Source organism: Diplotaxodon limnothrissa, linkage group LG5 (assembly GCF_057381915.1).
Source record: "Diplotaxodon limnothrissa isolate DT_005_m linkage group LG5, D_limnothrissa_male_GT1.1, whole genome shotgun sequence".
NCBI classification, from domain to species: Eukaryota; Metazoa; Chordata; class Actinopteri; order Cichliformes; family Cichlidae; genus Diplotaxodon; species Diplotaxodon limnothrissa.
The window spans coordinates 18,153,900-18,214,847 of NC_140600.1; the positions used below are offsets into that span (position 1 = coordinate 18,153,900).

At 40.9% G+C, this 60,948-nt stretch overlaps 8 protein-coding genes and 1 pseudogene across 11 annotated transcripts in view; 5 read left to right on the plus strand and 4 right to left on the minus strand.

The window, feature by feature from the left end:
* Positions 1 to 2,396, plus strand: part of LOC146632050 (translocon-associated protein subunit alpha-like) — a 5,752-nt gene extending 3,356 nt beyond the window's left edge. Inside the window, exons 5-9 of the mRNA XM_085354009.1 lie at positions 2 to 136; positions 539 to 615; positions 1,038 to 1,116; positions 1,311 to 1,404; positions 1,523 to 2,396. Of these exons, the coding sequence (XP_085210135.1) occupies positions 2 to 136; positions 539 to 615; positions 1,038 to 1,116; positions 1,311 to 1,404; positions 1,523 to 1,587 (450 nt within the window). The 3' untranslated portion in view covers positions 1,588 to 2,396. The remainder of the gene's footprint in view (position 1; positions 137 to 538; positions 616 to 1,037; positions 1,117 to 1,310; positions 1,405 to 1,522) is intronic.
* A 564-nt stretch (positions 2,397 to 2,960) lies between these two features.
* Positions 2,961 to 5,070, plus strand: LOC146632051 (neuritin-like). The gene is made up of 3 exons (XM_085354011.1): positions 2,961 to 3,012; positions 3,941 to 4,094; positions 4,842 to 5,070. Exons 1-3 carry the CDS (start codon positions 2,961 to 2,963, stop codon positions 5,068 to 5,070), a joined length of 435 nt encoding a protein of 144 aa, XP_085210137.1.
* Positions 5,071 to 12,302: 7,232 nt separating this feature from the next.
* Positions 12,303 to 15,580, minus strand: sys1 (SYS1 golgi trafficking protein). Of its 2 annotated transcripts, none has more exons than XM_085354012.1 (4): positions 15,457 to 15,580; positions 13,258 to 13,514; positions 13,097 to 13,164; positions 12,303 to 12,835 (listed from the first exon to the last, which is right to left on the minus strand). In XM_085354012.1, the coding sequence occupies exons 2-4, from the start codon at positions 13,417 to 13,419 to the stop codon at positions 12,595 to 12,597; spliced, it is 471 nt and encodes a 156-aa protein (XP_085210138.1). In that variant the 5' UTR covers positions 13,420 to 13,514; positions 15,457 to 15,580; the 3' UTR covers positions 12,303 to 12,594. The 2 variants fall into 2 exon arrangements, with proteins under 2 accessions (XP_085210138.1, XP_085210139.1); XM_085354013.1 differs by having other exon boundaries at positions 13,258 to 13,540.
* A 9,457-nt stretch (positions 15,581 to 25,037) lies between these two features.
* LOC146632053 (peroxisomal succinyl-coenzyme A thioesterase-like) lies at positions 25,038 to 29,276 on the plus strand (annotated as a pseudogene).
* Positions 29,277 to 30,952: 1,676 nt separating this feature from the next.
* Positions 30,953 to 31,890, minus strand: LOC146632054 (protein S100-B-like). The gene is made up of 3 exons (XM_085354014.1): positions 31,855 to 31,890; positions 31,517 to 31,660; positions 30,953 to 31,102 (listed from the first exon to the last, which is right to left on the minus strand). Exons 1-3 carry the CDS (start codon positions 31,858 to 31,860, stop codon positions 30,953 to 30,955), a joined length of 300 nt encoding a protein of 99 aa, XP_085210140.1. The 5' UTR covers positions 31,861 to 31,890.
* Positions 31,891 to 33,930: 2,040 nt separating this feature from the next.
* inpp1 (inositol polyphosphate-1-phosphatase) lies at positions 33,931 to 38,978 on the plus strand. The gene is made up of 6 exons (XM_085354015.1): positions 33,931 to 34,082; positions 34,786 to 34,991; positions 35,071 to 35,131; positions 35,807 to 36,007; positions 36,111 to 36,285; positions 38,378 to 38,978. Exons 2-6 carry the CDS (start codon positions 34,788 to 34,790, stop codon positions 38,868 to 38,870), a joined length of 1,134 nt encoding a protein of 377 aa, XP_085210141.1. The 5' UTR covers positions 33,931 to 34,082; positions 34,786 to 34,787; the 3' UTR covers positions 38,871 to 38,978.
* A 1,340-nt stretch (positions 38,979 to 40,318) lies between these two features.
* On the minus strand, positions 40,319 to 47,646 carry dnajc14 (DnaJ (Hsp40) homolog, subfamily C, member 14). The gene is made up of 7 exons (XM_085354016.1): positions 47,566 to 47,646; positions 45,139 to 46,503; positions 44,926 to 45,032; positions 44,566 to 44,685; positions 44,278 to 44,438; positions 43,991 to 44,093; positions 40,319 to 43,270 (listed from the first exon to the last, which is right to left on the minus strand). Exons 2-7 carry the CDS (start codon positions 46,303 to 46,305, stop codon positions 42,979 to 42,981), a joined length of 1,950 nt encoding a protein of 649 aa, XP_085210142.1. The 5' UTR covers positions 46,306 to 46,503; positions 47,566 to 47,646; the 3' UTR covers positions 40,319 to 42,978.
* A 1,720-nt stretch (positions 47,647 to 49,366) lies between these two features.
* On the plus strand, positions 49,367 to 54,534 carry nab2 (NGFI-A binding protein 2 (EGR1 binding protein 2)). 3 transcript variants are annotated; one of them, XM_085354019.1, is made up of 6 exons: positions 49,367 to 50,278; positions 50,423 to 50,556; positions 51,327 to 51,382; positions 51,465 to 51,575; positions 51,737 to 51,922; positions 54,364 to 54,534. In XM_085354019.1, exons 1-6 carry the CDS (start codon positions 49,367 to 49,369, stop codon positions 54,459 to 54,461), a joined length of 1,497 nt encoding a protein of 498 aa, XP_085210145.1. In that variant the 3' UTR covers positions 54,462 to 54,534. The 3 variants fall into 3 exon arrangements, with proteins under 3 accessions (XP_085210145.1, XP_085210143.1, XP_085210144.1); XM_085354017.1 differs by having other exon boundaries at positions 51,327 to 51,378; positions 51,461 to 51,575; positions 51,737 to 51,934; XM_085354018.1 differs by having other exon boundaries at positions 51,327 to 51,378; positions 51,461 to 51,575.
* Positions 54,535 to 59,402: 4,868 nt separating this feature from the next.
* LOC146632058 (uncharacterized) lies at positions 59,403 to 60,230 on the minus strand. Its single transcript, XM_085354020.1, has 3 exons — positions 60,119 to 60,230; positions 59,668 to 60,035; positions 59,403 to 59,579 (listed from the first exon to the last, which is right to left on the minus strand). Exons 1-3 carry the CDS (start codon positions 60,228 to 60,230, stop codon positions 59,403 to 59,405), a joined length of 657 nt encoding a protein of 218 aa, XP_085210146.1.
* Between the last annotated feature and the right edge of the window lie 718 nt (positions 60,231 to 60,948).

Here is a 60,948-nt window from a genome sequence, read left to right on the forward strand (position 1 = left end):
GTTCACAGCTTTGCCCCTGAACACTGTCGTCAAACCACAAGCTCAGGCCTCCTTCGAGTACTCCTTCATCCCAGCACAGCCAATGGCCGGTCGCCCATTTGGACTTGTAATCCTGCTCAACTATCAAGACACTGAGGTAAAATAAGTGTTATTGTTTTAAAAGTTTATTTATTTATTGTTTTTACTGAGAGAAGGTGGGAGGGGGTAGAATGTGAAGATATCAGGCAGTAACTGTCAGGAATATTTTTCACAGCACACCTAATGATTATTCATGATTCATGAATATTAAAAGCCTTGAAGAAATCTTCATCAGCACTACATTTTGTTAGCAACTATTTTTTTTTCTCTCTCTCTCCCATAATTTGGATTTCCAGGAGGGTCCTTACTGTCATCATTTCCCCCTGCTGAGCTTTGACTGCTTTTTTCTGCACTATTAACAAATACTGAGTCATTTTAATGACACGTTTTAAAGAGAAGCTCCTAAATTTTGTTTTCCCTGTTTGTCTTTTGACTTCTCTTTTGTAAAAAATAAATTTAGGGCAGCGTGTTCCAGACTGCCGTTTACAACCAGACTGTCACCATCACTGAACGAGAAGAGGGACTGGATGGAGAAACGTAAGCTTTTCTGCTTTTTATTATGTAAAGGCAAAATTGAAAACGCAAATGAAGTGTTTTGTGTCTTTTTAATTCCACTGGAGAAAAAGAAAAATGGAAATGTCCAAAATTGTATTTGTCACGTCGTTTTGGCACATCCGGCTCTCTGCAGCTCTCCCAGAAGATTGCACTACATGTACAAACCTGCAAAAGGAGGTGTGAAATTGTCACAAAGAGACTCGCAGCCAGGATTGTGCTGCTGGTGTAAGACGTGCAAACTGTTGGCAGAAATATTAGTCGAGCTGAAGACGGCGTATTCCTTCTGGGAAAAAAAATCGAACATAAAATTTGCAATCGAGGTTGATAAATGGAGAAATCTGGCTTCTTCTTGTTTTTTGTGCTCTTGTGTATTTGTAACTTGGAGTTTTTGCTTTTATTTGCAGAATGTTTATGTACGTGTTCCTGGCGGGACTGGTATCCCTGCTGCTCTTCGGGATGTACCAGGTCCTGGACTCGAGGACGGTATGTGCTCGTCATCCCTGGCTTTTCTGTTTTTATCTAAGGATATTTTGTCTGCCTATTAGATGAAATGAGGCGCATCTTTGTAAATCAGTGTAAATGTGAAGAAATGTTTCTGGTAAAGTCAGCATGATGGTGAATAAATTGGATTTAACATGACATAATGTGGTCTTTCTACCTTTGTGTGTGTTCTGCAGAAAAAGAGGCTTTCTGTGAAAATAGAAAAGGGCACTGCTGGAATAAATGATGTGGACATCAGCTGGATTCCTCAGGAGACTCTTAATGCCATGAGTAAGTTCATTTTGCCCAGCTGTTATGATTACACTGCTCCACTCACCCTCTGCTTTGTTTTGTTTTCTTACTGTGATTTTGATTTCTGAGTATTTGATCTTTACTTCCTGTGTTTCAGACAAGGCTTCCCCTAAAGCATCCCCCCGGAAACGAACCAAGAGGGCGGCTGGGACAGACCAATAAACGTGCTGGCTTCCCTTTGTCGTTATAATCTTGATCAAACTTTCAGAACACCTCGCAACAATAACTCAGTTCAAATTTACAAAGAATGCAAATGTCTGGAATTCAGTTTTTGAAGCAGATTTTTTTTTATGTTTGAGAATCGGAGCTCGATACAGTCTCAAGGTATTACATGCTGAGAGGATCCTGTGCTCTCATTGGACCATGACCATTTAAACACTAAGAAGACTGAACTGTGGCTCATTTTAAAGGGACTTTTGTATCTGTGTGTGTGTGTGTGTGTGTGTGTGTGTGTGTGTGTGTGTGTGTGTGTGTGTGTGTGAGAGAGAGAAAGAAAGAGATGTAATGGGAAAAATAAGACAATCGGTAATTAAGATTACAAGGGCTGGCTTGAACTGCCTTCTTGAAGAGGGTTGAATTTGAGTTTATTGCCACTCCTTTTTTTTAATTTATTTTTTTTTTATTTTATTTCCGATAATAACAATGAAAATATCACAGTCTTCTCTATCATCAAACCCTTCTCTGCCTTATCTGGTCTCTTGCAAAAAATGCCGGTTTTTTTTTTTGTTTTTTTTTAATTACCACACATGATTCACACATAACGTCCATTAATGATTTTATGTTTTTTAAAGTGGTACAGTGGCAGCTGCAAGTGCAAATGTCGAAACCATGTGTCTCAGTGTCTGTGCAAGTCAATTTTGCCGCCTTACTCCTGAGCAGAGCATTCAGTCAGTGTTAGTGATGCGGTCTGTCACGCTGTATGTCAGTATTTGTGATGCAACGCCTTCTGAAAAACAATAAAAGGCTGTATTTACTCAGATTATCTTTGTGTAATATTAAAAATTTGTTTGATTGTGAAAGTGTGCAGAAAGAAAGAAAAAATCAGGGAAAAGACAAATGCTACATGTTTCCACAGCATTCCACAACATTTCCACATTTTCCCTGTGGAACAAAGTAAATATTTATTTTCCCAACCTCAGATATGTGATTGAGGGAATATGTGTATATATGTGTAAAAGCTGAGATCCTGTGATGACATCCTGTGTGAGGTGTCTAACAAAAGCATAAAAGCACCGGGTGATGAAGCAGGGCCGTGGTTCCTGCTCGGGGAGGTGAGAACTGTCCGGTGCTGAAGGGGGGAAGATGAGCTCAGCGCGCGCCGGGGGGCAGGTAACGTCAGCAGTCGGCCGGAGCAAGGAAAGACTGTGAATACACACCTACCAAGTGTTTATCGGCGCTCAATCACTGATACACATCGACTCACATTAATGATGGGCAGCTAATCACCTCCGTGTGACTCAGAGACGCTTTTTATCTTTTTATTTCGGCGCCTCAGCAGCATCCCGCGCCCTCCGCTCGGCTTGAAATGGGATGATATGGGATTTTTCATGTCGACGAAGATCGGATGGATTGTTGCCTTTGCCACCGGTACGGTATCTCAATCTCAGTCGCTTTATGGTGGGAGCCAGTTGGGATGGTTTGGAACAGAAAGCTGTCTTTTTTTTCTCTTCTTTTAATCTTCCTGCAGCAGAATGTAGGTGCTGTGACCGTAAGCTTATTTATCTCCATCAGTGTTGCATGATGGTTATCAGACCTGTACCAGTGCCAACTGCTTGTAGCGGCGGTAGATAGCCTACTGGGTGTTGTATCTATACTTAGTGTGCAAGCTTTCTTACATGAAACGCTTACCTAAAGACAAAAACTCACGGAATGGTTTCTTCTTCTTTTTTCACTCAACTGTCACTTTTACTAAAATACAGAAATATGCACTTTATAATCAGTACAGTTTATTATTGACAAAGCGAGCTTTGGGCTGCGGTGGTCAGGAATGTTTTCCTTCCACCACATTACATCTGTCTAGAGCAGTTGCTCCAAAACTGTGGGGCTGGACGACCAGGAAGAGCATGAGCCGAATGAATGTGATCTTTTGGTAGGCAAAATAAACAAAAGTTTTCTGATGCTGACCTTTATTTAACTTGGATCCCTTTTTTTTTTCACTCTTAATTATTGATAAGAAATATGGAGTGTGGGGTGGGGTTTTCCAGCTTCTGAAGTGAAAGTTTGACAACCTGTCACATAGTTTTTCTGATCAAATTAAATTATCAAATTAAATAAGAGTGATAGTATTTATTATTATAAATGTAATAGAGAGGTCTTTGCTTAAAGGTTGTATATTCGTAAGTGAAGTCTGAAAGTAGTCTGAAATCTTAAGCCAGACACTTAGCAAGAAAGAAATTTGATTTATGTGCACTTACAGTGGATGCTGATTTGTCTCTCATGGTTATTTGTAGCTTGTCAGTGTACAAAGCATCACAAAAGCGGTAAAGAAAGCTGTCTCCTGTATCTGTTTTTTCAGTAGTTCTGTCCTTAGCGGTGCCAGGAGACTCTGTCGATGTGAAGTGTGAGAACATTTATAAGGACTTCTCCGAATGTGTCCTGGAGCTGGGAGAGAGCATGGACAACTACCAGGAGAACGTGACCAGTGAGAGGGGAGTGGCAGCTGTGTGCAGGTGATAATTACTTTACCGGCGAGTGCACGAGCAGCAGCGAGACATTCCTTGTAGAGTTTTGTGAGCTTGAGCTCTCATCACTCTTTGTGAGTAGAGCTTTCATATGCACTAAGATACAAATGATAACCTCAGCAGAGAGAACAAGAAATGCAGAGAGAAACCAGCTTTCATGGGTCGATTAAGAAACCCATTGGTGCACAAAATTGTCTTTCAGTTCAATTAGGATCAAATAAGGCGTAATTGAGAGCAATAATATAGACATATACAGGATGAAATATTCATCTCATAACAAAATACTGGAGAGAAAGGGAGCAGATGCCACAATCCCAGAGAAGAGGAGACTAGAGAAATGAATGGTGCTGAGACACTGAGCCATTGTGCTAAATAATGTATGACCTCGCTGCAGCAGTAATGAAATTCGGGGGAAGTTCTTTGTCACTGTTACTGCATGCACTCCACAACCCCAACACAGTGCACTGAAGACAAAGATTTACACTCAATCCTTTGGTTGAAAATTGCCCACTTGCAATATCATCTGTGATATTGTTTCACTCTCTCATACAGTTGCCATGGTAATTAAAGCACAGCTTGACTTACTTGCATCCTTCGTAGCCGTGTGAGTGATAGATTTTTGGCAAGCAAATTAATCGGGCACAGCCAGTGCATGTCTGCATGCTGTTGTGGGAATGACTTCCGAGTGAAATGTCAGACACAGTGCTGAACTGATGATCCTTTTATTTGCCACAGCCACTGGGAAGCTTTCCACACTTGTGCGCTCACGGCGCTGTCCGACTGTCAGGAGGAAGTCAGCTCCATCTGGGAGACTCTGAGGCAGGACTCCAGGAAGATACGCTTCCAGGGAAGTCTGTTTGATCTGTGCAGTCCCAGCTCCTCTCCCAGTCTAAGTTCACCTAGCGCTGTCCTCATCTTGCCGCTGATGCTGGCCTTGACTGGGCCCGGCTGGGCTTCTGCATAGATGGAGCAGGGGTTGGGTGAGGAGGACGCCGTATTCGCCGTGCTTCGGTCCTCCAGAGTTTAAACTTAAAGCCAAGGATTTAAGAGCACAAATGTTTCAAAGGATTATTTTGACCTAGAGTCGCTGATGTCTGTGATGAATGAGGTTTGAAATTCTCTCAAATACTCCAGCTTTGGGTGGAGTGGCAGAAAGAATTGCATTATAAACAGATTAAAAGCACACACTCTCGTGGATTTCACATTCAATTTGGTCAGCTCATTCTACTATCAGACACCTGTGGCTCTGGGTTACTAACACTGTACAAGGAGCAGGCACATTGCCGCATATATCTGTACAATGTCGTGCAGTAAAACACAGCTTGCAATAGTTTACCTGTGTGAAAATATAACGTCTAATTTTTGTAGTTTTTAAGCCCAAATAACTTTTTATTCATCGCTCACATTTTTGTATATAAGATAGTTATTGCATCCATGGTGTGTTTTGTGTAAAGTCTGATTTCACCATGCTCCTTAAAGCAATAAGTAAATTAGAAAACTGACCCCACTTTAAGATCTCACCAGTAAATATGAAAGGCATAGCAACCAGTTTTAGCTTAGCTTGTCATTAAATATATATATTTTTCACTTTTGTGTAATTTGAAGAAATGATTTATAAAATGTTTGTGAATGATCTGTGCTGGCAGTTCTGCCCCACCCTCTTATTTCCAGTTTTTAAGCTAACCAGCTGCTGCTTGTAGTACAGACGATGGGGCTGTCAGACTACTACAATGCCAGTCTGCCTCTTTAATTATGAGCTACAGCATAAACCTTTTGACCTCCACTGAGTTTGTATAAACACAGCTTTGCTCTGTGAAAACACTAAAGAGACACGTCATGAAGAATAACATCTTACCGCTTTTAAGTTCCTTACAAACTTGGTACGAAAACCAAGGAAATTATTGTTTGGTTGGTTGTCCTCTGTTGTAACAATGCTTCATGTTAAATATTATACTACTGGAAAGCCTGTTAATTTCTCCTTACATGCTGCCACATTTGTAAGGAAAACACATTTTTGGGTTGAGCAGCAGAGTTGAGTATGTGGGTTGCACCCATGAAAACCTTGCCAAATCTTCAGCTTATTCTGCTACTGACTCTTGTTTGGTGCTTATTGGATTGGACGATCGAAGTCTGAAGAAACAAAGTATATTGGCAATTTAACAATGACAAACCAGATTTGACAAGTTTTTCAGGGGTGCAGCTCTCATACTCAGATTTATTGCCGAGACGTATTGTTACAACATAGAAATTATCGACCAAACGCAAATTTCTGTACTTTTTGTTTATTTAAGGTTGTTACTGATCAAACAAAGAGCCAAATCAGACTCGACATGACTAAACAACATTTGTATGCACTATAGAGGTGAATTCACTCTTTAACTTGTTTTGAAGTGTAGAAAATGTTGTAGTAAGGTGACAATCAAGCAGTTCGTACACAACTTTGGATTCCCTTTCTCCTTATAAGCTTTCAGCCCATCAGGGCTGATGTTGCATAGCTGCTATAAAGACACCAAAAAATAGGGGATGTATATTGCACATGATCCATGTTAAACCTTTAGTTAAACCACGGCTCCTTTTAATTTTCCAACCCACTGATCGTTGTGTAAAAACAAAATTTTTGTTTTTGTGACTTTCTGTGAGAAAATGCTCACTTGCTATTAACATCCTATTACTAACCTTGTGCATTAAAGTAGTCTGCATACTCCAGTAGATGACAGAATACACGTGGGTGGCTTTTCAAAGACAAATCTGCCATAAAGTTCTACTGATTACATCATTGATATGTGTTTGATATATCAAACACATAAAAAAAATTTTTTATCTGTTAAGTCAAATTGTGAGAATAATAACAAACTTCAGAAACAGAAAGATTAATGTGTAATAACTTGCATCTATTTAGCACAAAAGTCTATGAGATGTCATGAGTAGTAATTGTCTTTTGTGATTAATATTTTGGTGAATGTGTCATGGAAAAAAAACGGTGTTTATTCTTAAAACAGCATCAAGCCCTTTGGCTCGGAATAAATTCAAATGTTGGAGAAATAGTGTTTCTCTTTTGTTTGTTTTGCCCAAACTGTGTCCATATATACATATTTGCTTTAAAAATGATCTTAACAAAGTTGGATCATTCAGTCGTTTATGTTATCACAAGTGCATGGTGATTTTTGTGACAGTGCTTCAGAAAAATGGACAGATTGTTAATTTTACCTCGGAGATGGCGTACAGTGGTCTTGATCTGTGCATGAAGTTACGCTAGCTCCTCAGTGTGCCTGCATCCTTTGTTATGCAGATGTATTATCCTCACCCCCATACCTACCTAGACTCCATCAGCATGTTTGCTCTGTTTCTATTTCTTTCATCTTTCAAAGTGCAATCCCTTTTCCAAAAAAGGTGGGAAGAGCCAAATAAAACAGAATGTTTGGATTTGGAAATCATGTAAACCCCTATTTAAAATAAATATAACACACCATGCTAAATATAATGAGATGGATAGTTACGAATGTCACATCTCAAAATCACTTGAGATAAGAGCGTGTTCATCACTTCTTGAAACAACACTCCACAAGCATTTCGAAGCTGAGAAAACCAAATGTAGTTCTGAAATCAATTTTTTCCCAATTTATGCTCGTTAACCTGCTCAACAGTTCAGTTGTTCTCTGCAGAAGATGCCACCATACGTTCTTTTAAAGCCTGTTTAACATTAATGATGCCTGGATGGACAAAAGTATTGGGCCACCCACATGTTACACCTACAGGAGCTGCTCGGTTATGAAAAGTCGTGCCACGAAGCCCCTAGTGGACAGTTTTTGTGCTGATGTTAATGCAAGAGGAGGCTTTCTGCAGTTACTAAGACAGCAGAGCGTTGGCAGCTTTTACGCACTATGCACCTCAGCGCTCGCCAGCTCTGCTCTGTATCTTTATGTGACCACTCGTTGGCTGAGTTGTTGTGGTTCCTAAACGCTTCCACTTTGCAATAATACCACTGACTCTTGATTTAGACTTCTGCAGGGAATCTTTGTAGAGCCTACAACGTAACGTACGTAAGTGGCTGATGTCATTTGTGCTTGTGCTGGTGTATTATGTGTGGTCATGTCTCAGTGTTTTATATGCGGTGCCAGGTGATAGGAATAAATAAACTGCAGGGATTTTTTTCCTCCTCTTATTGAAGTCAGTTTTTTTGAGGGTCCAAACATATTTGTTACTCTGGGGGAGAATAGCTTAAGCAGTTTTCTCCACTACAATAGCTTAAGCAATTTTCCTCCAGGAATTTGCTGACATTTATGAGTCTTCATATAGATATGATTATTTTTCCTTTTAATGAGGTAATGATTGTTATTCTCACATGGATAAATTCAAAAGGAAAAATCAACAGGACTGAACAGGCCAGTCACAATAGCTGACATGTAGTCGAATCACGTTATGGCTCAGGGTTTAAGGGGGATTTGTGGTTGCGACAATTAGAGCATAGATCAAAAAGCATAAACCCAAAGTAACAACTAATGTTGTAACAACGACATCCTACTACAGGGCAGCACTTAAGTTCTCAAGAACTCAGCGAGTTCTTGAGAACAACCCATTCTTTCACAAGCAGACTGCAGGTGTGGCTACGTGCTTGATTTGATACACCTAAATTCAAACATTAAGAGGTGTGGCCTAATACTTTTGTCTTGTATAGTATATCTGCAATTTACCATACCATACATACTAATGCTTCCCATATCATGGTTGCTAGTATGTAGGTGGTAAGATTTAATAGTTTATGCAACTACCAGAGAAGACAACATATCAGGATGTTTCTTTATTTTTGTTTGTTTTAATTTATTCTTATGGATGACAAGACAAACCTGTTCTCTGACAGTGGTCCTGAGTCGCTATACTGATCTTCACAACATAATCATGTCTATTTCTAATGCAGTGCTACGTGAGGGCGCACCTTCAACATTGGCTTTTAGCCGTTTCACTTGCATACAGAGATTTCTTTGGATTTTCTCTGAACCTTTCAGTGATATTATGCACCATCCTTACTTCTGACATAGTTTTCTGGGACGCTTTCTTTACTAAGAGTCATTTTACTCGCCTGTCCAGTAGTTTAACAGCATCATCTTTAAAACGAGAACATATTTAAAAATAACAAAGTTAAAGAATGTTTATTTTGGACTACTTTCATGAATTACGGGGTTTAAATTTTTTGCAAAACAATGCACTCTGTTTTTATTGATATTTTTGCCTAATGCCACAGCTTTTTTAGAAAGAGGTTTGTACTGCTGTTACGTCATCCACTGTGTACCTGGGGGTAACAATACAAAAAAAAAAAAGTTGTGATGTCCTCAAAGCATGAGCAATACAATAGTCACTTCTTAAGAGGGGACTTTTTTCCCTGCTGTTGAACAAAGCATGATGATACCATAGTAATCCTAATAATGACAGCTCAAACATGGAAAGAACTCCTGAATGTAAAACCAAGTTCAGTATCCATGTGAGGGTTTGGTTTTTTCAGTTTAATACACAATTTACAAGACTGTATAAAGCAATATATGGAAAAGTAATGTGTTTATAATAATAAAGCACAATGTTTAAAACCTAAGTGTGTGCTCACTGGCTTCAGGAGAGTAACAGCACTAAGATGGAAACCGGTGGTACATTTACTGATTGCAGCCGATCCTTTTTAACCCATCTATTACAGTTTCTGTTTTTAGTCATCCCCGGAGCAAAGTGGGGGTAAGGACGACTGCAACCAGCGTTTTTCAACTCGTTAGTGCTCTCCCATCTGCTGCTTTCCACCTGGACACTTCCTGCAGCGAGGGATCAAGGCCCAGGGCAGAAAAGGTTTGGAGAAGTAAAGACATGCATGTGGAAATACCCTCATTAGAGAAGCCATGTTTGATGTCTGAAGCATGATGGCCAATGTTTGTTTTTGCTTTTTTGTTTTTCCACCTGCAGTTTCCTCTCCAAGACTTTACCCTTTTAATATAATCAACATGAGATGTGCAGACATTTAAATCTCCAGAAAGGAGAAATTTCTTTTTCTCCCCAAGGAATTTAATGATGTGAATAGATCTATCCAGAGTTTGTATATTGAATTACATTACCAAAAAAATCTAAGATACAAAAGGTGATGTGAACACTTTCAGAGGTTCCACTGCTAGATAACAAAGTAGCAACTTAGAAAGAGTAGTCACGAGTTTGTACAAAGTAAAAAAAAAGTAATTTGTGGAGATTTCGGGAAACAGTTGTTCACCTTTTTGTAAGAGTCGGCTCACTCTTATATAGAGCAGGGGTGTAAAACATAAGGCCCAGGAGCCAGAATCGGTCGGGTCGGGTGAAGACCCCAATCCGGCCGATTGGATGGCTTTGAAAGTGAAGGAGGACATAAATGTTAAACTTTTTACAGTTTTTTTTCCCCACAAGTTTTACATCTTTTCCAACTGATAAGACCTCCCCCGCTGCCATTCACAATACACCAAAGTAATTAAGTTACAGACTCCTGTATTTTACACATTTACTTCTTACAGTGAAGCCCAACAGGTTGCACTGACAGGTTTTCTTTCATTTACAATAGCGTTGCATTTCTTTGTCATGTAAAAAAAACCAAGTCATACTGTTAAAATTGCACTTTTATCTTACATTAAGATGAAATGTGTACACGGACAGAAACTGGAGTTTTACTTGTTCGGCCCGCATAAGATCAAAGTGGACTTTAAGCCTGACATCTCTTCTGTGGAGTAAATATGAAGCTACTGCTTAAATGGGAGGATGGGAAGAAATCCTGACACTTTTCACTTCTTGCTTACTAGCAGCTCAGGCAAGACCTCCCTCATTATAATATTATGCATATTTAAGACAACAAGTCATCGATATACCACGCTAATTACCTTGAGAGGTGATGGATTACATTCTTTGGACAGGCTAGCTTTTTCTGTTCCTACTCAAAGCAGCTTGAATGGGAGCTGCTTTCCAATTTGAGGCTGCACCTTCCAATATCGCCCCCTGCATCATAATTATAAACTCATTTCACACCTTAGGAAAACGTGACTGCAAAACAAGACACTGCATCATCCGCACCATCAAAGCTGCAAAGGTTTTAAACTGATAGTCTAAAGAAGAGCATCTCGAGCGTGTGTAGCATGAGCTGTAACACATTAAAGACAAAAAGTCAATTCTGTTAAGAGTTTAAACGTCACCAGCGAAATGAGCAGTCTGACACTGCTCCAAAAAGGAGAAAAAAAAAAGACATCAGAGCTGCACATTTTAGGACTTTCCCCATCACATCCTCCCCGAACAGCAATTTTTCAGAAGCACAGACAAAGCCAGCTGTCAGAACGCAGCTGGTGGCTGACAAACTGTCCCCGAAGTGGCCAAACGGTTTGCATAATACATCATGCCATAAAGAGACAGAACCCAACAATGCTTGCTGTGCAAAATGTGGTACAGACTCAAAAAGAAAAGCATTTAACAAGGATTAGGAGGCTGAATGTAGGAAACATCAAATTGAGCCTGGTTTTTATTACTTTGGACCACTTATTGAGCTCGAATTATGACGCATAAAATCTTTCCTATATTTGGATTTACATGATGACCTGCTGATTAGCATACAGTGCTTAACAAATTTATTAGACCACCAGTGTAAGATTTATGCCACAGCTGCCCTAAATTACCAATAAAAATAATTTTTTATTTTTCTGTAATGGTTAATCCACCAGTATGTGCAGCTGAAACGATATTTTTAGTACTAAAATATAATTATTATCAATTATTTTCAAATTTACAGTTTTACCAAAGAAAAGAGCTAAAATGGTGCAAAAGCACTTTTTCTTTATTAAGGTGCCAAATTACAGTTGTTGTTTTACATCCATTACAGATTTGAAACATTTGTTTTTGTAGGTGAAGTTTTTTGACAGATTTCTAAAATATTTGTCTTTGTGACAGATGATCTAATAAATCTGCTAAGCACTGTACCTTTTTGTTGTCTAAAAACACATTTCTCCCCATATTTAACGTTTAAAAGCAGCTTTAAGAAGCAGTAACTAAAACTTTGATGTCATCTTTAAAGTGCTGTTAGGACAGAGCTTTTTAATTTGCGTATGTGTATGTCTGCTAAATTTAACAACAATCAGAAAAAAATGTCTTAAAATTAAGGAATGAAAATAATGAATTTCAACATAAAAACTTACTTAAAAAACATTTGTAGTCATTTAGTTTAGAGGAGGATGTAAACTGGCATGTGCTTTCAAAAGACTTAAAACAGGTGTCTTAATATGCTACAAATTTGCACTGTCCAATATTTAATGTGCAGCTATGAATAAATAGATCAGGTCCGGGAGGGTGAACCACTTGATGGAAACAGACAAAGCACGAAAATCCGACATGCGTGCTGACAGAGGTTCATGTTCTTTTTCTTTTCCAAGAGTGGAGGGTGGAAAAAAACCCTCCTCAGTGAGTCCCTCAAGGATTACCCTTCACAATCTTTCAGCCCGTCACCAAAGAAAATTCACAGATTAGATTTCGGTCCAGTGTTGACTGGAATTGCCCTGAGCTCAGTCCGCATGCACAGGTACTCTCCAATTACAGCCATCAACGCCATGCAAGCTATGTTGACGAGCCACCAGGACAAGGCAGCTGGAAGATGAGCGTTATATATCCAGCAGCCGATCATGTGGAAGAAGTGCACGGTGACCGTGAAGTCCAGGCACTGTTTCCCTCGGCGGATGAAGAACCACAGACCGAGGGCGCTGCAGGAACAGTGACACGGAAAAGATGCCAAAGTTTGAGTATCACTGTACATTAAATGTCGACCATTTTCTACGTAAACATTTAAAATTTTCAACCTTTACACTTAACGAAATGTGTAACTGCACAGATGTAAATAAGGTCTAAACACCCTTTTATAATGAATGCCTCATGGGATGCTTGAAAAACAGGATGCTGTTTGGCTGTCACACAAATCTCATCCATTTATGATGTATAGAAAAAAGACTGATGATATTTCTCACCAGGTAAGAGAATTCAAGATGAATGCCATCATTGAGAGCCTGCCTTGCACGGTTGCAAAACCGAGAGCCTATCAAAGCAAAGAAAACATTTAACATTTACAGTTTTAAGAGAGCGAATATGCGACACAAAAATGCATACGCACGCATATCTTAAAACTTACTTGATAGCTGAAGATCTGGTCCAATGACCGACTACTCTGCACAAGGCTGTCCACTCCAGCCAACCACAGGCCCAAAAAGCTGTAGTAGATGCACTGCATCAGCACGATCTGGCACACGATGAGGACCGGGTCCCAGATGTAGCTACGGAAATGAGTGGCCATTGCTGGCTGACGTTCCACGTACAGACACAAAGGACGTTAACAACTGCTAACAACTGTTAACTGCTGGCCCATCAGATGTGACTTGTGGGTGTGATCTAAAAAATAAATAAAAATAAAAAATCTGAAACACAGAAAGTTACATTGGGAAAAAAAGGATTAGATTAGTACAAAGCTTGGTTTTAAATCCTGCTTTAATATATTTATTAGACAGAAATAGGGAAGATTATAGCTACAGCCAGCTGCTTTGCACTTAAGTAGAAAATAAACAGATGTCCGGAACAAAGTGTTTAGTACACTTCGGGCACTTAACACGGTTAGTCCGGTTGACTTAAGCTTTCGCAAAAGTCAGTCTAGGTAAACTATGTGCTTGCATTCATAGTTCCTGTACAAATGGGGGGTAAAAAGGCAGGAGATGAGATGAAATGTGTGAGGAGTAAAGTGTAGAAGTTTATGTTGTTATCGGTTTACACAACAGAGGATAAAGCAGTCCTCATGACCTTTGCACCCACATCAGCAGCAGTTAATAATCACTAAAAACAGGTCAGCAGATCACTACAGTGTTGTCTTATCTTTCATCTTTGTGCATGTGTAAGCATTTATTTCCATCTCAATTCACCGTAGATCTTCTGCTTGACCAGCTCATATTTCCCAAAAAATGTTATGGTCCAAAGCTTGGACATATATAATGGTTGCTAGGGCTGGGCCATATCATACCATTCATGGTAATACCGGTATAATTTTGGGCAACGATAAAAAAATGAAATATGAGATACTTTTTAGTTTTTTCCATACATTAAAAAAATGAGGAAATATTTGAACATGAAAAACCACTGAAGATAAACGCCTGAGCTTTGTACTAGTAAACCAGTATCTGTAATTTGAGAGAGATACATCAAAAAATGTTGAGTATTGGCTAGTTCAGAAGGAAAGAAAGACAGACAAAAAAAACATCAAGCAGCCCAATAAAGTTGCACATTTGAGCAAAAGCTTTACATTGCAAAAGACAATTAGTGATCATTTGCGAACTGTAGATTGAATTGAATTGTAGATGATGTCCAAAAGAATGCTAAATTAATGCCATTTACATCCAATTTTCGTGCTGGATTACACAAACATGTTAAGTTTTATCACAAAAACAGTCTATTCCGGACAAAACACAGTTCTAAAGTTTCCAGATGGCTTTCTAAATATAACAGAGATAATAAATTGTGTTAAATATATGAAATATTTCATTTTCATTGATCCATTTCACTAGAGTAGCCTTGCAAGACCAGGATGTGATGCACATGAGGTGTGACTAATAGTGCATTGTAAGACCCTAACCCGAATCCCGGACTGCTAATACTTGATATATGAGGGTAAAATTTCATAGCAATCATTACATGTGTCCAAACTTTGGACAAAGTTCTGGCAAATCGGGCATGGTCGAGCAGAAAATGTTGAACAAAGCTGATGATGTGAGATGGAGTGACACACCAAGTCACATTTAGCGATTTTAATGGCATGACCACTAATGGCTTTAAGAATTAATCCAATAATATATCCAACTTGTCTTCAGGTGAACACACCAATGCTGACATTTTTGACCTGAAACTTCCACAACAGCATCGAGGCTTTAATGAAGACATCCGCTTCTGCTTTAACTCGGATCTCAGTTAAATCACACCCACAATATCCTGCTTTAAATAAACACCGAGGTAGCTCAGTAACAATCGGGGTTGTAATGTTATGGTGATGGTAGGTTAGGGTTAGGTGAACACAGAGAAACCCGATAGCACAGGTAGCTTAGCCGTCGACCAACACATACTCGCAGATTAGCAAAAGCCAATGTAATATCATGTGATCGCTCACAGGCGGGAGACTAAATGGCTCAAATCTATTTATTTATATTAAGCTCAACTAAACATAAAAACGAAGGCTAACTCGCGAAGGCTTTTATCTCCCAGCCTAAAACCTGTAAACATTACAGAGGGTGAGTCGGCGCTAAGTTAAAGCTTCATCGTGTTTGAAGGAGAGCGGTCTGGAAGTGATACGGACCTGCCCGCGGGTCAGAAAGTCTTAAGGATGCTGGATCAACGATAATCCCTATGGCTCTTCAAAGTTCCCCAAATTCTGTCGTTACTTAACCGGGCCTCATCGTACACTACATTGGACTAGCTAAACCCTGTTAACAACACGGAAGTCAGAACAGTTTGCCCGGAAAGAATACTTCATGACCAACTAGTCACTGCCAAAGTAAAATACTTCCGTTCTATTCCTGAAAACCCATGTACTGTCACTCCTGCGACATTAATTATTTGCCAACAGTGTGTAATAAAAATGTCTCGTAATTCATCAAAAAGCAACGTCTATAATTGTTTTGTTCATAATAGGTTATTTTTCGTTTCGGAATTTTTTTTTTGATGAACTAGCTACATTTATTTTGAAAATCTACCAAGTTAAAACTTCCAAACGGTTGTAAAAAATTATGAATTTTACTTTTTGCATATCTAAATCGATAAAGAAATAAAATGATAAACGTTTAAATAATAATTAATAAGAAGCTGTTAAAATATCCAGACAGACAAAGGAGGAAGGGCATATTAACATGTTGGGTTTTTTTTAAATTGTTTTCATTGGGTTTTTTTCCTCCTTTCCTTTTTTTTTTGTCTTTTTACTATTGATATTAAAAATTACTACCTTATTGTGGTGGAGGGGTTTGTGTCTCCCAGGGGCTATGTTTTCATGGAGGTGAGGGGGTTGCCCCCCTGGTAGGGTTTTCCATGGCAAATTGGTCCTGGTTTGGGTTGCCAACTTTTTAATTATCAAATAAGGGACACTCTGGAGTGCCAGAAGCACAATGCACAACCAGCTGGGCATAGTGTAAATATGCACTATATGTGACATTGCATGTAATGATCATACATAACATAACATTTAAAGTAGAATAAGGGATGAACCAATTTTGCTGATTATATGGGATGTCCCTGCTAAAACAGGACAGTTGCCAACCCTAGTCCTTGGTCAGGGACCAGACAAGACCATTTTAAAAACACCTACAAGTAGAAGTTCTAGAAAACAGTTCATCCTGCCTGGGATAGGGTTACCAGGGCCCTTCCCTGGTGCAGAGTGACTGCCCAAGGGTGAGCACTTGGTCGCCAGTCTTTAATCCATGGCTTCACAGACACCTCCCTGAGGGAGTTGGGCTGCATTACCTGTGTCTGCTGCGTTTTCTATGTTGATTAATTCAGAATGTGTATTTATTTGACCAGTTATTTGTCTGCTTTGCTAATCCAGCCAGAGTTAGGGCTCCGTTTAAACCTGGGGTCTCTCATTGGATTGTGGAGCCATCTCCCTGGCTTACAGCACCAAAAGTCTGAAGACGAGCGGGGACAAGTCGTCCATCACCGAGAAAGAGGTCACTGTGGCAGTTAAGCGATTCCTTGGTGACATATGGATAGGTTCTGTGGCTGCAGTGATGTGGATGCTGTACCAGTCCATTGTGGTGAAGAGAGAGCTGGGCTTAAAAGCGAAGCTCTCGATTTACCGGTTGATCTATGTCCCTACTCTTATCTATGGTCACAAGCTTTGGGTAGTGAAAGAATGAGAAAGAATGAGATTGCAGATACAAGCAGCGGAAATGAGCATCCTCCGAAGGGTGGCTGACCTTTCCCTTAAAGATAGGTTGTGGAGTCTGGCCATCCGGAAAGGGCTCAGGGTAGAGCGACTACTCCTCCACATCAAAAAAAGCCAGTTGAGGTGGTTCAGGCATCTGACAAGGATGCCTCCTGGGCAGTGTTGGTCAAGTTACTTAAAAAAAGTAATAAGTAACTAATTACTGATTACTTCCCCCAAAAAGTAATCCCGTTACTTTACTGATTACTTATTTTCAAAAGTAATTAATTACTTAGTTACTTAGTTACTTTGTAAAAACACGATTTACAACCTGAATAGATGATAAAGCGATAGAGCTTTCAGCCCAATTCTACTTTTTCTACATAATCCATCATACAAAATGTAATCAAATGGAAAAGTCTCTTTTTTTAACTTGTTTTATCAGTTTTAATCTTTTAACTTTATGCATCAAGCAAAAATTTAATTATATGCAACATTCTCTGACTTGAATAAATTAGTTTAACATTTAAACCTATTTTCTGCACATTCCAGCACATAAAATAAAATATTTTTTGTGTTTACACTCACTCTTTCAAATAGATGCAAGTAAAACACAGCAGTAAATAAATAAAGTCAAAGACTCAGCGGTCCTGTTGCTCTATTTTCACCTGTAAAGCAGGACTGAGGTAGACGGAGGTTTACCCTGGTGCAGGTGTGCCGCGGTCAGTTGAAGAATCCGCGAGTTTCTCTGTGAATTTCCCATTACGTCGTTGCGCACTCAGTACTTGCTTGGAAGTTTAGGGGGGTTTTTTCGCTGTAAAAAGAAGTTTTCTTCCCACGCACGATGGACACTAATGTTTTTGTCACTTTTTATGGAATCAAACTCAAAGTAAGGTCAGTACTTCCACGCTTTAAACGCTGCACGCTCATACTCTCTCCCGCAATCAATATGTGATCCATTGTTGATCTGCACACAGCTGTTGTCACTAACGGCGCACTCACTTACGTCACTGTCGTGAGACATTCTCGCAAAAAATCACGGTTTTAGTAACGCAGTAACGCAGCGTTCCTACGGGAAAGTAACGGTAATCTAATTGCCGTTTTTGCAATAGTAATCCCTTACTTTACTCGTTACTTGAAAAAAGTAATCAGATTACAGTAACGTGTTACTGCCCATCTCTGCTCAGAAATACTGTATTTCACTAATAATAAAGTTTTCTTATTTAAAATAGGAGGAAATGGAAATGGACAATTCAGTCTGGTATCAAGTAAAAAGTCTTTTTTTCTGGAACTTATCAGGCTATAAGAGGATTTATTTTTTTCTGGTTGGGGTCAAGTTGAACCACTTTCAGGCTCGTCGATGTGTGAAGCTTTTGGGAGGTGAGTTCTGAGCTTTAGAAAGGACTGACTTCGTGATTAATGATTTTAAAAAGAAAACATTATACAACCCATGGTGACCAGATCTGGCACGCCCCCCTTGCCAGGTGTTCCTGATTTTTTTTAACTTAAAGTTAGCCTTTTTCTTAGTCGGAGCTTTGTGTGCACTGGTTGCCGCTGCGTTTGTAAGGTAATGTTGTTTGGCCTTGCTTTTATATATATATATATATATATATATATATATATATATATATATATATATATATATATATATATATATATATATATAAACACCCAGCACGCCCCTGCAGGCGGTTTATCCTTCAAGCTCGGGTCCTCTACCAGAGGCCTGGGAGCTTGAGGGTCCTGCGCAGTATCTTAGCTGTTCCCAGGACTGCGCTCTTCTGGACAGAGATCTCCGATGTTATTCCCGGGATCTGCTGGAGCCACTCGCCTAGCTTGGGAGTCACCGCACCTAGTGCTCCGATTACCACGGGGACCACCGTTACCTTCACCCTCCACATCCTCTCGAGCTCTTCTCTGAGCCCTTGGTATTTCTCCAGCTTCTCGTGTTCCTTCTTCCTGATATTGCTGTCATGCACATTTGTACCTTTCAATTGTGTCTGTTTGTGCGTCATGCAAATAAACCTTTGAAATGAATGAAATGATATCATGTATTTATTATCAGCCTACATTTGTACAAAATGCCAAATGACATACACATAAGAATCACCATCCTGATATCAATACTTTTGCCCATACGAAAAATGTCGTGAACACACTAATATTTCACCAGTGTTGTAACATCACATGTCGTTAGCGTAGTCTGTCTGTGTCTTCCCTCTGCAAACAAACATGTTAGAGTTGGTTGTGATATACAGTCTGCATAAGTGTGGTCAATCTAATAAACATTTATAAGGAGATGGCAGTTACTGTGAATGTACAGCAGTTACACAGTGATTAGTAATAAACAGTCAGACAATGACCCTGACAATCTCATTCAATCTTGCAGACTGAATGCACCTTCTGTGGAAAGTGGTACCACACGGTGTGTGTGGACTTCCCCTGTGCAGAAGGCGACTACAAATGTTGTGGGTGCTAAATAAACAGAAACAAATGATCCCTGTTGTCTTTGCTTACTGATTGTTTTCAGTGTTGACAATCCACATTGCTGGCATTGCATCTTTCAACATGTTTGTGGGTAGATTTGGATGTACCAGGGGTAAGTGCAGCCACTCAGCCTCTACTCACTGTGATCATAGCAGCAGGTGCAGATGTGTCACAAGTTAATCTAGTAGTGGCCTATGGTCATGTGTTAGTGGTGGGAACAGTCATATCCACTCACTCTCACTGGCTGTTTATTACTAATCACTGTGTAACTGCTGTGAATTCACAGTAACTGCCGTCTCCTTACAAATCTTCATTAGATTAACCACACTTATACAGACTGTATATAACTCCAGCCATGTTGATGAATTGCCTATATTGGCTGGAAATATTCATTTTCAGGGAAAAGACACAGACAGACGATGCTTACAGGATGTGATGTGACAACACTAATGAAATATTGATGTGTCATATTTGTCCAAGGTGTATTTCATTGTTATGGAAAAAGAGAATATTAAAATCATGATGACCAATTGGAGTGGTGATTTCTATGACTTTGTGTATATAATTTGGAATTTTGTACAAATGTAGGCCAATAAGGAATATATGATATCATTTCATTCTTTCCAAAGGTTTATTTGCATGACGCACAAACAGACACAATTGAAAGGTACAAATGTGCATGACACGAATTCAAACGTGGTGCAGATGTGTGTCACAGGTTGATCTGGCTGTAGGCTGTGGCACTTGGCCAGAGGTGGCGCTGGTTGACTCGACTCCATGTTAGAATCAGAATCAGAATCAGAATCAGAATGGGTTTATTGCCAGATGTTGAGGTTTACAACATTAGGAAATTGCTGCGGTGCTTCAGTGCAAACAATAAGAATTAAAGTGCTATGTAGAAAGAAAGATATGTGCATGAGATATACATGAGATATATACATGAGAATAAGAATTATGAGTGCTACGTAGAAAGATATATACATGAGTGCAGGTGGTGATCAGTGCCAGACATGAAATGATGCAGTGACACAGCGTAGGGTCATGTGTTAGTGGCGGGGACAGTCATGTGGTTATTGTTCATGTGTCCAACAGCAGAGGGGAAGAAACTGTTCTTGTGGCGAGAGGTTCTGGTGCGAATGGACCGGAGCCTCCTGCCTGAGGGGAGCAGGTCAAACAGACTGTGTCCAGGGTGAGAAGGGTCAGCTGAGATCCGGGCTGCACGCCGCAGTGTCCTGGAGGTGTACAGGTCCTGCAGAGAAGGGAGTCTGCAGCCAATCACCTTCTCAGCAGAGCGCACAACACGCTGCAGTCTCTGTTTGTCCCTGATAGTGGCTCCAGCGTACCACACGGTGATGGAGGAGGTGAGGATGGACTCGATGATTGCAGTGTAGAATTGCATCATCGTCCGTGTTGGCAGGTTGAATTTCTTCAGCTGCCTCAGGAAGTACATCCTCTGCTGGGCTTTCTTGATGACGGAGGTGATGGTGGGCTCCCACTTCAGGTCCTGGGTGATGGTGGTACCCAGGAAGCGGAATGAGTCCACAGAGGTGATGGGGGTGTCAGTCAGGATGATGGGGGGGAGTGGGGCTGTGTGCTTCCTGAAGTCCACAATAATCTCCACTGTCTTCTGGGCATTCAGCACCAGGTTGTTGTGGCTGCACCAGGACACCAGACGTTCAACCTCCCTCCTGTAGGCAGACTCATCCCCGTCAGAGATGAGCCCAATGACGGTGGTGTCATCTGCGAACTTGATTAACTTGACAGACTGGTGGGTGGAGGTGCAGCAGTTGGTGTTAGTGCACAAAGTAAACTGCACGCTGTAGTTGTGAAGCAAAAACGCTGAATTCGGAGAAATAAACCGTGCGAGGGGGACGATAACGACGACAAGAGTCTCCCGATCGTTTACTCTTGCTGTCCCGTGAACAACAACGGCGTGGTGTTACTTGTTTGCTGTTTTCGCGATCGCGTGGCGCACGAGGATATCACCAGGTAAACTCGCCACATTTTTAAACATTTTGTTGTTCAACAGCATCAAGACTGACGGAGTGTGTTTGAGACAACCTCACAAGTGTCACAGATGACACATTTGGCTTTTTTTTGCTGGTTTGTCGGTAGGAGCTACTGAAACGCAAGACTGCCACACATCTGTTCGACCAACGCCAGTTGATCTAAACGCCAGTAGATAGTGATGTGCGGATCGATCCTGAAATATCGATTCCTCCGATACCAATCATTTATGTTCTAGAATCGATTCTCACATTAAAATATCGATATTTTAGTAATTTAGAGTAAATTTGTAGTTTATCATTAACAGGAACACAGTGGAAAGAAACTATAACATTCGGATTGCCTACATTCAAAGGAACTACTTCCTCTTCTGCCTTTCATAGTCATGTGCGAAATACGGCTGTATAAATGTCTCGCAGCCCCTTGGCGTGCGCACTCACAACAATGGCTGAGCGTAATTGTGCGGATGTATTTTACCTCCACAAACAGCTGAGCCGTGGTTTGCAATAAATGTGGCAAAAAAAGTGAGGTGTTGTGGCCATACTTGCCAACCTTGAGACCTCAGAATTAGGGAGACATTCAAAAGGGCTGTTTGGGCGGATAAATATATTTTACAGGGTTTATTTATCGGATAAAATACGTTAAATGTCACCGTTATTATTGGCCGGCCCGGAAACAGCAGGGGTGTCCAAATTCAGAGGCTGCTTCCACCCGAGGACCGGCCTTCGCGGTCTAAAGAAAGCCGGGTAGTACGTCACGAGCTCCCTCGGTGGAGTGAAACGCTGCCGTCTGCTCCTTGCTGTCTAAAATATAACCGGACACTGACGTAAACTCTTCTGTTTAATCAGTTTTCTGTTTGACGTTTATTCAGCTGTGTGAAAACCCCGGAGGAACCCTCCCGAGGGAATAATAAAGTTTAATTTAATTTAATCTAATCTAATAACTTTAATCTCAGCCAAACCGATTTACTCACGAACAAATAAAACACTGAAAAAGCCAAACAAGAACATTTTTAAGTTATCAAAGTGACTATATCATGTTTAACCCGAGTGGTGAAAGACCGCGGGGGTTTGAAGACGATGTGTCGGTCGGCTCAGATATTTGAAGTTTACACAGCTACATTCTCACCTGAAAATATGTTAAAAGTTTTTTTGCGACCCAGAAAGAGAAATAAGAGTGATATTAAAACTAAGTCGCTGCCGTCATTGTTGGAAACTGGAATTGGCTGGGCCGCGCTATGAATTCTGCGATATGGTTTTTCAACTTTGTTGTCCGGGTGGAAAATCTGCAGAAAGGTGGGATTCTCCCGGAAAAATCGGGAGGGTTGGCATGTATGGTTGTGGCAACATCACTAACCTTGTCAAACACCTCAGAGTAAATCATATCACAAAATATGACGAGCGTATGTTGAGGCGAACTGAAGAGGAGGAGAGGGACAGGTGCTGCTAGGGTGAGAGTCTCTCACGGAGTCCTTTAGTCCTCCAGGCAGGCAAGGTGTTCAAATAGCACACAACTTTAGTTTTTTTTATTTCTATATGATGAACTCTGCATTATTAAGTGATAAGAAGAAGGTATTCTGATGTCCTGTAATCATTATGACGCTATAATTTGAGATACAATAAATAAAATCCGTTTTGTACAAAGTATCGGTATCGGATCAGTATCGTCGATACCACCCTGAATATTACTTGGTATCGGATCGGAAAGGAAATCAGTGGTATCGCACATCACTACCAGTAGATCTGGAACACCGGCCACTTGGTTATGGCGTTCCATGTATGCCTTGCCTGCTAGCATCTTGCACCCTGCTGTTATGTGCTGGATTGTCTCTGGGGCATCTTTACACAGCCTGCACCCGGGGTCTTGCCTGGTGTGATAGACCCCAGCCTCTATGGATCTTGTGCTCAGAGCTTGTTCTTGTGCTGCCATGATTAGTGCCTCTGTGCTGTCTTTCAGTCCAGCTTTGTCCAGCTGGACTGATATATATATATATATATATATATATATATATATATATATATATATATATATATATATATATATATATATATATATATATACATATATTAGTATATCGAGTTAATCTGTATGTGAAACGGTTCCTCTGCTCGGGCAAAGGGTTCACAAGTTAAAGATTTGCAGTTGGGGGATATGGGACGTGCGTTTGTGCAGCTGCAACCGACCACCTGAACATCCACTTTTCACCTTGCTAAAGCTTTTCACTTTTATTGACGGTTTCCAGGCTTATTGCTCCAGTTTTATTTTTCCAAATACCTTTCAGAGGTAATTATGTCATTTTATTTTCCTTTTTTTTCTTTTTGCAGATTCATACTTTATGCTAAAATAATTATTAAACACAGCGAAAAAGTATAATTTAGTATTTTTCCCCCCTGGTGAAAATTGAGGCTTTGTACCTTAATATTGTGCACATGTACTCTATACTCAGTGAAATTGGATTCAGTTTTATACGATTCTTTAAAAAAAAAATCTGCTTCCATTAACACATCTGAGTATGGCGTTATCAGGTTAAGATACAGTACTGTGCAAAAATCTCGAGCCAGCCCACGTTTTATATTTTATTTCAATCCAGCTTTTAAATTTTGGTTCAAATTGTTAGAGGAGGTCAAGAGAGCGGTACAACAGCGAGTGTCTGCAGTCATCTGTAAAACAAGCTGGGGACTATGTCGTGGTTTAGGGATGAATTTCAGGAAGGGGTGGGGAGAACTTGTTAAAATTGAAGGAATTATGAATGTCGAAATGTGCTGTCAGCCTTAGCCAGTCAGAAAGCATGTGATTGGCAACAGCTACATTTTTCAGCAGTGATCACAAACACACTGCCAGTTCAGTAAAAACACACCTGGAAAGAAAACACAATGTAGCAGTCATGGATTAGCCTCCAAAGGCAGCCAATATCCAAAGAGGAGCTTTGCATGTCCTTCAAGAAGCCTGGAGAAGTATTCCTAAAGACTACTTCAAGAAATGACTGTGTTGGAGAATATTGACGTTCACGCTCGTTAGATTGGTATAAACTCAGCTTTTGCTTCATATTTCTGTATAAGTTTGCATGTTTTAGTAAATCACTGCACCTATTTCCCAGTTTTCCTTAGAAAATGTATAGAAGTGATGGGTGGATCAAGACTAGCTTGACGCTCACGGGAAATAGTCACATGTGGGTGAAACCTGAATGTATGGTGGATGATTCTGATCATGAATTCAGAACTCAAGTTAAACAGTAATTGTAACAGCATTATTAATTCACATTAGTAAGGCAGACTTAAAAGAAATCCAAGTTACAAAGCTTTGCAGTTCTTTGTTGTTGTTTTTTTTAAAAATACAGTGCACATGTGAAAAGGACAAAGGTCTAAGGTTAATCTCTAACACAAGAGCAAGTCTTAGACAGAACCTGACAGCAGAGCATGCTGTCCAACCTTGGATTAGTTGTAGTTATTGATATTTAACCCTTTACTTTGATTTTAAGTGTTTTAGTATTTGATATTTACTTTGTGTTTATAGTGTCAAGAAAGACCATAATGTTTAGGGCACATATGAGTGTGACAAGAATATGGCAGCTCATAGAAAAGAGGATGATGTCGTGCATCAGTGTGCGTGGGAAACTGCCCGGGCTTCAGCGTGCTGTTGGTAAGAATAATATTTGAGGGTCTCTTTTTTTTTTAAATATCAAAGATGATCAGTATCATTTTTTTCAATCTGTACATGCCTGAAGAGTGTCTGTATCAGAAGTTCTCGGTTTTATTTGTATGTGTGTGTATATATATGTTTGTTTGTTTTTTAACAGGTGAAGTTCGGAGGAAGAGCAGCTTTAGACAAAGCCCTTTGCTGTCAGCCGCTCCTGTTCGTGCGCTCATAGATGAACAGATCAGCATTAAAGGGCGTTTCCTGTCTCAAAATTATCCTGTCACAGTATGCGCACAAATGCACAGTGAGGAGGGAGATCTGTGGGAGGCGTTTGCTCATTATACAACAAATGCGAGCAGGAGCATCAACTGTGAGTGAAATACTCTTAAGTGCTGTTGGGTGACATAGTAGACAGTTTCTGTAATATATAGATGTCCACATAAATAAAAGCAGCTGGCATGTGGGACATATAAGCAGGGCAATAATGTTGAGATGCTCACTGTGCCAGTGGCAGGGTTTGACTTTTTTATTGTATTTAAAAACAAAATGGAGCAAAAAACAAACATGCTGAAATTAAATTGAACAAAGTGTTTGTCATTTTAATCTGCAAGCTGCAAGTAATTATTGATAAAAGTCACAGGTTAATATTTAATGTGTTTACTGTGGAGACATCCTGTGGCAGTCATGTTATATTAATTCACTTCAGTTCAATTTTATTTTATTTATATCGTGCACGCGATTTCTTATCAACAGTAGCTTCAAGGCACTTTATATTGTAGAAAGAAAATAATCAGACTCCGTTTTAACAAGGAGACAGTAAAGATTGTGTGAAGAGATATTAACCAGGCTTTTATGCAGGCAGTGTTTCATTTTATTTTTGTCTCTGTTCTTACCTGAATAGTGACCAGCGATCATTCAGTTGGAGGTTCTTATTTAGGCTGTGAGCCGATGGGACTCTTCTGGGCTTTGGAGCCTGCACTCAGAAGCAGAGAAGGTTTGAGGCAGGTTTCAAATCCAGCTGCCTCTTATGTTGCGCACTTAAAAATACAGCTAAAGGATTCTTTCATTCATTCTACATTTCTGGCTTCACTGACTGCTTCTTTCTCTGTGTAAATATAAATGCTGATCACAGGCTTAGGAAAAGAAACGTGGAGACGCCATACATAGTGAACATCTCCTTACTGGAGGGCCACACTTCACCCAGTGAGGGGCAGAGCACTGAGCTGGCAGCTGTAACCGTTGAGCGCTGGTACATGGCGCCAGGAGTGAGGAGAATAGAGATTCGTCAGAACAAAATTGTAGGAACATTATTCTTACCCCCTGGTGAGCGTTCACTGAAGTGGCATTTATTGGCAGTGCCTTAGTCAGCAGTCACTGAACTTCACATGCTGATTTCCTGCAGGCCCGGGCCCTTTTCCTGCTATGCTGGATCTGTGAGGAATGGGTGGAGGACTGTCGGAGTACCGCTCTGCACTTTTTGCCTCCAGGGGATTCGCGAGTCTTTCTGTTGCCTACATGGGGCACAAAGACTTACCTGGACCACCAGACATAATGAGTGTTGCCGATTTGTATTTCAAAGTAGGATAACTTTGTCTGAGTTTCAGTGTATAAGCACTGGATTTAACCTAACAGCCTTGTATTTGTTTGTAATGTTTTTGTCACTCTCTTAAAATGTTTTGTTTGGTCAGTCAGCCTTCCAGCTACTTCAAGATCACTGTCAGGTCGATGCAGACAGAATTGGGGTCATTGGCCTCTCCTTTGGAGTCTGTCTGACCCTTCGCATCGCCACTAGGATTGGTGTTAAAGTGCGTCCCAAACTCACCTGTTTTGAAATCTGCCGTATGATCATCACATTGTTATTTGCATATGAAAAATACAAATCTGATAGACAGGCAATTATGAATGACGTTAACATTCATTTGTTCCCCTTTCCAGCCATCATGTTTGATTTGTATTAACGGGCCAGTAGGAAGCCCGCTGTTAGATGAAGATGGCAAGACCAAAACGATTGAGAGGTAATGGCTGGTTACTTTAGATTCTACTCTGAGATGATGATGATGATGATGATGATTTATCCAGTCTATTTGAACTGTTCACTTCTGGTGTCACTTATAAGTACAGAGTACTTATAGATATTTCTTATTTTAATGTTGGTTTTGATTTCTGGACAGTGATGCTTTTTATTTTGATAGCGTGGCCTCTGTACACCTCTCCAGTGGATTTTTAACAAAATCCCACATTAAGATGGGCAGTCTAACACATTTTAAACATAAGGACTGATTATAATAGTGTACTTTGTGGCTCTCTTTTAATCTGGATAAATCATGGTGGTAACTTATGGTGAACCTGATTGGGGCAAGGTTATGTTGAGTTTCAGTGAAATTATGTGTTTACAGTATGCTTTAAGTGCAATATACAGCCCCAATTCCAAAACAGTTGGTGCAATGATTTGCACATTTCATAAACTCCTACTTTAGTCACAATGGAGCAAAGAAAATCTCTAAACTGAGAAAAATATGAAGTCTGTTTGAATTTGATAGCAGCGCTGTGTCTCAAATGTTAGGAAAGGGCTCATATTAGGAAAATTACTCTGCTACATTTGTGGGGTATTTATTGACAATCATTTGAAATCAGTTAAACTAATTTGGCTTTGCTGTGGCAACAAACTAACAAGCACCCAACAAACTCTTTATTGGGTGTGTGGAGTGTGTCAGACCTGGGTAACATTTAATTACAGATGATATGTTGTGCTTAATTTCATGACCTTTTTCCTTTTCCTTGCCATGCTTTTCTTTCCCAGTCATTCTGGTACAGAATAATCTTGACCCATAAAAGCCATCTGCTGATTGCACACATTAACGGTGATACGACTGTATCTGTCGAGTGATCTTGACTTGGTTAGGTGTTGTGAAGTTCTTTTTTTTTAACCATGGAAATAATTCTGTGATGCACTTTAGCTGCAGGTTTTTGCTACCTCTCTCGTAAATTTGTTTTGATTTTGCAACAGTTAATGAAATGCTCTCGTAAAACCTAATGAATTCTACTTGAAAGTCTTAACTTCAATCATATTGAGTCTTTAAACTCCAGTGTGGTGATGTACCTTACAAAAGTATATTGTGGTCCAAAAACATAATTGTAACCTGGACTTTTATCTAGTTCAGGGTCCTCCGTCTACTCCAGGGCTGACATAGTAATCGCTGTTTTTAAGATTTTCACGAGTAGATGTTAACAAACAGTACCATCTCTGTCCTGTTCTGCTCTTTAAGTGACCAGAAACATTGGGAGCTCGATGATCGAGGCCGTGTGAGTTTCAGACATGTCTCTCTGCCGGATAATCTGCCCGCTGAGAACAAACAGAAGGTTCTTCTCTGCCCATCACACATGCATAGAGAAGCACATGTGTATAGAGCTCAGTAATCTCTGCTCTTTATTGTTTTTTTTTTTGTTTGTTTTGTTTTCTCTTATTTTCTTTTTGTAGGTAAAGAACATCACCTGTCCTCTCATGTACATAGTGGGTGAAGACGATCTGTGTGCTGCAAGCACAGAGAATGCAGATGTGGTAAATTAACTTATTTTACTTTAATTACAATTACAGATTACATTTTAAATGTTATGTTGTCCTGTATATATTATTTGGAGACTCTTGATGTCTACTGAAATGTATTAAAACACTCTAAGAATACAACAGTCATTTATAGTCACCTGAATGCAGTTTTGTATATTGTCTGTGTGGACTGACTGCACACTGTTTCATTGTTTACTCTGATCGCTGGTCATCAGATTGAGGAGGCCCTGAGGTCTGCAGGTAAATCCCAGCTGTTTACCCGCTTGTCATATCCCGGTGCCGGTCACCTGATCGAGCCACCCTACGCACCGTGTGCAAGAGTGTCTCTATGGAGAGCCAAACCAGAGAAATGTGAGCTTAAGTTTTCCTCTCATTGTATTTTATTAAGAATACAATATATAATGGTAAATAAATTTGCAGTTGGTTGTTTTTGGTTTTTTTTGTTTGTTTGTTTTTCTTCCCTGCAGTATTCACTCTGTGGGGAGGTCACCCCGCACCCCACGCTGCTGCTCAAGAAGATTCCTGGAAGAGGATCCTAGAGTTTATGGAAACCCATCTGAGGCGGTGAATCTCCACATGGACAATAATCCATCGTTAACATGATTCTGAAATCCTGCATTTGTTTGAGCTGTGAAAGATGTCCTACGACTGGTGTGCAACTTGGGTTTTAAAAAATAAATAAATAAATAAAACTCATTTAAAAACTATTTGGGCCACAAGAGGTCGCTGTTTGGTTGCTATCAAAACAGCCAGTTCAGTATGAGTCAGTCTGCACCGTACAAAGGAAAAGAAAGCTTTCAGCAGTTTAGACCCACAGATGTTGGGCTGTCAGGTACAGCTGTGCCTATACTACTCAACAAGTAGTATAGGTGTTAATTTTCTTAGCTGGACTGCATTACATGTACACACACGTCTGTTATTTGTCTTTCTAAAAGATGGAACCAGTCAGCTTGGCCTTTCCTCCTATTTCTCAGTTTGTGTATCCTCGTTTCCTTTCCTCACCTTTTTGACTCCTCACAAGGGGAGAGAGGAGTGTGTAATCAAAACAAAAAAAAAGACGTCCTTGCTTCAGAGGGCATGTTGTGAAGCAGCATCTGTTAAACATGTCTCAGTACTGCTGTAGCTTATCGATTCTGTCAGATGAGCATAAATGTTTAGTAATGACAGACAAATATGTGGAAGTATCATACGTTTATATATTTTTGTTTCTCAAATACATATTCCACACATGCTATATTAGAAACTCACCAGCCATTTTATTAGGTATACATTGGTGGTGTCCGTTTGGACCCTCTTTTGCCTTCATTACTACATTAATTCTTTGAAACAGATTCAACAAGGTGCTGGAAACATGCCTCAGAGATCTTGATATGATAGTGCCACACAGTTGCTGCAGATTTGTTGGCTGCACATCCATGATGCAAATTTTGTGTTCCACCACATCCCAAAGGTGGATTGAGGTCGGGTGACTGTGGAGGCCTTTTGAGGACACTGAACTCATGTTCAAGATTCTAGTCTGAGACAATCTGCGCTTTATGACATTTTGTTTTCCTCCTACAAGCAGCCATCAGGAGATGGGTACACAGCAGTCATAAAGGGATCGACAGGTTCGGCAACAATACACTGGTATGCTGTAGTGTTTAAACCCAATTGGTACTAAATAGCCAAAACTGTGCCAAAAAATATCCCCCACACTATTTCACCACCAGCAGCCTGAACTGCAGGATCCATAGATCTAAAAGTTCATCTTGCTTACATCACATTCGGACTCTACCGTCCAAATGTCACAGTTGAAATCTACTCTCATCAGATCAGGCAACATTTTTCAGTCTTCCATTGTGGCCTCAGCTGATAGGAGTAGTCGTCTGCTGCTGTAGTTTATCTGCTTCAAGGTTTGAGGTTTCATTTTGTGCCTTGAGAGATGCTGTGCTTTGGTTGTAAAGAGGGAGTTACTGCTGCCTTCCTGTTAGCGCAAATCAATCTGGCCATTCTTCTCTGACAGAACTTAAAAGGTCAATGTCTACATATTTAAATCTGTTGAGTTGCTGCCTTGTGATTGGCTTATTAGATATTTGTGTTAATGAGCAGCTGAATAGGTGTACCTAATAAAGTGACTGGTAAGTGTATTCAGCAAACATTTCCATACTAACAAAAAGTATCAAACTGCATGACTAATAAGAGTCTCCCAGTCTCACAAAAAACAAAACATACTTTCTTTAAATGAGTAATTCATGTGCATGCAAACTATTTCTGTTGCTTTGGAATAAACAGTTCATTGCAAGCAGAGGTGACCATGGCGATGAGGGCAATGAACTCTTTGAAGTCGATCTCCAAATCTCCGTTCTGGTCGAGGTCAGCGAAGAGTTTATCCAGTGTGTCCTTCTCCTTGATTTTCTGTTTAGCAGGAAAATTGCATTAAAGTTCATCATTAGTAGTAAATGGACAGTATATTTAATAACACTGATAAATCTGTAGCATCACCACTAACTCTACTAGGCTTAAATCTTAATTACACCGGAATAGAAGGAAAATTGTTAGTTATCTAATATATTTTTAATATCTCTGAGACTCAGCTGTGCAGCGTGTCAACGCTTGAAAAGGAAGCAAATAAAAATCCACTACAGCCCCAAGCAACCTTAGTCAGTTGTACATGCTTTGCTCGTATAAATTTTAAATCCATCAATAATGTTTGTGAAATTCTGTGCAGTTTTTTTCTTATTTAAATACACACTGTGCTGCGTGCCAACAAATTGATGCATGCTTATTATTGTTGTCATAAACACACCCGCTTTGCAGAAGATATCTTACCACTATGAAATTATTCATCTCATTGTTGATAAGTTCTTTAAGGTCTGCTTTCTTCAGATTGCACTTCTGACCCGAGTATTGGTGGAAAGTTTGGATAATAGTGATCATGCTGCTCTCCAGGTCTGACATAGCATCCTTTGTGGCCTGAGACAAACAATTTGAATCAGTTCCCGTTCTTTTGTCTCGCCACACAAAGAAGTTAATTGTCCGTCTGTTGGATTTTCTTCATTAAATACACTATAAGCATGCATTAATAACAGCATATTTGTATCCTGATCTTGTAGGACAACATTTAAAGAAAAATCTGTTTTGCATAGGGAGCATTTTGTCTTTCTTACCTCCATCTGTAGAACCTCCTCTGTCTTCCAGGGATCTTCAGTGTGACTGAAGGCTTTTCGAGCTGCGACTTCTCTGCCTCGCTCAAATTACCTCGCACACTAAACTGTATTGATCAATCGTCTCACACTCACCATGTAATGCACAACTAATGGATCCTAGTGGTCAAAGCTTCAACCAAGAACCATTTGCCTGTAAAGTGTGTGTGCAGTAGTCTTTATGTGAGCAATATACTGTATGCATTTTTATTTATTTATTTATTTCAGCACTTAGCTTAACATGAGGCTTAAATGAAGGCTAACCTCAGATGAGCACATAATGGATACTTTGCTGAGAACCATGAGGTCACAAGTAACAGAAAGTCAAGAACTACAAGAGACTTTAAAAGTGTTAAATATCTGCAGATCTGCATCTCAGTGAGATTTCTTTGAGCTCAAATGAAGGCCAGTAATATCTGACAGTGTCTGATAAGAGTAAATAATTATTAGTCACCAAGCAAGATTTTGTCCTTATGCAAAAGAGAGAATTCAGTTGCTTTATGTGATGTAATCTAATTTACAGATGCAACTATTTGCATTTGTCTTAAGGCTCTAAAGCAGTTGTGAAAAACCGATCCCAGTGAACTGCCATACGTGTCACATGGAGATAGTACAGTAAGAGCTTCAGTTGTATTCTTAACTCAGTACTGTGTTTGGGGTCTTAACAGGAAGAGATGCTGGAATTGCCTGTGCCTTCCCATTAAAGGAGCTCTAAAGAGTTCAAATGGAAATCCATTTCATTACAGTAAGAATATGGCTATACGATACAGCATAAAAAAAAAGCATGACAGAGAACTAATGTGCTCCACAAAGGCAGATGGGGTGGTGGGGGCGAGTTTCTTATAAATTAGACATGATTACTGGGGGCATTGCTGGGGCTTAATCAATAAATTGCATTATATTGTAGCGAATATGGTCTGGAAATGTACAACATGCTTTTCCTATCAGTATATTAGTATAATTAGTATATCAGTATGATTTTCCACCCTTGTACCTCCTGGAAGAAAAAACAAGGTCCAGATTATTCACATGTTGAATACACTCAGCGAATTAGTCAGTAATATAAAAATATTAATTTAAAACAGAAGCATTTTATGTTCATAAACAGTGTAGTTTCAGTTCATTTCTAATGACCTGGATTCAACATAACCTCGTTTCACATTATTTAAGAAATATCATTAAAAAAAACAAGAACGTCCTCAAGAAGATGTTTAAATAAAGCTCCATTATCAATACCTATCACATGCAAATTGAGTACCTCTTTTTCAACAATACTTGTCCAAAAATACACAAAGGACAACTTACAGTGCTGTGAACAATTCTTGAGTCATTCCTCATTTCTTTATATTTTGCTTCCACGGAGCAGTTTTTTAAATTGGTCTTGAGCAATAATTCTTCAAGTTTTCTGGAGGCCTTTCGAAGTCTTTGCACGCTGGCTGATTTTTCCGACCACAGTCAGAGGACTCTTTGTTTTGTTTTGTTTTTTCTTAAGCCACTTAACCCTCACTTATGTGTCATTCCAGAATAAAAAAGACGAAAATCAAGGGATGAAACGAAAGAATCAGTTTTAAATTGTAAAAATTGACCCGGTTTGAGGTGTTGATTTCAGATTTTTGTTTTTTAGTTTTACTCGTATTTATTTGTGGCTTGTATTGCATTGATACTTTTATTTTGTATTGGAATTTGAAATCGATTTATTATACATTATTTATTTATTTTCATTTTATTTCTTTGTTCAGCACTTGGTCAGAGCGTAGGTTGCTCATCCATCGTATTTTTGATTTATACAGTATTACATTTTCTTTGTAGAACTCTGGTTTGCGGTTTTGACATGCATTTATGATTCCCGAAATATGATCTCGAGTTTTACATTTGCACTTGAACGCACCGCTCCCCCCCCCCCAACTTGTTGTCCGCTCCTTGAAAACCCTACACGCCGTGCGTCACGTAGCTGCGCGCATGTCTGAACCTTGTATTTGTCAGCCTAGATGTGAGGGTGCCGTCCGCCCTTCTTCGATCGGAAACTCTCACTGACGTAAAGAAGCCAGAGCAGGCAGTTCTACGGGTTAATTAAGAGCTTTAAAACCGTAATTTACACCAAGTCCACGCCTTTTTTTTTTTCGTTTTTGCTTCTTGTCTCCTGGAAACATCCTCGTTTGGTGACTGGAGCACTAACAAAAAAAACCCCACAGGTAATGAGAAGAGGGACACACGAGAGGAAAAGAGGCAGTTTTTAACCTGGTGTTTAGTAGGCTTTCATTTATTCCACTCTAGTTTTTCTTCGCATTCGTATTCCTTTGCTCGTAAATACCTCGTTAAACCTCAGCTGACCTTTTTGGCAGCGGTTTATCGGAGAGCTCTGTGCAATTATATTTATTTGTAAATATTTATATAATTGAGCTTAAACTGATGCTTTTTTTCCCCATATCCGGAAAAGAGGCTGTCTTGCTGTTTAAGATTACTAATAGCATTCAAAGGTGTCTTATTGGCACTGAGTAGTGATTAATGCAGACCTAATTGCTGCTTTTTGGTATTTCCCTCCTAAGACTGTGACTAAGATGGTGACTGTTGATTTTTTTTTTTTTTTTTTTTTTTTTGTGGTGGTGGTGTTTTTGTTTTTTGTTGTTGTTGTTGTTGTTTTTTATTAAGTGTTTCATACTTTCGAAGTCGTAATCTGCAGATTTGGCCTTATTATCCCTGAAACTTGCTGCATAGTCACATCACTCTCTCACACTCACTTCTTTCAGAAGTGCCCTGTTTTCATTTTGAGTCTATAATTAGCCTAGTGTGCAAGCTGTGACCGCCCTCATCTCTTTTTCTCTCCCACACTCGTACACACACTTTCCTTCTTTTGGTCGGTTTCACTGAACTCTCTGCTCTTCTTTCTCTGTTCAGGCATGGCTGATCTGCTGAGGCTGCTGCTCAAGGTGGCTGAAAAGGCTGCTAACGTGGCTCGGGTCTGCAGGCAGGAGGCTCCCCTCTTCCAGCTCCTTGTGCAAGAAAAGACCGGAGATGACAAGAACAAGAAGTTCGTCCAAGACTTCAAGACGCTCGCCGATGTGGTGATTCAGGAGATGATCCGGCATGATGTTGGCACTCAGGTAAGGACAAGTCTTTGTGAAGCCGGCCAAGATCAGACCGCATGTTGCATTGTAATTGTGTCATTTTTCTTTTGTCCAGTTCCCTGACATGGCTGAATTCATTCATGGCGAGGAGTCTAACAAGTTTGAAAACGGGCTTGGTAATTTCTTAATATTATACATAACACACTACACCCTTGGCCAAGAACAACAGCTTTTGCTCTAGGGCACTTTTGTAGTCTAATTTGAGCATCACTAATGCCTCTTTTCACCTGCCAGATCTAGAACTCCTTCCCTACATTAGATAGAGTTACTTAAAGCTGGGCTGGGCACCTTAAAATTCCCAAAATTGGAACCACTGATGTCTACAAGTTGTTAAAAAATAATAATATTTGTTTCTAAAAAGCATTTTAAGAGCAACAGTGTCTACTTCAGGACAATCTGATCCAATGCTGTGCTGTTACAGATGTGCACACCTTGAATCCTCCATGCACTCTAATGAGTCCTGTGTATGAGTTTGTCAGGTGTGCCTCAGGATTATTCTGGGGGAGCCCCAGCTGTGCTTTTGTCTCAGGAGTGCAGATTCATAAATATAACATCCAGCATTAAGATGTGCTGTGTAATAATAACCATGATGATAATCAGCCTACCTTCATATTAAAATCTAGAGGAGCTAAATATACACTTGGCAAATGATCTTTACTTTAATCTATGAGTACATAGTGAAGACATTAATATGTTGCTGTCTAAATATTTACCATGGCTGCACCTTGCACATTAGAAACATTTGAAGTGGTTTGTTGTAAAGTAATCAAAGTCTCTGTCTCTGCCACCAGGAGAGAGTGTGATAGTCACGGTTTGTAGCACAGCGGAGGAGACGGCGGCGTTGCTGGCCACCGTGCTTGACGGTGACCACACAGCAGCTTCTCTGCTGGCTAAAGCCATCCACCAAGACCCGGCGACCGTCGAGGCAAACACTGATGGCCTGACTGTTTCCCTCAGCCCCTCTGAGCTCGGCATCTGGATCGATCCCATAGGTGAAGAGCTCACCTCTTACCACAATCCCATTCAGCATTCATGTCGGAGCTCAGTTTGTCTTTATTGTGCTTTTTTTTTTATTTTTTTTTTAAAATACTCTAGATGCTACCAGCCAGTACATACAGGGCCGAGAGAAGGAGCTGGAGGAAGGCCGCTTGTCTCCATCGGGTCTGCACTGTGCGTTGGTTCTCATCGGCGTTTACCTGCGGAGCACAGGCGAGCCCATCATGGGCGTCATCAATCAGCCGTTTCACCACAAAGATCCAGCAGGCGGGGGGTGAGTAATAGGGATGGGTATTGATAAGATTTTCACGATTCTGATTCCATTTTCGATTCTGTTTAACGATTCGATTCTTTATCGATTCTCTTATTGATTCTTTTTTTAAAAAGGAGAACACTAAGGTCGATTAGCTTAGAACTTTGTTTTATATCTTCTCTTTGAACAAGATAGAAATTGAGTAACATGGCCTTACAAACCCAACAGTGAGATCTTAAGAGATCCACAGGCTACGGCTCTTCAATGGGGTGTCACAGGGTCCCCAAGAAAAAAAATTGTAAATGTAAAATAATAAAATAAATATTCTTCTGTAGCAATATCAAAGTATAACATAAATTATTCTGTAGCAATTACACAAGAATATCCAGTAATGTCCCTGCCTACAATTAAACACATTCACTTACCGAAAATCGGGGGCATCTGCTGCAAATGGGTGCAAGCCTTTTACCACAAACTTAGTCACTGCTCGGTGACATTCGTCTATCCTGGCCTGAAAGGAGACGCTACCGGTAGACTGCAGCGAGAACTGCCAGCATCTGAGCCAGACTCTGTCTCTCTCATCATGGTCACCTACATGTACAGTAATGGCAGGTTTTGTAATAAGGCAGATCGCGCTAACATAATATGCACTGTTAGTTGATTATTTACCTGCCGCATTAACGGGAGAGGACGTGCAAACGTTACCGCTGCTGCTGGGTTGAGATTCACGAGTCCGGAGCGGAATTAAAAACACGACATTCATTTAAGGTTATCACGTGTTTTGTGAGCAAATGCTTTTGCATATTTGTAGTGGTTCCTCCCTTAAATGAAATATCTACTTTGCAAGTATTGCAAGTTGCCCTGTTGTCATCTGTTCTCGATAAGTATAACCAAACTTTTGAGCGTTTGAGCCGCCATGTTTCCTGCCAGGTAAATGACGCTCCGCAACGTGGTGACGTCATTCGGGGCGACTGGAATCGATAAAGGAATCGTTTGCAAAAATGGCAAACAATTCCAAGGAATTGAAACAGTGGGAACCGGTTCTCAACAAGAACCGGTTTTCGATACCCATCCCTAGTGAGTAATCACTAAAAAGCGATGCATGCTCACACACCCTGGTAAGGAAGTTAATGTTGTTTTTGGTTGCTGGTGATGGTCGTTCTCTTTACCCATAAATGGCCTCCTTGACTCCGTGCTCAAACCAGCGTTCCTCCCTGTCTGCGATGTGCACTTCCTCATCATTTAAAGAGTGGTCTCTGGACTGTAGGTGTAAATAGACTGCCGAGTTCAGGCCTGATTAGGTAGGATTGGACTAAGTGGATGGCACAACACAGCTCTCCCGTGTTGTGCCATCCACTTAGTCGACAATCCTCCTGGCACTTCACCACGTATACTATATTACTCGAGTCACAGCAATGTTTCTTCTTCTATCTCCACTTTGGCAGGGTTAAACATTAAGTTGCTACATTTTGCTGGACTTTATATTATCTATGCAACAACCTCTGGAGGTGAAAAGCCAGTAAATATTAAAACGCCCAAGTTAAGAAAAAAAAAAAGTATCTTTACGGGCTCTTACAATAAATTAATTTGATCTCTATAATTCCCCCTGCTACAGCAGCTGTATTGCTGTAGAAAGCTCACCTCTTTAAATTTCACCAAAGCTTGCATGATGCAGAATTCAGAGGAATTTGATTCAACAAAATAAAATTCACGTAGAATGATGGTAGAAACGGGGAAATGCATGAGTCTTTAGTTTCCTGTGCACACAGAATGCACAGGAAATGCCGTCCTGTAACCTGCATAGTTTGAGGTTTAAACATTTTTATTCTATCCCACATAAGCATAATCTTCCCTACATTTCCATCCCTCTCTATGAAGGTTGTTTTCTACATTTACCTTTTACTTTCTTCAGCAGATTAGACGATTACAGAAAAACTACACATTTCATATTAACCTCACCCTACTGCAGTTAAATATTAACAGATTGACGGGTTTGAGCAGATGCCATGCATGTCACAGGAAACTTCACACTGTGTTTAGGTGATGGTGTGACATGATGAAGCTTCTGAGCCTCAAAGTAAGATATTCTCACTTTACTCCCGATTCTCTGCAGGTGGAAGGGAAGGCATTTCTGGGGCATGTCCTGGGACGGCATTAACATCTGCTCTGTGTCCCAGCCGAAAGATGGAGAGGATCGAGGGCTGTCTGTGGTGCTGAGCTCCAGTGAGAAGCAGGTGGTAAAAGGTGTGCTAGCCTTGCTCTGCAGCTCTGACAAGCTGATGTACGCCTCTGGAGCCGGCTACAAGATCCTGTGTGTCATTGAGGGCCTGGCTGATGTTTACATCCTCTCAGAGGGAAGCACCTTTAAGTGGGACTCCTGCGCTCCTCACGCCCTGCTCCGAGCACTCGGTGGGGGGGTGGTGGACTTGACTAAGCGTCTACAGATGACCAGTGAAGGACAGGATCACACAGCAGAACTGACCTATCATGAGCCTGACACTGAGTGCAAAGGAGCTGACCGCTGGGCTAACCGTGGCGGCCTGGTGGCTTATCGAGACTGTTCAAAGCTCAACACTGTCATCGCAGCTCTGAAGGGCAAGCTGTAGATGATGGAAGAGCAGATGTAGCCGGCACGATCTGAAGCATTTATACACATGATCATGTTTTCGATATTAGGCAAGGAAAATTATGGGTGTAGAGGTTGAAATATTTAATTCATAAATGATACAGTCTTCTTCTTAACCAGATGCTTGTGTGTGTGTGTGTGTGTGTGTATATATCGCAAAGTGACAATCAGCTTTGAGCCAAATTATATTTGCAAATGTTTGAATTTCAGTCAAAGATGGAGCTGAGACTGATTCCAACTTTTGTAAAGGAAAATAAAGTTTGGATTAAAAGCTCCAAACATTTAGTTTCCAGGCATCTTTATGATGTCATCAAAGGTTGATTAAGCTGGTGCTTGAGAATAAAGAAGCTCCACCTGCCTACTGTTCAAACCTTCTATTTGTGAGGACCAGCCAATCAGGATAAAGTTGGCTTAAAGGGAAAGGAGCTAATTTGGCTTGTTTGACAGTGAATACAACATAAACGAGGTTTATTTCAGACTGTTAACTTTGAACTGAAAATAAACACAGGGGTGAAAGAAGCAAGAGGGACACGATCCTTGCAGGACAATTGGCACTTGGGTTATGAAAAAGGAGAAAGCAAAACAAATGTGATGTTTATGAACCAATCAGGTAAATGGAAGAAAATAACATGCTGGCAATTAAGGTAGTTGACAATTTATCAAAAGATCCATGTAGGGTAGTTATTTTATGTCAAAACCACAAAGGTAATACTATTATCAATTAATGAAATGCACTGAATTTATATATTCTAGAATGGGCTGCCTGTTATTATCTTTTTTTTTTCTTTAGAATAGCCCCCTCAGGTTCATTGAGTGCAATAGACGGAGGATGATGAGCAACAATCAGTTTTGATGCGTCATTCCGGGCTAAATATTTGTAAATGTGATGTAGCTCAGACATGCATTGATTAAGTTTTGCATTTAGAGTGTTTAATATAGTTGCGAGGAGCTTGAGTGCTCACTGCTGGGCAGCTGAGGAACACTCCAGGAAAGGTAATGGTAATCGCAGGGTCGCTTCTGAAAACAAGATTTTTCTTTGCTTTAATGAGGCAAGTGAGATCTACTTTTTTTTTCTTCTTTCATCGTTATTTCATATCTAACAGGCTATAAATGAGCGAATCAGACTACAGTTGAGTGGCATGCAGTTATCTGCACCTCTCTGAAATGATTCCTTGTAAGGCCCCTCTTTTTCGTAGCCATAACAGGGGTAAAGGTCAGAGAGTGGGAAAGCCATATGAGGTAAAACCCACAGAGTCCTTCTCGGTGTGGGTTTACAATAAAATTAAATATTAAGCCAGTCAGAAAGACGGGATCTGTGCCGGCTTGCAAGCAGCAGATTCTTATCAATATGTCTGCCATACAGAGCCGTGTAACCTCACTTTGTTTATGTTTAAAGTGATATAACGGTGATATGCATTGTATCTTAGGTGTAATTAAAGTTTAATAAACAGGGAACAGAACAGACATTGTGCATATAGGAAATCCTCTTTATTTTGGAAACCAGAGAAAGCGGCAGGGGGAGTGGGGGGGAAGAAACCCAAAAGTGATATTTTAAAACCAGCCAGGGAACTCGCCTCTGTAGTCCCTACAAAAAACCCTGATGATTGTCTGATATTTTTTGCAATAATTCTGCATATTCTGTTAAAAAACTTTAAGGAAAAGATAATTAAAAAAGGTCATTGTGTTGGCTCTCTCTTTAACTTGTTGGACTTTGAACTGCTACCTTTAACACACGTCACAGTACGTTCTCAAATCAAGCATGAAGCGGTCACAGCTGTGGATCCAGTTTCCTGAACAGGAACTGAAGCAAATCCCCAATTCAGCTGGAATCTGTTTTTATTTTCTCACTTTAACCAGGACTAGATTTGTTTTCAACTGGGACCAAGAAAAAGGAAGGGACACTTTAGATAGACACTCATTTACTCCCATGTCCAGGAAACTGGTCAAATACATATAACAAAAAAAAACTATTTGACACATGAAGTAAACATGGCAAACGCATCGTCCTGGTTGAGCTCAAACTATATTTGCAACACAGACTTCTTTCAAGCTTCCAGGCGAACACACGCCTTGCATCACAAAAAGCATTCACATACTTTGTCAAGAGGGTAACGGATGTGCAATCAAATGTCACTCATTTAACTTTCAGATTCTACAAAAATAATAATAATATAATAAATCTTGATTTGTAGATGAGCTGTTAGCTTAGTGAGCTACACCTCCTACTCAGCTGCAGCTGGAGCCTTGCTGGCTGGACTAAACCACTGATGACAGTTCAAAATCCCTCTCATGTTATTACAGTGGTGGGTGTGCAAATGAACACAAAGGGAAAAAAATAAAATCACCAACAATGGACGTACTCAATGGACGTGATCAACTGTCAATGTTAAAAAGAAATGCTTTTATCAGATGCCTCATAGCATACAATTGCCATATCACTACACAATCTTCATGTCAGGTGTAAACAATAACAACGGTTTTCTTTCATTAAGCTTTGACAAAAGTTAAAGTGTTATTTCTGACCATGAAACATGTCAACAACAAACCAAACAACAAAATGCAACTAACTGGGATTTTTCTGACACCTTCTTGTTTTTACACAGTAATACCGTGGGGATTAAAAGGACATCAGTCGTTTAGAGTCTGATTAGAGGTTACGTGAACCTCGTCCGACACAACTATGAAAACCCGTCAGGAGTCGCTGAGATGACGGCGCACCCTGAAACAAGCAGACATAAGAGCAATCGCTTTGGACTAGAATCAGATCTGACGTGTCCTGAGCTGGGCGGCGGCTATAAGATGCTCTGTAACAGCACGACTGGCTCAAAAACTGCCACTGAACAAGTAGGTCCAGAATGAAAGACCAGGCAAAGTAATTACTTGCAATAGTGAGATATTGTCTAGTGTTACATCAGTTATAGCCAAAATAAGGTCCAACGGTGCTGAAGGAAAAAGAGACTTTGCAATGGACAAAAAGTAGAACCATTTTTACTTAGAATCAAGCAGCTGTTAAATGTTCGGTTGTGCGATTAGCTTAATAAAGTCAATTACAAATTTTTTATTTCCTCTTTGAGATGTTACTTTCACATTTTTAGAAAGTGGTCTAAACAGTGTGAACCATGGTGTGAATCTACGTGGCTGTGCTACATTTCCACACATCCTGCAGTATCTGCATATTGCAACGTTACCACTTCAGAAAGCTCAGGGTAAAAAACTTTTTAAGGGGTGAGGTGCATCTCTATAATTATCATGCTAAGATATTTTTGTCTTTTCTTTCTGTTTTTTTGTTTTACAAATCAGACACAGAACCACAGCTTGGCCTTTGATTTCAATGGAAAAGCAGATTAGCAGTTGTTTAGACCTGCTTATAAAACAACATGACTTCTCACTAAAGAAATACTTAAATGTGCTGCTTTGGTGAGTTAAAACCACTCCCCATTTTATAAATAATTAAGCTCAGATGTGTTAGGTTAGATTCCTTTCTGAAATATTGTGGGCGATGTGCAGCTTCAGTAGTAGAGCCACATGCCTCTAATATCAATAACACTAAAGACTGTGAAGCTGGCCAGATTAGTATCTTCATTTTTCGATCACAGTGATGCATGTACACACCGGCTTTAACCCTCCTAAAAAGCCGATTTCTTAAGCTAACTTTATATAAAACGTTAACAAAAGTGAGAGAACTGAAGTGTTAAAATGCAGGTGAAAACATCATGCAGTGAAGGATTTGGCAGGACGTGATTAAAAAAAGAAAAAGGTTTAATTACGGCATCCTGATAAGAACTTCAATGCCAAGGCTACAGTCGTCTTTAAGACCAAAATGACAAAAACAACAAAAAAAAAAGTAAGGTGGATTAAGAGGTAAAGCACCATCACTGCAACCTCCTTCAGAACCTCCTTCAATACTTGTATTCAGTTGACAGACTCCTCTTCGTGATCCAGTCTCTCTCTGCTCTGGCTGATCTGACCCCCTTGAATCTTCTCCAGTTCAGATCTTGGCATGCCAACAGGCAGGCGAGAGACAAACATGGCCATTATATTTTGTATCCCTGTGTTGCTGTTTTCATACACTAATAAGTCGGCGAACTTCACCTCTGGAAGGGTTTGCGGACCTTCTTCCTCCTCCTGGGGGGTTTGCCACTTTCAGCCCACGTCTCGCTGGACTCGGGCCGGTGACCTCCCGACATGTAAAAACCTGTCTGACTTGGAGGAGGGGAGAAGGGAGGCGCTCCAGCACCAGGTGGGTGATGAGGCGAACCTGAGTGGAAGAAGCTTCCATTGGCAGCCATGTCATTAGGAGGTCCTCCCTTAAAGATTCGGTTGAAGAAGTCCTGCAAATCAGCTGGGTTGGTCGGACCTGCCGCTTGCTCCGACGGCGTCCTGAAAGATAAGATGGAAATTTAAGTTTGTCGAGGGAAATAATGTCGTTGCATGGAGAGGAACCTTTTTGACTATAATTGAAATGAATAGTACAGCTTTCTTTATTGTAAACGTTGTTATTTCCGCAATACACAAGGGGGAGCTCCTTCTATGTCATACACAGCCAGATGCATGTAAAATACACACCAACATAATGCAGATCGCAGACTAAGAAAGAAATAAAAAGAACTAATATCAAACATGTTTACATTAATCTAATTTGAGCAAAGTCAGACATTTTAAAGCTTATTTGTTTAAATTTCTTCTCTAGTGCCAAAACGTTTGCATTTTCCCCTCTCTGCACATTTAAAAGGAAAACTCTCAGTCTGCCGTTGGCAAAGGGCAGATGTTTAAAAACAAGCGGGATAAACCTGAGCCTTTGTGTGGTTTGTTTGTTCAGATCGCACTCAGGTGCAGACCAAAACAACCACAAAAAGACACTTTAGTGGTGTCAGTAGTTCCAAATGAACTCCAGATCAGCTCGTTTATGTTGTGAACATGATCCAAGCTCGAGTCGAACCAACGACCAGGTGTACATTGCAAGTTTGAGCTAAAAAAACTTCCCATAGCCATGCATGCTTTAAATTCTTGAGTGTGACAAGGTACTATTGACAAGAAAAGGTCTGCTTTACATCATAAATATTAGATACAGTATCCAAACGTTCACCCAGAGGGATGTACCTGTGTCGTGTGGCATTGCTGTTGTTCTTTGAACCAAAGGAGATGTGATACGGGACCCGGTGTGTATCAGGAGAAATTCCAATTCTCTGGCAACCTGCCCACTCTGAAAACAAGATAGTATCATAAAAGGTCACATGACTGAGAGTAAAATGATCAGCAAGAAAAACCCGTACCTTTTCAGTAGCCTGTCGAAATATCAACAAAGATTGTTGGTAAACACAAACTCTGAGATGCACTACTGGTTTGTTACTAACGAGCCGGACAGGTAAACAACAGCTGATGCTCACCTGTAATATCATACACCTTGCCATCCATACAGGCAAAGTATGTGATGCGTAGGCCCAGCATGCTCGATTCAGCCCACAGGTCCCCTTCCTCGGCGCTATGGCAACGATTGCATTCAGCACAGAACCGGGCCTCAGCGGGTTCACGATCCATCTCGAAGCGCCTTCATACACACACAGGAAACAAATAAAACACACCTGTGCTGAAAGCCTACAACACAAGATTACAAGATTAGCTACAGTTTTATAGCTGTATGATGTGATGGCAATGCTGGATGTGTAACACCATACTTGTGTTTGCCTTCACACTTGGTACACATCATAGTATTCATGGCTTCCTTCAGGTCATCCTGCAGTTTAGTGAGAAACTCGTTCATGGACTTTGAGAGCTCAGTCGCTGCCATGCGCTTCCTGCATGAGAACGAGTAAGAGAAGTTGTTGATTGGAGATAATGAGTGAAATGTACAGTTATTTATCAAACTGTACTTGAGTGGGTTTTGTTGTTTTACCAATAAGAACTTACAGAAATAACTTAAGAAAAATCATTGCATTAAAATAATTGACAAGATGATTTAAAATACAATAAATAATTGTGATTAAAATATTTCTTTCTTTTGTAACTTTGTTGATTTTTTTTCCCCGTGCACTTACAACTCGTACTCTCGTCGTGTCTCCGGATTACTGACAATATCCCATGCAGCCCTGAGCACTTTGAACGCCTCTCCAGCTCGTGGGTGTTTATTCTTGTCTGGATGGACCTGAAAGAGAACGGACAGAGGAAAAGGTTGCATGAGTAAAGAATCAAAATTAGTCACTACAGCAGCCATGTAATAGTAAAAATTGAAGTATTTCTGATTCTCACACCTGGACAGCCAGCTGTCTGTAAGCCTTCTTCAGCTCAGTGTCAGTGGCATGCACCTCAACACCGAGAACTGTAAAGGGATCGAGCTCATCCTCTGGTACCTCAACCAGTGCTAGCAGTCTCTCCAACTCCTGGCCCGGTTGAGCTCTTCCTGCTCTGCCAGGTGACCCCGGTGCGGATGGTGGTACATGACCATCCCTCCTGAATAGGCTTCGGGCTTTCTCCAGCAAGGACATTATCCTTTTCCAAATGCGTGTCTCCTGAAAAGCCGTCCAATAGTGCTTTCCCCTATCCCCACCAATACGAAGGAAAACCCCCTTGGCCCACTGCAATCCCAGAATAGCCAAAGCACAGAAAAATGTGAAACAAGATAAGGCAACTGTCTTTATCCACTTTACTGACCTAACAGTTTTATCCACCACACAAGCTCCTTTGCACTTTGCCCACTTCAGAATCCGGATCGCATCTGCCTTCATTGCAGGAACATCAGTGATCTTCACAAGGAGCTGCTGCCCAAGGTTATAAAGTTTTACAACTCCAGTCTCCACTCCAACTCCACAGTTGTGAGTTAAAGTGACAATAATCTCAATCATCATGTGGATGCAGGAGATGCACCAGAAGCTCAGGCACTCTGACAGCATCTCCTTAAACGCTAAGATGAGCTGGTTTCCTGTCCTCCGCCGGCCCCGGTTCTGCTGATAGTGGTGGTGGTTACGTCTGCGGGTCTGCTTGTGCCGACCGCCACTTGACATAACATTGCCTCTCTGAATCTGCTCTAAAACTGACCCACTGCTCCTCAGTTTGCACTTCCTTCCACTTCCTATGTTCCTCCAACCAGACTCCCCATTCATGTGCTGCTCCTTTGCGGCATCATCCTCTTCTTGGTTTATAACCTGTGAGTTCTCATTTTCTGTAGTCTTGTCATGCTCAAACTCTTCTGAAACCTCCTCAATATCATCTTTGGCCTCTGCTTCACCAGCCCCAACGTCTTGTAGAGTGGCTGGGTTTGGGGTTTCCTGAGATTTGAGATAGGCTATTTTGTCCTCCTGCTCGCACTCATCCTCAACCTCACACTGACTTGAACTGGTCACTGAGGCCGAAACACCATCAGGGAACTCCTCGTCAGTGTCCACAACATCCATCTCTTTCTTAGACGCTTCTCTTTCCATGTTCCTTACAGCAATTTGACTGAAGCGCTGTAAAATCTGACTTTCACTAAATCCAGAATTTGAGGCCACATTTTCCCCAGGCTCTCATAAAAAAGCGAGACTGGGGGTTCCCGTGGGTCAAGTTCAGGTGCACCGCATCAGCAGCCACTTGTACGTATCAAAAGGCTTTTGCACAACTCACATGATGCACTGGAGCTCCTGAAAAGCAACAGATATGAATCAATCTCCAGGTTTTGATATCACAACAAGTCTGTGTCACCCTACTTAATATAAGTGAATCCTTGTTCCTGTTATTTTTGGCTTTCTGATTTAATATATAGCCATAAACCATGTCTCTCTAGCTCACACTATCCCTAGAATCCCTAACATCCACTTTCCGTCCTCTGCACATCTCCACTTTGTCTCTCTAACTTTGTTTCCAAGTGATTTTTTTTAATGTGTTGGGTTAAATGCAGGAAAAATCCTTAGACGTTCCAGACAACTGAAAAGTAAGAGCATTACTTTAAGACAAATGCTTTGACACCAGAGCGCATGATAACTGCTAAACTATAAGTTTTAAAAGAAACAAAAGGGGGTAACTATAAATTAACGAGTTACGTAGTCAGTGAGCAATGTAGCTGCACGACTTCATCGGTACAACTGTATAAGTATCAAGTAGTTACAAATACCCTCTTTGAAGCTACTTTTACGCGTATTTACACAGATGTGAAAACACAGACTACATGCAGTTACCCTGCTTTGTTGTTTGCTAATCCAGTTAGCCAAACAAGAACGCAGTGTGTGTAAAACCCGACCTTTAATAAACAACCTTTTAACCTTTCACAGTAAATAAAAAAGTATAAAGAAGTCAGTCAGACCCTTAACATGTTAACTGTGTTCAAATCACCAGATGTTTTAAAAGGCGGACAATGTTAGCAGGCAGCCCTGGTGTTAGCATGAGGAAGCAGCCAAGCAGGATGACAGACAGGCGCTACGGGGGCTAAAATTAGCTTGCCTCTGGATAGTTAACCTGGCAACATTTCGACTAAATAAGGCCACAAACGAAGACAAAACAGGCGACTGTTTATGCTTTTAGCGAGCCAGCAGTGAACTATTAGCTACTAGCAGGACTAACTGAAATATAAACGCCTGTTTCCCCTTCCTGTGTGGTTGGTTTGGCTACTAACGCAAAGACGTGTTTAAAAACCGGGACGTCCAGTGCAACAAAGAAGGCAAATAATTCTGCGTTTTGTATTAAAACAAATGAAATGTCATATATACCTCTCGGATAACTGTATAACCTTGTTTGTTAACAGACATCCAAGTGTCGGTGTTGTTTTGTTTTTTTTAAGCCACTTCTTCTTCTTCTGCGGCTCCTTTTCCCACTTTATTTCTACTTCCTCTTCCGCCTCCAGCTCCCTCTTCGCGGTTTGCGCGCGGTTAAAACACAACAGCGGGACTCTGCTGCCATCTAATGTTTCGGGAAAAGCTGACCGTAAGCGGCTAACTTTAGAAATTCGGGCTAAGAAACCCAGCAACCCCACGCCGAGGTGTTTTTACGTGAGTTTTTAGTTCATAGTAGCCTGCTAATCAAATTCGGGGGGAAATGGATAACACATTTTCCTTAATACTAAGATTTGTTAGAAGCCCACGCTTAATGACCACGATGCTTCGGTCTGGCTTATTTTTTCAGACTCCATCTTTTGCTCACACTAAAAGGGTAATTGGGTTGTTATTTGTAACATATGAATAAATCCCTTATTTCTAAAGTGCGTGGTGTAGATGTACCTAAAGGCCACTTAAAACTGGAAATGGATAGGCACGCAATACATATCTTACAGGCCATCACTGTACAATAGAACAATCACATAAAATGTGGCAAAAAAAGGATTGGAGATGCTGGTGTTGGACTTTGAACTTCTTTGGAGATACTGTTAGTGAATTTAAAGCCACGGTTTGGTGACTTGGTCCTTTACTCTTTCAAACAAAACAAAACAAAATGCAATTCTAGCATTTAAAAACTGCTGGAGCTTCACCCACTCTACCACCTCCTACATAAAATGGGGGGAAATAACAGAACTGGTCTTCAGTAAAAATCCACATCTGTCACGTCAGTTTATTATCTATAGAGGTTTGCATAGTGTATAGCTGGCTGCTTGTTTTGGGAGTCTCTGACATAGTAAAACGGTGGGAACCCCCTAAAGCTTCTGCATAAAGGACTAATCTTGAAGACGCAGAGGGTTAATTTCAAGCCCCCACCACCACCACCCACATCTCCAATTTGAAAGCCGCCTCTCTACCGGGAGAGGAAGGCTCTTTTTCGGTCAGATGGCGTGCTGCAGTCCGCCCCCGTCATTCTCCAGCCCACACAGACAGCAAAAAGGCAGCCAGCAACCAATACGGTGCGCCGGAGGAGGATTTCTGCCAGTGATTTCAGACGAGGTAAGATACGCAAAGGGGATTTACTACGCCAATCTGCGCCGAGGAAGCTGTCGGCAATAGGTAAGACGGTAAGAAACGAATGGGATAATAACTGCGTCGTCTTCGGGTGCTCGCCTCTTAACATCTGGATAGTAAACAATTACCTCCAGTCGATGGCTTTATTTGAAATGGAGCCAAAAAACGAGTGTTTTCACTTTAGTGCAGTCTGAATGCGGTTCTGTCTGCGATCAGGAGATTTTAGTTTTATTTCTTTTGTCAGTATTGCTCTGGCAGATCCGACCCGTGACATCGGTGGCTGGAGCGACACCCTTGCTAAATCACGCCGGTTTCCTCTTTACACATCTGTAAACCTGACCTAAAGAAGGTAAGAAAAAAGCGATTTATGTGTATTCAAAGATTAAGTCATGAAACATATAATGAGTAGATAGGAGCTTATTCTGCCCCAAGGGATGCTTAAACTTGCTTTTAACTGTTTATCAGTTTTTATTATTTGACTATATTTGTATTTTGTATTCTGTATATACTAGGTGTGGTCCAGATGCCAAAGTCTTTATCTAAATAATTAACTTGTACAGGATTTCTCCATCTGCAGGTTCATGTCTTTCCTTTCTCCTGCCTAAACTTTCCAGTGCTGTGTGCCATGTCTCTGCCACGCACACTTGGTGAGTTGCAGCTGTATCGGGTCCTCCAGAGGGCCAACCTGCTGGCCTACTATGAAACCTTTATCCAGCAGGGTGGTGACGATGTCCAGCAGCTCTGCGAGGCAGCGGAGGAGGAGTTCCTGGAGATCATGGCACTAGTTGGCATGGCCACCAAGCCACTGCATGTGCGTAGGCTGCAAAAGGCCCTCCGAGACTGGGCGGCGAACCCTGCCCTTTTCAGCCAGCCTGTTGCTAATGTTCCTCTTGGGGGCATCCCGCTCTTTAAAGTTGATGGCACTGGCACAAGTGGATCAGCTGGCGGGCCCAGAAAGTCTGTGAGTAATGGGCAGCCAGGATCCCCCTGTGAGAGAGAGGATCGGATGTGTCTTACACCAATGCACAGCGGGAGTCCAAGAAGCCCCTGTTCCCAGGCCTCTCCACAGCCCCCAGACACACACTACAGGGAAAAACTTTCTCCTATGGATCCACACTGGCTCAGCCCAGAGCATGATGGGAACTGCACTTTGGGTTCTGCACCTGGAACAGAAGAGGAGCCATCCAGCCCACCTCTACTGTCAACATGTCCTCCCGGTCCTTCCACATCTCCGAGCCCCTCTGCATCTTTCACCCCGGCAGCTCCGTCTGCCTGGCCCGGAGGACAGCTGGATGGAGAGACAGCGAGGGCCGTGGTGGAGACTGTGGAGAGGCTCCTCACGACCCTGCCTAGGTCAGATCCTGCAGAGGTGAAGACTTTGCTGAGGATGAATAAGAAGATGGCAAAGACTGTGGGACACATCTTCAGAATGGGGTCCCAGGACGTGAACAAGGAAGAGGAGATCCGGAAATACAGTCTTATTTATGGGCGCTTTGACTCCAAGAGGAGGGAAGGCAAGCAACTCACACATCATGAGGTAAAAGCATCAAATCGAAGAAGATTTTAATGCATCGCAACACATTTTATACCTGATTAAAGCTGCACTTCATACCAGAGTGCAGCTTTAATCAGATGTCAATCAGTGTCCATCCCTTCTTCACTCAGTGTTTTTCCTTCTCAGCTGATCATCAATGAAGCTGCAGCCCAGTTCTGCATGCGTGACAATGCCCTTTTGCTGAGACGGGTGGAGCTCTTTTCTCTGGCTCGGCAGGTGGCGAGAAAATGTGCCTACACCTCCACACTAAAGCATGCAAGGTAAGAAGATGCCTGCAGAGAAGAGCAAAACACCTCACGCCTGCTGTGTTTTAATGGAGCTTGTGTACCAAGAAAGAAAAAGAACTGTTACAGAATCAGGAGTGTAGCTTGAAAGATCCATAAAGACCACATCATTCGCAGCAGTGAATACAATGGTTATTTCAGACAGGAGACAGGAGCATCATGTGAAAAAACTTGAATGAAATGATTTTATAGTTTGTGTTTAGCATGTTCAACAGGTGATTTATGTGAGTCATCAACCAACCAGTGGATTCATTTTCAGAGTGAACCTAGTTCACGTCTCAGTGGGAATCAAACTCCGACCTCTGTACTGTTAGTTAAATGAGCCAACTTTTGAGCCGTTGCAAGAGTACACAAATACTACTTGTGTTTGTTAACCTGCACAGAACATTTACATACGTTTCTCGTGCGGGGCAAACAGAATGAGTCAGTGTACACAAACCATAACTAAACAGGAGTAGTTTTGTAATTATATTTCAGTTTTTCAGCATCATAATTTATTATACTCGATTGTTGATGATTGAAAAATAGATACCAAGTTCACAGTCTGCTCATCTAACAATAGACACCTTTTACTTACACATAAAAATAATTTTTTTTAACTTATTCACAGTGAAAAAAATCCTTTGTCTTGATTTTGCAGTGATCATTTATTAGCTTTCTCTGTGGGTAGAACCCTCACCTCTGTGAGGGGTGAAACCATGTGCTTTTCACACTCATTTGCCGCCACTGTGTCCCCCCCACTGCAGGACGAACCCGGACGAGAGCAGCCTTTTGCCCCAGAAGAGAGCGAGGCTCGAGGTGAGTGTCGGGTGCACTGGCAGTCATCTGAAGTGGTTCATCAGCACCGAACTGACAGTGTTGCTTGTGTGATGTATCTTAGGGAGTCGTGCCCGAGAGTGTGTCATCACTCCTCGGAGTGGAGGGATCCGAGAGTTTGACTCAGAGGGCAGATGACGACAGCTTATCTGCAGAAAGCCTGGACAGTGTATCACATGGTAAAAAACAGAAGAATCAGACTGATGTTAGCAAAATAAATTGTAAAGTAATAAAACCTGTTTGTTTTGCGGGGTTTTTGCACTGATCTGTCAAAGTGTTTTTGTTTTTATAAAAACTCTTTAAAGGCAGCAATAAAACTCAGATCTGTCTGTTCTGGTAGACATGGGCTCCCAGTGCAACCAGTCTCCATCTCCCCGTCCTCACACTGAAACCTCCAACCCCGCCAGCTGGAGTCGCCACCTCATACAGCAAACGCTCATGGACGAAGGGCTGAGACTGGCTCGCATGGTGTCACATGACCGGGCGGGAAAGATCAGCCTAGGTTCAGACGGAGCTCACGCCACAGGTGACAATTCAAGTAATGACCTACAAGTATTATGTATTTGAAACTGCACAGAGAATAAAGGAAATTTTGTGATATTTGCCCAGTTTTGTACCAGTTAAAGAGGAGATTGACATTTTGAGTGACACATTTATTTACTTTCTTCCTTTTTTTTTTTTAAAATTAATCCACTCTCATGTGGCGAGCAGGAAGGTATGGGTGCCAGTTAGCACATTCACCAATTAATTTGTTTTTGTCCTGTTTGCTCATTTATATTCATCACAGAGAGGTGAGAGAGGCATCTACATGTTCCTCTAAGTATAAACCAAAACATTAAATTAAAAAATAAATAAAATGCCAAACTCCTGCTTGATCTTGTGAGTACACAGACAATAAAATAAAAAACAGAAGATGATGGTGGTGGTGGGGTTGAATTGAAAATGACAGACAGAGACTCCGTAACCTCTCCTAACAATGAATATTTTAAAGCTCTACAGTTTGAACTCTAGTGAGTCACAATCTCTCCGAGGTGCCTCCCACCATGCGCATCTGAACTTCAGCAGACTGTAAATTAGAGAGGATAGAAGTTAGAAGGGGAAACAGAAGGAGGTGGAGAGCGATATATAGAGAGGAAAAGAGTCGGAGGGGGGAAGCTGGTTGGGGGGGCTGCTACACTGTTATAGCACTTCTTTAATACCCTGTTAGTGAAGCGTTTTTTCTGATGCATCACAGTTTCTCGCAGAAAAAGAAAAGAAGGAGGGAAAAAAAGTCATTCTGGGCTGTGATAGCCAGCTGAAGAGATGAGGCGAGGAGAAGGAAGCCAGTAAAGACATGAGGGGGCGGGGAGGGGGGGGAGGGGGGGGGGGATAGGAAGTACTCTGTGGGCGGCAGAATCGGACCCCCCCCCCGACTCTCAGCAGCTGCTGACGTCAGAGTGTGTTAGGTGCGTGGGCTGAAGGGCGGGATGGATGGGGCGTGGGGGCGAAAGAGTGGGAGGTAATTGGAGGGGCGTTGCATTGACTCACCAAGCGACAGTGTACAAAAATAAAAACCTGTGGGCAGGGAAATGGCACAGTCTTTTTTATACATCTTCTCCCTCTACCAAAAGGACTGCGGAAACAAAAAAAAAATGACATATGTTTCATCTCTGGCACAGATCTCACTCACTTTGTCGTTTTTCTCTCTCTCTCCCTGTCGCTCGCTCACTCGTCCAAGTTTCCTTCTTGTGTTTCGCTCATTAATCAGAACTTTCTCTCACTTCCCCTCAACGTCACTGGCTCCTTTCTGCTTTCTTATCTTTTGCTGTCGTCTTATCTAGTCAGGATATGGGTTCACATACTCCATTACATGTATATAATTTATTTTTAAATCCTCACGATGATACAATGTTTTACTGATGGTGTGATTTTTTTTTCTCTCTCATATTAAAAATAATGCTGTTTATGTCTTATGCAGACATGCACACACACTCCGAGGAGCAAGTAAATGAAATAGATTTACGAGTGTGTTTACGTCGTCGGCTCGCTACAAAAACACGGTGATCATCGGCCTCTTCTGTTTTTATTTCTTCATGTCTTTTCTGTCTTGCTCACTTGATTTGCTGACTTCATCGCTGCTTTATTACCAGCCAAAAAATAATAATTCAGCTCAGTCTATCTCTGTCTGTGCAACTCTGGAGACATTTTGTTATTGAGCTGCTCGGTCATACAAACCGTGATGACTTCACTCCATGTGGGAGAACTTCTTGGTGAATTCCCCAAACGGCTTTTTAAACGCCCTTAATCACTAGTTGAATCTTGATTGCTGTGCAGTCCTAACTCATACTCATCCGTGTGACGTCTGCCTGTCTTTTGTTAAAGTGATGTGCTGTTGATTCTAACCGAGCCTCAACCTTTACGTCAATCAGGAAAATTCAGGCAATCTGAATAAATCTAATCCTCCAAAAACCAACTGTTTTGGATTGGAGTTGTTTTTAACGCTCTGTGCTTTTTATGTACTTGCTGATCAGCAAGGGCATTAAAACTGGGAAAACATCCCTGATCCGTCACGGTGTGAACCTGTAGGAGTATCATGTGGAGTCAAGAGCTGTGACTTAAGCAGCAGGTTTGTTTGGATCCAGTGGGTTTCCCCCATGAATCATGTGTTTTTCCCATGAATGCTCAGTTAGATTGGAATCTGTGGAGTATGGCTATCAGACCAGCACCTCTGAGTTTTTTCTATAGTAATTCCTGATCCCTTTTTACAGCGTGTTGGGTTCGGGGTGTCACACTTGGTCTGCATCACTGTTTAGTCAGTCGGTGCTTGTCAAAGTAGCATCTACATGAATGCTTAGACACAAAAGTTTTCCAGCAGATCACCAGATTGTATTGACGTGATCACTGGTATTCACTTCACCTGTCAGAGGTTATTTAATGTTGGGGCTGACTGGTGTACTTTCCTCTCTTCAAATTTGCATCTCTCCACAGACCATGACATTAAAGTGGAGAGGCAGAGCTCGATAGCAACGTGCAGGAGCAGTAGCCCTTGTGTCACCAAAGATGACTCCAACCACCGAGGGAAATGAAACCTTCAGGAGCTTATCAGGGAACTCAAACGTTGCCCTGCCACTGAGCTCCAATCAGAGACTTGTAAACAGGCCACGTTTACTTCACTGACATCTGATGGAGAGGAAGACGCTTACTGACTTCAAGCCAGTACAGGAAATGTGAGAAATTACCAGCAACTGATATTATAAATCTGCAGTGACTTCTGAATCCTGAGGTTGTGAATGAAGTTGAAAATGTTTTTGATTTTATATTCAGTGAATACACAGGGAAGAGACTCCTTTTGTTGTTTTATTTTTTAACACATGGACAAAATGTCCCACAGATTTGAGCTGATATAAGAAAAAAAATGCTCAAAAAAAGAACTGAATTACTTTGTTGTGATCATTGCTGTGTGTTGGATGTGCCACCTGCTTGAGACAAAACGGGCTCACCACAGCAGGGGGCACTGCAACTTTGGAAACTAATCCTCCAGTTCCTCCGCACTGAGCGACTCGTTGTAGTTGTGTTTAGCAGAGGTACTTAATAACACTTGCAGGAAGTTAGAGCATAAAAGCAGTAGGATTAACCCCCCCTGAAGCTCCTCACTCTCAGGAAACAGACGGATGTTCTGGTGTTAAAGACAGAATATTTTTAAGAGAGACTTTGGGGGAACATGTTTTCATCCAGATTGCATGCAGGCAAACCCAGCTATGAGGACGAGATGCCTTTTGTCTTTTGCTGCATCAGCTTACATCCCATCAGATTTAAAAAACAAACAAAAAATAAAAACACACCTCGCTCACAACTTTCTCTTGCACACATGGTTGAAGTGATGATGGTGCAACATTTCGTCCTCTTTCGTTATGTGAAAGTGTACACAGAGCACTGTTTCTAAGCTGCGTGGCATGAAACAGGAGCAGTGTAGACTGTGAAATCAGCTTTCAGGGTTGGTTACAGCGTCTCGCTCGAGGTTCCTTCAGCGGGGGGAAGAATTCGGCTTTGAGCTCAGCTACTCCTCTCTGTCATCTGCAGTTTAATCTCGTGCACTAAAGGCACCATTGTATAGCCTTTGAAAAACCTACATTCAAAACTAAGTTGTAAGATTTATAATTTTTTTTATGGATTGGATTTTTTTTGTAGGTGTACTGGAAACACACTATGGCAGTTTGTCTTTGGGATGATATTTTTTGTAGTCATAGATTAACGAGGTGAACCGTATGTCAGTTCTTCTGTGATCTGAGGCACATACCTAATCTCACATTAGGAGAATTAAAACACAGGCAGGAATTTACGGAGAGAAATCTACTGGAGCTTGAGCATCTCGTACAAGCGAAATCAACCTCTGGGCCCCACACAGGGTGTTAAAATGTGTAACAGTCTTATGATTTTGTATTCTAATCTCAGAGTAGAGGGAGGCCGCTGTGCATCATTACACCTGCTCGTCTCTTCAGCATTAGTAACCTCCTCAGTTCATTGTTGCAAACAGATTATTTATTTTGTTAGATCTCAATAAATGTTATTTTACTGATTAAGGCTACAGTGTGTTGCATCGTTTTCCACAAAGACTCAGTTGTTTCTTGGCAGCTCTTGTTTGAGCAAGAGGCTGCGGGAGCTGCGTCACAAAGCCAGCAACACCTCTGCTGTCGTCATGTTAGCTGCACTGACGCTCCGCATCAAGCCTCGATGCCGGCATGACTCACCTGTGCCAGTGATGTCAACACTGCTCCTCCACGCGGCTGTTTTTCACCAGAGACCACACAGACACAAGAATCAGACCACCTGGAGGGATCAGCTTCGCTATTTTCAATTATTTTGAGGTTCATTGCTGTAACAAAAATCAAAAGAATTTGCAGTTTTAATATGTTGAACTGAGCTTTACTGTGCAGGGACTCATTCAGTTGGTTATCCAGACTGAAATATACTCACCTGTCAGTTTATTAGGTGCACCTTGCTAATAGACATGAGAGCATCGCACAGTTACTGCAAACCCCCCACCCATGAATAGAAGCTCCTGCTCCACCACATCCCAAAGGTGCTCTACCAGATTGACATCTGGTCACAGTGGAGGTCATTTGAGTACAGGGAACTCATTGCCATTCTCAAGAAACTATTTTGAGATGATCCGAGCCTTGTGACATGGCATGTTTCTCTTTATGAAGCAGAAATCAGACAATGGGTGCACTGTGGTCATAAAGGTGTGGAAATGGTTAGCAACAGTACTCAGGTAGACTTATTAAATTAATCTGAATGCTGCAGCGGAATTGGAGACCTGGCCACATTTTTCCCATCTTCTTTTGGTGACTTTGTATGAATTGTAGCTTCAGTTTCCTGTTCTTAGCTAGCAGGAAGAGCACCTGCTCCTGTGTGCTGCTGCTTTACTCTATGAAGGTTTGATGTGTTGCACATTCAGAGATGCTCTTCTGCATACTTTGGTTTGCAGTAAGTGGTTGTTTGAGTTACTGTTGTCTTCCTGACAGCTCAAAGCAGTTTTTCTATTCTTCTCTGACATCCACAAGGCATTTCAACCAGAGAAATGCTGCTCAATGGATATTTTCTCTTTTGCAAACGATTTTCTGTTGACCCTAGGTCATGGTTATGGAGGGAAATCCCAGCAGATCAGCACAGGCCAACCTATCTGGGACTAAAAACCATTCCTCATTTAAAGTTTAGACCATGTCTACATTCATAAATGCTGCTGTATGATTGGATGATTATATATTTCTATTAACCAGCTGTTTATCAGATGTACCTAATGAAGTGGCCAGTGAATCCATGTCTACACAGTAATGAAATTGACCTCAAGACATCCATGTTCCTCATAGGATGAATTGCCTCCATCTGATCAAATGATCTGTTTATCCAGCACTTATGTTCATGACATTCCCATCAGCCACAGCTGCTCTGTGGTTTACTGCTAAATAGCAAATATTATCATGGTAACACACTCAGAGGATGAACATGGCTTGGATTACACTGAGCATGCTAGAGTGCTGACATTCAAAGCACAGCTACAGTCTTGTTATTGAATTACAATCCCTCTACCATTTGGACCACTTCTAAAGTAGTAAATAGTGATTTTTTATGTTAAAAAAAATGCATTTAGCTTTTTAAAAGATAGCAATTACATCCAAGTTAGTGTGTGATTATGAGAGACAGTCAATGTGGCAACAGATGAAGGGAGCTGCATCATCAATCAGCTGTCAGCACCATTAATTAGGGAGTTAAATCTTTAGGCTATTCTTAGATCTGTCTTTTTTCCTCTGTTACTCGGCTTAGCAACAGACAGCTGATCCGATTAAAGGCATAAAATAATTGCAGATTGTCTGTTAAAAGTTAAAAGACTTCACATTATCAGCATTCACATTTTTTGCGACGTGATGATTAGTAGAATAGTTCTGATGAGCCATTTCTGCATATCATGTTTATTTGGCAACATCACAAAGTTCCAAATAAACATGTGGTTCCAAAGAATAACCAAGAAAACTTCATATCAATCATCAGTACCTTTTTTATTAATGGATATCATTTACACATCCAGGCTTAAAAAGATTGTTTAAAATAGTGGCATATTTTTAGGAATAAGAATTAAGAAAAAATAATACATTTCCATCCAGAACGGATGTATGTAAAATTAGCATCACATAACCAGCAGACAATAAACCATCAGCTGGTTAGTCACCCATCTAAACAGGTTTGCTTTAGATTAGAAGAGGATGACACCATGTGGAGAGTTACTTGCTTTTTTTCTAGCCGTTACTTGAGATCATGAACAACACAGGGTTTTATTTTCCATACGTGCCTTCATCAGCAATGCAAAAATTAAATAACCAACAAAAGTAGATAAACATGAATTTGTGAACCCATGATTTTATTATTTTATATATTTTATATATTTATTATTTTATTTATTGGTAAAGGTTAGCTTTTAGGACTGGGAGAAACCTTAATTGAAAATGGCCTATTCCCCTGAACACTTAGATTTATTTAGAATAAAATCCAGTGGATTCTTTTATTTGGCAAAAGTTTGTGTTTTCTAGCTGCATTAAAACATCACAGAATACAAGAAGACCAGCTGCCTTAAATTGACTTTGACGCTACATAGCCTAAAGAAAAGACGCTACTGGTGTCTTGTCAGAAACACAGAGAGCTTAGGTGTAATGTACCCATGATTAATAGCGAGTGATAAAGTCTATGGACTTTACAGACTGCTTCTACTGAATGCTCTGAACAGATAAATAGAGATTATATAGAAGTTTTTGAGAAAATGTTGCCACGTTGCTTGATTTAAGACTTCGGTAAACACTTGCCTCACATTATGTTCGTTTCATGATTTATGGTCTCATTTAGAGTAAAACAGACAGTGAAGCGGGGTTTGTGTAAGTCGGTATCATTGGTGTGCACTGTCCTCAGTTTTTCAGTAAGACCCACCTGGGGGATCCCAGATGGTGACAGCCAAAATGCTCAATGAGGCTTCAACAGTCCACAGACTGAATGGGTGAGTGAGTGACGTCATGGTGGTTTTATTATAGTAGGTTCCAGGAAGAGGCTGATAAAAATCAAAACGCAAACCCGATATAAATTTGACTGATCTCCCCCTCAGGGTCAGTTCTTGGGCATCTTCAGACAGCTTCCATCACAGCTGCTTTTTAAAAAAGTCACTCTGTGGACCACCAACATCATGCGTACTGCAGTTTAACCAGGGCAAATTTGCTCATTTAAATCAGATGAAGTTATGTATTTAATATGCCCATTCCCAGAACTTTGTGATCATTTAAGCTCTAAAGTCTATTTCTGCCTTTCATTTTAGACGAAAGAGACCGAAAAGCTGTATCAGCATCTGCACAGTTCATTCAGAGACAAAAAGCTAAACTGCAGGTTTCAATCCTGGGATCAGACTGATTGGTTTATGCATGCACCATCAAAGACTATCATATTAACACATACTGTCAGTCATACGTCAAGAGGAAACTTCATTTAATCTAGGTGACGTGAGTGTTCAGATGTCGTAGGAACTCTCCTCTTGTAGTTGTGTGTCCAGGGAAAACTGCCTGGCAAAACTCACAAATATGAGACTGCAGAGCCACGTCCGACAACATCGCCCCACCAGATCCACCTTGGAAGTCATTAATCAGGGTGCAGCAGTCCATCACAGGCATCTAACAGAACCACAGAGAAGATGTATGTGAAGAGCGCAGTAAATCAGAGTCACAGTGTAAATATCTACAGTCGTGGCTCGTCTTTTACCCTGATTGTGCGTAGAGTTCTGTCTCCAGCAGGATGATTTTGCTTTGAATTTCTGGATTCATTGTAAGAGGCTCCATGGCACGCCAAGGAGTCCAGTGGTAGCAACAATGGGAATTTGTTCTCCGCCTTAACACTTTCCTTTCTTTGAGAGGGCACATCAACGCAGAGCTTGGTCATATCATCAGCAAGGAGATCGGGGAAGCTCTTTGTATTTCTTGAATGGTAATCAGCGCCACACTGTGCTGCAGGGATTTGTGTCACGGATGTTAATGTTTGAGGTTTCTCAAGGAGATATGTAGGGATTTCATGGGTAAACTGAACAGGAACGGACATCACATTACTTAATTCTCCATTAGGAATAGATGCACCTGCACAAAAATAGTTGTTTAAGGTTTGAAGCATTACGACTGAGAAGCTGTTTTAGAGCATTAGTGTTTTTTCATATGCAGACCTTGCTGTTTCTGCAGGGCTGTTGTGAGTTGCTGCAGCAGAGCTGCCTGTTTCAGACAAAGTGACCTCAGGCGAAGAAACTGCTGGTAGAGCTCATTGTAAGCTTCCTCCATCTCACCAGCTCCAGGAAGTGCATGTAGTGAATTGCACAGAAGGGTTAAGTCTGAGCTGTAATGGACATGTATACAAATCTTAAATAGGCTGTTGAGAAGAGATGCAAACTACAGAAATAAACATGTGAGTTTCACATCACAGTGCTTTGAGTAAAAGTACTCTAATCTAAGGCTGATGCAAAGCAGGAAAACCTGCTATGATAATAAAGTTGGGGTAGGCTGATCACCGTGATTTACAATGTTAGGATGATTGCTAATTAGCACTCAAGACAAAATAAAGCTGAAGCTAATGGGAATGACATGAATCATACATATGAAGGATTGAAAACTTATGTGGAAAAAAAATGCAGCAGCTCTAATTCACTAGATAATTTTGCTCTGACCTGTCAACCTCTAAAGAAGTTATAACGTTTGATAAAAATGACACTCCAACAAAAAGAAGAAACAAGCATGCGACAGACAAGATTAGTCCGGTTACAGGTCAGGTGTCATCTGCTAACAAAAAGATGAGAGCTGAGGTCGAGGTCACTGACATTTGAACTCGTCCGAGATTTTTAGTAGACGATTTCAAAATCCTAGGTGACTTCCTTCTTGAGTTTTCACATTCACGAGATTTTCCGAAAACTTGACCTCTGACCTTGAGGTTGAGGTCACTGAGATTTGAACTCGTCCAAAATTTTTTGTAGATGCATCTACGGTATCAAGTTCAAATGTCGCC

Coding starts and splice junctions, on each gene's coding strand:
- LOC146632058 (XM_085354020.1), bottom strand. CDS start 60,230: ATGGAGGAAGCTTACAATGAGCTCTACCAGCAGTTTCTTCGCCTGAGG. Junction 60,036..60,118: donor AGCCCTGCAGAAACAGCAAG/GTCTGCATATGA, acceptor ATTTTTGTGCAG/GTGCATCTATTCCTAATGGA. Junction 59,580..59,667: donor GAACTCTACGCACAATCAGG/GTAAAAGACGAG, acceptor TGGTTCTGTTAG/ATGCCTGTGATGGACTGCTG.
- nab2 (XM_085354017.1), top strand. CDS start 49,367: ATGTCTCTGCCACGCACACTTGGTGAGTTGCAGCTGTATCGGGTCCTC. Junction 51,379..51,460: donor AGAAGAGAGCGAGGCTCGAG/GTGAGTGTCGGG, acceptor GATGTATCTTAG/GGAGTCGTGCCCGAGAGTGT. Junction 51,576..51,736: donor CCTGGACAGTGTATCACATG/GTAAAAAACAGA, acceptor CTGTTCTGGTAG/ACATGGGCTCCCAGTGCAAC.
- sys1 (XM_085354012.1), bottom strand. CDS start 13,419: ATGGCCACTCATTTCCGTAGCTACATCTGGGACCCGGTCCTCATCGTG. Junction 13,165..13,257: donor ACCAGATCTTCAGCTATCAA/GTAAGTTTTAAG, acceptor TTGCTTTGATAG/GCTCTCGGTTTTGCAACCGT. Junction 12,836..13,096: donor ATCTTGAATTCTCTTACCTG/GTGAGAAATATC, acceptor CTGTTCCTGCAG/CGCCCTCGGTCTGTGGTTCT.
- inpp1 (XM_085354015.1), top strand. CDS start 34,788: ATGGCTGATCTGCTGAGGCTGCTGCTCAAGGTGGCTGAAAAGGCTGCT. Junction 36,008..36,110: donor CATCTGGATCGATCCCATAG/GTGAAGAGCTCA, acceptor AAAATACTCTAG/ATGCTACCAGCCAGTACATA. Junction 36,286..38,377: donor AAAGATCCAGCAGGCGGGGG/GTGAGTAATAGG, acceptor GATTCTCTGCAG/GTGGAAGGGAAGGCATTTCT.
- LOC146632051 (XM_085354011.1), top strand. CDS start 2,961: ATGGGATTTTTCATGTCGACGAAGATCGGATGGATTGTTGCCTTTGCC. Junction 3,013..3,940: donor GATTGTTGCCTTTGCCACCG/GTACGGTATCTC, acceptor CTGTTTTTTCAG/TAGTTCTGTCCTTAGCGGTG. Junction 4,095..4,841: donor GGAGTGGCAGCTGTGTGCAG/GTGATAATTACT, acceptor TATTTGCCACAG/CCACTGGGAAGCTTTCCACA.
- dnajc14 (XM_085354016.1), bottom strand. CDS start 46,305: ATGGAAAGAGAAGCGTCTAAGAAAGAGATGGATGTTGTGGACACTGAC. Junction 44,686..44,925: donor ACACGACGAGAGTACGAGTT/GTAAGTGCACGG, acceptor GTTCTCATGCAG/GAAGCGCATGGCAGCGACTG. Junction 44,094..44,277: donor CAAGGTGTATGATATTACAG/GTGAGCATCAGC, acceptor TCTTGTTTTCAG/AGTGGGCAGGTTGCCAGAGA.
- LOC146632054 (XM_085354014.1), bottom strand. Junction 31,103..31,516: donor AGATGAATAATTTCATAGTG/GTAAGATATCTT, acceptor CCTGCTAAACAG/AAAATCAAGGAGAAGGACAC.